This window comes from Lontra canadensis, unplaced genomic scaffold, assembly GCF_010015895.1.
Source record: "Lontra canadensis isolate GAN:19392208 unplaced genomic scaffold, GSC_riverotter_1.0 scaffold9, whole genome shotgun sequence".
Lineage (NCBI taxonomy): Eukaryota > Metazoa > Chordata > Mammalia > Carnivora > Mustelidae > Lontra > Lontra canadensis.
Genome location: NW_022631003.1, coordinates 5,628,550 through 5,700,638, shown reverse-complemented (window position 1 = coordinate 5,700,638; position 72,089 = coordinate 5,628,550). Strand labels below are relative to the sequence as shown.

The following is a 72,089-nucleotide window of genomic DNA, read 5'->3' as shown; positions in this document are numbered from 1 at the left end:
GTGAAATCAGCCACCATCTGCTTAGTGTCCTCGACTGCTAGTAATGCCTTCTCTGATGATTTTTCTCTTACCTGTTTCTCACACTATCCTTTATGCTGAATCCTGATTCAGCCTTGGCTCTCCAAATCTTGTGGGTCCTGCTGTGACTGAGCTGAGTTAAAACAGCAGGTGCCTATTGGGCACAGAGAGGGTATGACACAAGATGCAGACACTGATTTTAAATAATTTCATTCTCATTGTCTCATAAAGGCTTCAAAATATAAAAACATATTATATTAAACATGCTAAGTTAACAGTTTTAGATGAAAGTAGTTGTTACAAGTAGATGCATGACTAAACAATAAGTAAAAGGGCAGACAATAATTTTGGGGAAGAGGATGAGGTCATTTCAGACAGAGATGGCTAATAAAGGATTTCAGAAGAAGGTAGAATTTTAAAAATTTACTTCTTTTTCTTTTTTCTTTTTTTTAGTTTTTATTTAAATTCCAGTTTGTTAACATACAGTGTAATATTAGTTTTAGGTGCAGAATTTAGTGATTCATCACTTACATACAACACCCAGTGCTCATCACAGCAAGTGCCTTCCTTAATACCCATCATCCATCTAAACCATTCCCCCGCGCACCTCCCCTCCAGCAAACTCAGTTTGTTCTTTATAATTAAGATTCTGTTTTATGGTTTGCCTCTCTCTTTCCTCTCCCATATTCATTTGTTTTGTTTCTTAAATTCCCCAAGTGAGTAAGGTCATATGATACTTGTCTTTCTCTGACTGAATTATTTTACTTAACACAATACTTTTAGCTTCATCCAGGTTCTTGCAAACAACAAGGGTTCATTCTTTTTTATGGCTGAGTAATATTCCATTATATGTATGTATGTATATATGTGTGTCCATACATAAATATATTTATACACACACATATGCACACACATACACCTTTCCATTACATATATCTCCCACATCTTTATTCATTCATCATTCGGTGGACACTTGGGCTGTTTCCATTAATTTGGCTATTGTAGATAATCCTGCTATAAATATTGGGGTACATGTATCCCTTTAAATTAGTATTTTTGTATTCTTTTTACTTTTATAATTAATTTTAAAAAATTAACATAATGTATTATTTGTTTCAGAGGTAGAGGTCAGTGATTCATCAGTAGTATACAACACCCAGTGCTCATTACATCACATGCCCTCCTTAATGTTCATCACCCAATTACCCCAACACCCGACTCCCCTCCCCTCTAGCAACCCTCCGTTTGTTTCCTGTGCTTAAGAGTCTCTTATGGCTTGTCTCCCTCTCTGTTTCATCTTGTTTTTTTTTTTCCCTCTCTTCCCCTATGATCCTGTTTTATTTTTTAAATTTTGTATTTTTGTATTCTTCAGGTAAATACCTAATAGTGCAATTGCTGCATCATAGCAAAGTTCTATTTTTAACTATTTTTTTAAAGATTTTATTTTTTTATTTGACAAGAGAGAGACACAACGAGAGGGAAAACAAGCAGGAGGAGTGAGAGAGGAAGAAGCAGGCTTCCTGCCGAGCAGGGAGCCTGATGTGGGGGCTTGATCCCAGGACCCTGGGATCATGACCTGAGCCAAAGGCAGACGCTTAACAACTGAGCCACCCAGGCACCCCCTATTTTTAACTTTTTGAGGAAACTCCACACTTTTTTCCAGAGTGGCTATACCAGTCTGCATTCCCACCAACAATTCAAGAGTGTTCCCCTTTCTCCACCTCCTTGCCAACACCTGTTCTTTCTTGTGTTGTTGATTTTAGCCACTCTGACAGGTGTGAAGTGATCTCATTGTAGTTTTGATTTGCATTTCCGTGATCAGTGATGTTGGGCATCTTTTCATGTGTCTGTTCACCATCTCTATGTCTTCTTTGGATAAAAATCTATCCAAGTCTTCTGCCCATTTTTTAATTGGATTATTCATTTTGGGAGTTTTGTAAGTTCTTTATATATTTTGTATACTAACCCTCTATCAGATAGGTCATTTACAAATATCTTCTTCCATTCTGTAAGTTGCCTTTTAATTTTGTTGATTGTTTCCTCTGTTGTGCAGAAGCTTTTAATTTTTATAAAGTCCAATAGTTTATTTTTGCTTTTGTTTCCCTGGCCTTAGGAAACTATCTAGAAAGAAGGTACCATGGCTGAGGTCAAAGAGTTTGTTGTGTGTGTTCTCTCCTATGATTTTTATGGTTTCAGGTTTAATCTGTTGAATTTATTTATGTGTTTGGTGTAAGAAAGTGGTCCAGTTTTATTCTTTTGCATGTAGCTATCTGGGTTTTAGCACCATTTGTTGAAGACTGTCTTTTTCCTCATTGGATAGTCATTCTTGCTTTGTGGAAGATTCATGGGCTCATTTTTGGGTTTTCTATTCTGCTTTAGAAATCTATGTGTCTTTCTTTGTGCCAGTACCATACTGTTTTGATCACTACAGCTTTGTAATGTAAGTTGAAGCCTGGAATTGTGGTGAAATATAATATAAAATTTGCTGTCTTACACATTTTTAAGTGTATGGTCAATAGTGTTAAGCATATTCCCATTACTGTGTAACAGATCTCTATGACTGTTTTATCATGCAAAACAGAAACACCTATACTTACTAAACAACTACCCATTTCCCCCTTCCTCCTAGCTCCTGGTAACCACCATTTTACTTTCTGATTCTGTGAATTTGACTACTTTAGATCCCTCATATAACTGGGGTTGTACAGTGTTTGTCTTTATTTATTTATTTATTTATTTATTTATTATTATTTTAATTAAAATATACTGTATTACTTGCCCCATGGGTACAGGTCTGTGAATCATCAGGCTTACACACTTCACAGCACTCACCATTTCACAGACCCTCCCCAATGTCCATAATCCAACCACCCTCTCCATACCCCTCCTCCCCCCAGCAACCCTCAGTTTGTTTTGTGAGATTAAGAGTCTCTTATGGTTTGTCTCCCTCCTGATCCCATCTTGCTTCATTTTTTCCCTTATATACCCCCCAAGCCCCCCACTCTGCCTCTCAAGTTCCTCATATCAGAGATCATATGATAATTGTCTTTCTCTGATTGACTTATTTGCTAAGCATGATACCCTCTAGTTCCATCCACGTCATCGCAAATGGCAAGATTTCACTTCTTTTGATGGCTGCATAGTATTCCATTGTGTATATATACCACATCTTCTTTATCCATTCATCTGTTGATGGACATCTAGGTTCTTTCCATAGTTTGGCAATTTTAGACATTGCTGTTATAGACATTTGGGTGCACGTGGCCCTTCGGATCACTACGTTTGTATCTTTAGGGTAAATACCCAGCAGTGCAATTGCTGGGTCATAGGGTAGTTCTATTTTCAACATTTTGAGGAACCTCCATGCTGTTTTCCAGAGTGGTTGCACCAGCTTGCATTCCCACCAACAGTGTAGGAGGGTTCCCCTTTCTCCACATCCTCGCCAGCATCTGTCATTTCCTGACTTGTTAATTTTAGCCATTCTGACTGGTGTGAGGTGGTATCTCATTGTGGTTTTGGTTTGTATTTCCCTGATGCCGAGAGATATGGAGCACTTTTTCATGTGTCTGTTGGCCATCTGGATGTCTTCTTTGCAGAAATGTCTGTTCATGTCCTCTGCCCATCTCTTGATTGGATTATTTGTTCTTTGGGTGTTGAGTTTGCTAAGTTCTTTATAGATTTTGGACACTAGCCCTTTATCTGATATGTCGTTTGCAAATATCTTCTCCTGTTCTGTCAGTTGTCTTTTGGTTTTGTTAACTGTTTCCTTTGCTGTGCAAAAGCTTTTGATCTTGATAAAATCCCAATAGTTCATTTTTGCCATTGCTTCCCTTGCCTTTGGCGATGTTCCTAGGAAGAAGTTGCTGTGGCTGAGGTCGAAGAGGTTGCTGCCTGTGTTCTCCTCAAGGATTTTGATGGATTCCTTTCTCACATTGAGGTCCTTCATCCATTTTGAGTCTATTTTCGTGTGTAGTGTAAGGAAATGATCCAATTTCATTTTTCTACATGTGGCTGTCCAATTTTCCCAACACCATTTATTGAAGAGGCTGTCTTTTTTCCATTGGACATTCTTTCCTGCTTTGTCAAAGATTAGTTGACCATAGAGTTGAGGGTCTATTTCTGGGCTCTCTATTCTGTTCCATTGATCTATGTGTCTGTTTTTGTGCCAGTACCATGCTCTCTTGATGATGACAGCTTTGTAATAGAGCTTGAAGTCCGGAATTGTGATGCCACCAACTTTGGCTTTCTTTTTCAATATTCCTTTGGCTAGTCGAGGTCTTTTCTGGTTCCATATAAATTTTAGGATTATTTGTTCCATTTCTTTGAAAAAAATGGATGGTCCTTTGATAGGAATTGCATTAAATGTGTAGATTGCTTTAGGTAGCGTAGACATTTTCACAATATTTATTCTTCCAATCCAGGAGCATGGAACATTTTTCCATTTCTTTGTGTCTTCCTCAATTTCTTTCATGAGTACTTTATAGTTTTCTGAGTATAGATTCTTAGCCTCTTTGGTTAGGTTTATTCCTAGGTATCTTATAGTTTTGGGTGCAATTGTAAAAGGGATTGGCTCCTTAATTTCTCTTTCTTCTGTCTTGTTGTTGGTGTAGAGAAATGCAATTGATTTCTGTGCATTGATTTTATATCCTGACACTTTACTAAATTCCTGTACAAGTTCAAGCAGTTTTGGAGTGGAGTCTTTTGGATTTTCCATATATAGTATCATATCATCTGCGAAGAGTGATAGTTTGACTTTTTCTTTACCGATTTGGATGCCTTTAATTTCCTTTTGTTGTCTGATTGCTGAGGCTAGGACTTCTAGTACTATGATGAATAGCAGTGGTGATAATGGACATCCCTGCCGTGTTCCTGGCCTTAGCAGAAAAGCTTTCAGTTTTTCTCCATTGAGAATGATATTTGTGGTGGGTTTTTCATAGATGGCTTTGATAATATTGAGGTATGTGCCCTCTCTCCCTACACTTTGAAGAGTTTTGATCAGGAAGGGATGTTGTACTTTGTCAAATGCTTTTTCAGCATCTATTGAGAGTATCATATGGTTCTTGTTCTTTCTTTTATTAATGTGTTGTATCACATTGATTGATTTGTGGATGTTGAACCAACCTTGCAGCCCTGGAATAAATCCCACTTGGTCGTGGTGAATAATCCTTTTAATGTACTGTTGGATCTGATTGGCTAGTATTTTTGGTGAGAATTTTTGCATCTGTGTTCATCAAGGATATTGGTCTGTAGTTCTCTTTTTTGATGGGATCCTTGTCTGGTTTTGGGATCAAGGTGATGTTGGCCTCATAAAATGAGTTTGGAAGTTTTCCTTCCATTTTTATTTTTTGGAACAGGTTAAGGAGAATAGGAATTAGTTCTTCTTTAAATGTTTGGTAGAATTCCCCCGGGAAGCCGTCTGGCCCTGGGCTTTTGTTTGTTTGGAGATTTTTGATGACTGTTTCAATCTCCTTACTGGTTATGGGTCTGTTCAGGCTTTCTATTTCTTCCTGGTTCAGTTGTGGTAGTTTATATATCTCCAGGAATGCATCCATTTCTTCCAGATTGTCAAATTTGTTGGCGTAGAGTTGCTCATAGTATGTTCTTACAATTGTCTGTGTTTCTTTGGTGTTTGTTGTGATCTCTCCTCTTTCATTCATGATTTTATTTATTTGGGTCCTTTCTCTTTTCTTTTTGATAAGTCCGGCCAGGGGTTTATCAATCTTATTAATTCTTTCAAAGAACCAGCTCCTAGTTTCGTTGATTTGTTCTATTGTTTTTTTGGTTTCTATTTCATTGATTTCTGCTCTGATCTTTATGATTTCCCTTCTCTTGCTGGGTTTAGGGTTTCTTTCTTGTTCTTTCTCCAGCTCCTTTAGGTGTAGGCTTAGGTTGTGTACCTGAGACCTTTCTTGTTTCTTGAGAAAGGCTTGTACCGCTATATATTTTCCTCTCAGGACTGCCTTTGTTGTGTCCCACAGATTTTGAACCGTTGTGTTTTCATTATCATTTGTTTCCATGAATTTTTTCAATTCTTCTTTAATTTCCTGGTTGACCCATTCATTCTTTAGAAGGATGCTGTTTAGTCTCCATGTATTTGGGTTCTTTCCAAATTTCCTCTTGTGATGGAGTTCTAGCTTCAGAGCATTGTGGTCTGAAAACATGCAGGGAATGATCCCAATCTTTTGATACCGGTTGAGACCTGATTTAGGGCCCAGGATGTGATCTATTCTGGAGAATGTTGCATGTGCACTAGAGAAGAATGTGTATTCTGTTGCTTTGGGATGAAATGATCTGAATATATCTGTGGTGTCCATCTGGTCCAGTGTGTCATTTAAGGCCTTTATTTCCTCGTTGATCTTTTGCTTGGATGATCTGTCCATTTCAGTGAGGGGAGTGTTAAAGTCCCCTACTATTACTGTATTATTGTTGATGTGTTTCTTTGATTTTGTTATTAATTGGTTTATATAGTTGGCTGCTCCCACGTTAGGGGCATAGATATTTACAATTGTTAGATCTTCTTGTTGGACAGATCCTTTGAGTATGATATAGTGTCCTTCCTCATCTCTTATTATAGTCTTTGGCTTAAAATCTAATTGATCTGATATAAGGATTGCCACTCCAGCTTTCTTCTTATGTCCATTAGCATGGTAAGTTGTTTTCCACCCCCTCACTTAAATCTGGAGGTGTCTTCGGGTTTAAAATGTGTTTCTTGTAGGCAACATATAGATGGGTTTTGTTTTTTTATCCATTCTGATACCCTGTGTCTTTTGATTGGGGGCATTTAGCCCATTAACATTCAGGGTAACTATTGAGAGATATGAATTTAGTGCCATTGTATTGCCTGTAAGGGGACTGTTATTGTATATTGTTTCTGTTCCTTTCTGATCTACTACTTTTAGGGTCTCTCTTTGCTTAGAGGACCCCTTTCAATATTTCCTGTAGAGCTGGTTTGGTGTTTGCAAATTCTTTCAGTTTTTGTTTGTCCTGGAAGCTTTTAATCTCTCCTTCTATTTTCAATGATAGCCTAGCTGGATACAGTATCCTTGGCTGCATGTTTTTCTCGTTTAGTGCTCTGAATATATCATGCCAGCTCTTTCTGGCCTGCCAGGTCTCTGTGGATAAGTCTGCTGCCAATCTAATATTTTTACCATTGTATGTTACAGACTTCTTTTCCCGGGCTGCTTTCAGGATTTTCTCTTTGTCACTAAGACTTGTAAATTTTACTATTAGGTGACGGGGTGTGGACCTATTCTTATTGATCTTGAGGGGGGTTCTCTGCACCTCCTGTATTTTGATGCTTGTTCCCTTTGTCATATTGGGGAAATCCTCTCCAATATACCTTCTGCTCCCCTCTTTCTTTCTTCTTCTGGAATCCCAATTATTCTAATGTTGTTTCATCTTATGGTGTCACTTATCTCTCAAATTCTCCCCTTGTGGTCCAGTAGTTGTTTGTCCCTCTTTTGCTCAGCTTCTTTATTCTCTGTCATTTGGTCTTCTATATCGCTAATTCTTTCTTCTGCCTCATTTATCCTAGGAGTGAGAGCCTCCATTTTTGATTGCACCTCATTAATAGCTTTTTTGATTTCAACTTGGTTAGATTTTAGTTCTTTTATTTCTCCAGAAAGGACTTTTATATCTCCCGAGAGGGTGTCTAATATCTTCCATGCCTTTTTCGAGCCCGGCTAGAACCTTGAGAATCGTCATTCTGAACTCTAGATCTGACATATTACCAATGTCTGTATTGATTAGGTCCCTAGCCTTTCGTACTGACTCTTGTTCTTTTTTTTGTGGTGAATTTTTCCGCCTTGTCATTTTGTCCAGATAAGAGTATATGAAGGAGCAAGTAAAATACTAAAAGGGTGGCAACAACCTCAGGAAAATATGCTTTAGCCAAATCAGAAGAGATCCCAAATCGTGAGAGGGGAGAAAGGGGATAAAAAGAGGTTCAGAAAGAAAAAAAAAGAAACAATTAAAAGAAGAAAACAAAAAAAGAAAAAATATAAAAAGAAAAAATATATATATATATTAGATAAACTAGTTAAAAAACGTTAAAAAAGAAAAGGGTAAAAGTTAAAAAAAATTTAGCGGAAGAAGAGAAAAAAAATTGAAAAAGAATAAAAAATTGAATTAACTGCAAGGCTAAAGAATCATGGGGAGAAAGTCATGAGTTCTGTGCTTTGCTTTCTCCTCCTCTGGAATTCTGCTGCTCTCCTTGGTATTGAAACTGCACTCCTTGGTAGGTGAACTTGGTCCTGGCTGGATTTCTTGTTGATCTTCTGGGGGAGGGGCCTGTTGTAGTGATTCTCAAGTGTCTTTGCCCCTGGAGGAGTTGTACCGCCCTTACCAGGGGCCGGGCTGAGTAATCCGACCAGGTTTGCTTTCGGGAGCTTTTGTTCCCTGAGCGCTTTCCCTAGAGTTCTGGAGGACGGGAATGAAGATGGCGGCCTCCCAGTCTCCGGCCTGGAGGAGCCGAGAGCCCGGGGCCCCACTCCTCAGTGCACCCTCAGAGAACAGCCCCCAATTACTCCCGTCACCCTGGCGTCCGGCCACGGTCCGAGCTAATCGAGCCTGCGACCGGTTCAAGGTAACCCCGAGTTTAGAGTTCACTCCTCGGCTCTGCCTCTGTAGCCGGCTTCCCCATTCTAATACCTGTAAGCTCTGCGACACTCAGACACCCCCGATCCTTCTGTGACCCTGTGGGACCTGAGGCCACGCTGACCCCGCATGGGCTTCACCCCGGTTAAGCCTCTGGAGCGATGTCCCTCAGTGGAACAGACTTTTAAAAGTCCTGATTTTGTGCTCCATTGCTCTGCTGCTTGCCGGGAGCCGGCCCCTCCCCCCGCGGTTTATCTTCCCGTCGCTTTGGATTCACTTCTCCGCCAGTCCTACCTTTCAGAAAGTGGTTGATTTTCTGTTTCCAGAAATGCTGTTCTTCTTCTCTTCGATCTCCCGTTGGATTTGTAGGTGTTTGCAATCTTTAGATAAGCTATCTAGCTGATCTCCCGCTACCTGAAGTAGTCTCAGCCTGCTACTTCTCCGCCCTCTTGACTCCTCCCCCAAGATATCATTTCTTTTGATGACTGCATAGTACTCCATTGTGTATATATACCACTTCTTTATCCATTCATCTGTTGATGGACATCTAGGCTCTTTCCATAGTTTGGCTATTATGGACACTGCTGCTATAAACATTTGGGTGCATGTGCCCCTTAGGATCACTACATTTCTTTCTTTAGGGTAAATACCCAGTAGTGCAATTTTTGGGTCATAGGGTAGCTCTATTTTCAACTTTTTGAGGAACATTCATACTGTTTTCAAGGGTGTCTGCACCAGCTTGCATTCCCACCAACAGTGTAGGAGGGTTCCCCTTTCTCCGCATCCTCTCCAACATCTGTCGTTTCCTGACTTGTTAATTTTAGCCATTCTGACTGGTGCGAGGTGGTATCTAATTGTGGTTTTGAATTGTATTTCTGTGATGCCGAGAACTATTGAGCTTTTTTTCATGGGTCTTTTGGTCATCTGGATGTCTTTGCAGAAATGTCTGTTCATGTCCTCTGCCCATTTCTTGATTGGCTTATTTGTTCTTTGGGTGTTGAGTTTGATGAGTTCTTGATAGATTTTGGATACTACTCCTTTATCTGGGATGTCATTTGCAAATATCTTCTCCCATTCTGTCAGTTGTCTTTTGGTTTTGTTGACTGTTTCCTTTGCTGTGCAAAAGCTTTTGATCTTGAGAAAGTCCCAGTAGTTCATTTTTGCCCTTGCTTCCCTTGCCTTTGGCGATGTTCCTAGGAAGAAGTTGCTGCGGCTGAGGTCAAAGAGGTTACTGTCTGTGTTCTCCTCAAGGACTTCGATGGATTCCTGTCTCATATTGAGATCTTTCATCCATTTTGAGTCTATTTTTGTGTGTAGTGTAAGGAAATGGTCCAGTTTCATTCTTCTGCATGTGGGTGTCCAATTTTCCCAACACCATTTGTCGAAAAGGCTGTCTTTTTTCCATTGGACATTCTTTCCTACTTTGTCGAAGATTAGCTGACCATAGAGTTGAGGGTCTATTTCTGGGCTCTCTATTGTGTTCCATTGATCTCTGTGTCTGTTTTTGTGCCAGTACCATACAGTCTTGATGATGACAGCTTTGTAATAGAGCTTGAAGTCCGGAATTGTGATGCCACCAACTTTGGCTTTCTTTTTCAATATTCCTTTGGCTAGTCGAGGTCTTTTCTGGTTCCATATAAATTTTAGGATTATTTGTTCTGTTTCTTTGAAAAAAATTGATGGTATTATGATAAGGATTCCATTAAATGTGTAGATTGCTTTAGGTAGCATAGACTTTTTCACAATATTTGTTCTTCCAATCCAATAGCATGGCATGTTTTTTCCATTTCTTTGTGTCTTCTACCATTTCTTTCATGAGTACTTTATGTTTTCTGAGTACAGATTCTTTGCCTCTTAGGTTAGGTTTATACCCAGGTATCTTATTGTTTTGGGTGCAGTTGTAAATAGGATCGCCTCCTTAATTTCTCTTTTTTCTATCTTGCTGTTGGTATATAGCAATGCAACTGAGGGGCACCTGGGTGGCTCAGTGGGTTAAGCCTCTTCCTTTGGCTCAGGTCATGATCTCAGAGTCCTGGGATAGAGCCCCTCATTGGGCTCTCTGCTTGGCATGGAGCCTGCATCCCCCTCTCTCTCTGCCTGCCTCTCTGCCTGCTTGTGATTTCTCTCTCTCTCTATCAAATATATAAATAAAATCTTTTTTTAAAAAAAGAAATGCAGCTGATTTCTGTGCATTGATTTTATATCCTGGCACTTACTGTATTCCTATATGAGTTCTAGCACTTTTGGAGTGGAGTCTTTTGGGTTTTCCACATAAAGTATCATATCATCTGCAAAGAGTGAAGTTTGACTTCTTCTTTGCCTATTCAGATGCCTTTTATTTCTTTTTGTTGTCTGATTGCTGAGACTAGGACTTCTAGTACTATGTTGAATAGCAGTGGTGATAGTGGACAGCCCTGCTGTGTTCCTGAACTTAGCGGAAGAGCTCTCAGTTTTTCCCCATTGAGAATGATATTGGCTGTGGTTTTTTCATAGATGGATTTGATGATATTGAGGTATGTACCCTCTGTCCCTACATTCTGAAGAGTTTTAATCAAGAAAGGATGCTGTACTTTGTCAAATGCTTTTTCAGCATCTATTGAGAGTGTCATATGGTTCTTGTCCTTTCTTTGACTAATGTAGTGTATGACATTGATTGATTTGTGGATGTTGAACCAACCTTGTAGCCCAGGAATAAATTCCATTTGGTCATGGTGAATAATCCTTTTAATGTACTGTTGAATCCTATTGACTAGTATTTTGGTGAGAATTTTCAAATATATGTTCATCAAGGATATTGGTCTGTAATTCTGTTTTTTGATGGGGTCTTTGTCTGGTTTTGGGATCAAGGAAATGCTGACCTCATAAAATGAGTTTGGCAGTTTTCCTTCCATTCTATTGGAAGTTTTCCTTCTATTCTAATTTTTGGGACAGTTTCAGGAGAATAGGTATTATTTCTTCTTTAAATGTTTGGTAGAATTCCCCTGGGAAACCATCTGGCCCCGGGCTCTTGTTTTTTGGGAGATTTTTGATGACTGCTTCAAACTCCTTACTGGTTATGGGTCTCTTCAGGTTTTCTCTTTTTCCCTGGTTCAGTTTTGGTAGTTTATATGTCTCTAGGAATGCATCCATTTCTTCCAGATTGTCAAATTTGCTGGTTTATAGTTGCACATAGTATGTTCTTATAATGGTTTTTATTTCTTTGGTGTTGGTTGTGATCTCTCCTGTATCATTCATGATTTTATTAATTTGGGTCCTTTCTCTTTTCTTTTGGATAACTCTGGCCAGGGGTTTATCAATCTTATTAATTCTTTAAAAAAACCAGCTCCTGGGTTCGTTGATTTGTTCTTTTGTTCTTTTGGCTCCTATTTCATTGATTTCTGCTCTGATCTTTATGATTTCTCCTCTCCTGCTGGGTTTAGGCTTTCTTTTCTATTCTTTCTGCAGCTCACTTAGGTGTAAGGTTAGGTTGTGTACTTGAGACCTTTCTTGTTTCTTGAGAAAGTCTTGTATTGCTATATACATTCCTCTCAGGACTGCCTTTGCTGTGTCCCAAAGATTTTGAACAGTTATGTTTTTATTTTCACTTGTCCCCAAGATTTTTTTTCAATTCTTCTTTAATTTCCTGGTTGACACATCATTCTTTAATAGGATGCTCTTTCGCTTCCATGTATTTGAGTTCTTTCCAACTTTCCTCTTGTGATAGAGTTCTAGCTTAAGAGCATTGCAGTCTGAAAACATGCAGGGAATGATCCCAGTCTGTTGGTACCAATTGAGTCCTGATTTGTGACCCAGCATGTGTTCTATTCTGGAGAGTGTTTCATGTGCACTAGAGAAGATTGTGTGTTTCTGTTGCTTTGGGAGGGAATGTTCTGAATATATCTGTGATGTCTGTCTGGTCTAGTGTGTTATTTAATGCCTTTATTTCCTTGTTCATCTTTTGCTTGGATGATCTGTCCATTTCACTGAGGGGGGTGTAAAAGTTTCTTACTATTATTGTATTATTGTCAATGAGTTTCTTTGATTTTGTTATTAGTTAGTTTATATACTTGGCTGCTCCCATGTTAGGGGCATAGGTATTTAAAATTGTTAGGTCTTCTTGTTGGACAGGCCCTTTGAGTATGATATAGTGTCCTTCCTCATCTCTTATTATAGTCTTTGGCTAAAATCTAATTGATCTGATATAAGGATTGCCACCCCAGCTTTCTTTGGATGTCCATTAGCATGGTAAGTTGTTTTCCACCCCCTCACTTTCAGTCTGGAGGTGTCTTTGGTCTAAACTTAGTTTCTTGTAGACTGTTGTAGACTTCTTATAGCATTTTGATGAGTCTTGTTTTTTTTATCCATTCTGATACCCTGTGTGTTTTGGTTGGGGCATTTAGCCCATTTACATTCAGGGTAACTATTGAAAGATAGGAATTTAGTGCCATTGTATTGTGTGTAACGTGACTGGTACTGTAGATTGTCTTTGTTTCTTTCTGGGCTATTACTTTTAGGCTCTGTCTTTGCTTAGAGGACCCCTTTCAATATTTCCTGTACGGCTGGTTTGGTGTTTGCACATTCTTTTAATTTTTGTTTGTCCTAGAAACTTTTTCTCTCATCTTCTATTTTCAATGACAGCCTCGCTGGATATAGTATTCTTGGCTACATATTTTTCTCATTTAGTGCTCTGAATATATCATGCCAGTTCTTTCTGGCCTGCCCGGTCTCTGTGGATAGGTTTTCTGCCAGTCTAATATTTCTACCATTATATGTCACAGACCTCTTGTCCTGAGCTGCGTGCAGGATTTTCTCTTTGTCACTGAGACTTGTAAGTTTTACTATTAGGTGACAGGGTGTGGACCTATTTTTATTGATTTTGAGGGGGTTTCTCTGTGCCTCCTGGATTTTGATGCCTGTTCCCTTCACCAAATTGGGAAATTCTCGGTTATAATTTGCTCCAATATACCTTCTGCCCCTCTCTCTCTTTCTTCTTTTTCTGGAATATCAATTTTTCTAATATTGTTTTGTTTTATGGTATCACTTATCTCTTGAATTCTCCCCTCATGTTTCAGTAGTTGTTTGTCTCTCTTGCTCAACTTCTTTATTCCCCATCGTTTGGCCTTCCATATCACTAATTCTCTCTTCTGCTTAATTTACCCTAGCAGTAAAAGCCTCCATTCTTTTTTTTTTTTTAAAGATTTTTATGTATTTGACAGATAGAGATCACAAGTATGAAGAGAGGCAGGCAGAGAGAGAGGGGGAAGCAGACTCTCTGCCAAGCAGAGCCCGATGTGGGGCTTGATCCCAGGACTCTGGGGTCATGACCTGTGCTGAAGGCAGAGGCTTTAACCCACTGAGCCACCCAGGCACCCCAAGAGCCTCCATTCTTGATTTTACCTCATTAATTCCTTTTTTGATCAGTTTTGTTAGATTTTTGTTCTTTTTTTCCTCCAGAAAGGGATTTTATATCTCCAGACAGGGTTTCTCTAATATCCTCCATGCCTTTTTCAAGCCCAGCTAGTACCTTGAGAATCATCATTCTGAACTCTAGATCTGGCATATTACTGATGTCTGTATTGATTAGGTCCCTAGCCATCGGTACTGCCTCTCTTTCTTTTATTTGTGGTGAGTTTTTCCACCTTGTCATTTCATCCAGATGAGAATATATGAATGAGGGGTGTCTGGGTGGCTCAGTGGGTTACAGCCTCTGCCTTTGCCTCAGGTCATGATCCCAGGGTCCTGCGATTGAACCCTGCATTAGGCTCTCTGCTTAGCAGGGAGCCTGCTTCCCCTCCTCTCTCTGCCTGCCTCACTGCCAACTTGTGATCTCTGTCTGTCAAATAAATAAATAAAATCTTTAAAAAAAAAAAAAAGAATATATGAACGAGAGAATAAAATTCTAAAAGGGTGGGAAAGACCCCAGAAAAATGTACACTAACCAAATCAGAGGAGACCCCAAACCAGGGGGAGAAGAAATGCACTAAAAAGAAATTTAAAAATATATACATTTTTAAATATATATATGAATATATATACATATGTATATGTATATATATATGTACACACACATATGTGTGTGTTTTAAACCAGTCTAATATATATTAGACTGGTGAATAGAACAGAGCCATCCATTTGCTTTTGGATGTATTTTGGTCTCTTAGAGGAAACTACCTACCAAAATTTTAAAGAAAGAAAAACTTATATATATACAAAAATAAGGGTAAACACGATGAAGGGAAGGGATGGAATATGACTGTAAAGATGAAAATTTAAAAAAATTCTAAAAAAGGAATTGATATGGTAAGTTGGTTGGAAAAAGAAAGAAGGAAAAAAAAAGGAGGGGGAGAGAATGTGCTCAGGCTGGAGACTAGAACAAATCCCTGTGCTAGATTTAAGGTATATTTTGATCTATTAGAAGAAATTGTATCCCAAAATTTTTTAGAAAAAAAACTCCTATATATATATACAAAAAATAAGGTTAATATGGTTAAATAAGGTTAAATATGATGAAGGATAAAATATGACTATCATAGTGAAGGTTGAAAAAAAATTTTAGAAAGGTATTGTTAAGATAAACTAGTTAAAACATGTTAAAAGAGGAAAGAGGAAAGTTTACAAAATTAGAATAAGAAAAAAACAAAATTTTTTAAAAAATTTTTTATTTCTTTTCAGCGTAACAGTATTCATTGTTTTTGCACCATGCCCAGTGCTCCATGCAATCTGTGCCCTCTCTAATACCCACCACCTGGTTCCCCCACCTCCGACCCCCCACCCCTTCAAAACCCTCAGATTGTTTTTCAGAGTCCATAGTCTCTCATGGTTCACCTTTCCTTCCAATTTCCCTCAACTCCCTTCTCCTCTCCATCTCCCCTTGTCCTCCATGCTAAGAAAAAAATAAAATTAAAAAAATTTAATTTAACTTTGCAAGACTAAAGGATCATGGGGTGATAGCCATGAATTCCATGCATTGCTCTCCCCTATCTCTTGAATTCTGTTCTCTTGATCAGTGAGTTTGGTCTTGGCTGGATGTTCTTGCTGATCTTCTAGGGGAGGGGCCTGTTGTACTGCTTCCCAAATGTCTTTGCCTGAGGCGGAATTGCACCACCCTTGCCAGGGGCCGGGCTAAGTAATCTGCTTGGGTTCAGTCTTGGGAGTTTTTGTTCCCTGAACACTTTCTGTAGAGCTCTGGAGGATGGAATAAAAATGGCAGCCTCCCAATCTCTGGCCTGGAGGAGCTGAGAGCTTGGGGTCCCTACTTCTCAGTGCACCCTCAGAGAAAAGGGGTTAATCCCTCCCTTCTCCCTGGTTTCCAGCTGCACTCTAAGCTCACCCAGCCTGCGACCAAGCATTTCTGTCTCTGACACACAGCTCCATTTGGAGTCTCCAAACCCAGCAATTCCTCCCTCTAGAGAAGGAAGTTGAGTCTCCCTGGATCTGCCACTTGTGTGGTCCCTGCACCAAGAGCAGTGGACTGACAGTGCTGCGGATCACATTTTAAGGTATCCCCGTGCTGAGCACTCACTCCTTCACTCCATTTCTGTAGCTGGCTTCCCTGCTCTGATACCTGCAAGCTTTGCTACACTCAGACACCCCTGATCCTTCTGTGACCCCATGGGTCCTGAGACCACACTGTCCCTGCAAAGACTGCACTCCTTCTTAGCCTCTGGAGCAATGTGCCTCCGAGGAGCAGACTTCTAAAGGTTTGGATTTTGTGCTGCACTGCTCCACGGCTTGCCAGCAGCCAGCCCCACCCCCATGGTCTATCTTCCTGTCACTTCGGATTCACTTCTCCGCATAGCCTACCTTTCAGAAAGTGGTTGATTTTCTGTTCCTAGAATTGCTGTTCTTCTTCTTGTTGATCTCCCCTTGAGTTTGTAGGTGTTTGGAATGGTTTGATAACTATCTAGCTGAGCTCCTGGGACCTGATGTCATTTCAGTCCACTAGTCCTCTGCCATCTTGTCTCTTTCCCAGTATTTGTCTTTTTAAGAAGAATGTAGATTTTGAGCTGTGTCTTTAAAGATCGGTGAATAGGTAGAGATGAAAGGGTGTACATAGGTAAATGGATTAGTATAGAGATTATATAGAACCTGTATGGAGATTCATAGAAGCTGAGGTATGTTCCTTATTTATTTGCTTTGGGGCATTCCCTTTAGGTTATGGATATTTTGGCTGCTGTTCCCTATGTATATTTATATCTGAATTTACCTGTGGTTCTCAACTCAGAGAATCCTGGACATTAGTTATATAGACTCATCAATGTAAATTTTGGTCCAGAGGATAAGAGGATTGTGATCTAAAAGCATGGACACTTGGATTCATTGTTTTTATTTTAACTATGATAGAATGGATATTTACATTTGGCTTTGAAACAAAGGGGTTTTTTTGTTTACTTGTTCTTTAAAGAATCAATCCATTAAGATAGGAAATCTAAATACAGGTTTTTGTAATAATGAACACAGTTACATGGATAACAAATTTCAACACCTGCTTTACTGTTGTGTTGCTCTTTTAATCAACAATTCTCTATCATTAGGGACTGGTAAATATTTTTTTTTTTTTTTTTACCTATGGTTTGCAAGAGACAAGGCTGTGACACAGTCCTGAGCCTGTTAGATGCAATCTTCTTGAGTTTTGTGCTTAATCTTACCAGACAGATCACATGACTCTCCTTCATATTTGGATAGTACTAGACCTCACATAAAGGACCACCACAAGTCCATGTGGTACTGTAGCCTGAACTAGGAACAGGGCCTTTTCTTCAAGACACGTAACTTCTATCTGATGGAATATTGTCTTGATAAATATCTGCTATCTGCTAGAACATTGTAATAATTTAGTTAACTACATGAACAGTGGCCTGTAGGGTTGTGTAGTATACAGCATCCCCAACTCTAGGTAAGAATCTTTCAAAAGGGGTGCCTGTGTGGCTCAGTGGGTTGAGCCGCTGCCTTCGGCTCAGGTCATGATCTTAGGGTCCTGGGATCGAGTACCGCATCGGGCTCTCTGCTCAGCGAGGAGCCTGTTTCCCTCTCTCTGCCTGCCTCTCTGCCTACTTTTGATCTCTCTCTCTGTCAAATAAATAAGTAAAAAATCTTTAAAAAAAAAAAAAAGAATCTTTCAAAAGCACAAAGGTAGTCAACAGAAAATGGAGCAGTGTAGCTGGGTCACTTTCTGTGAAGGCATAGGAATTAACAGGCACGGATTTTGCCATGTTGATGTGTCAGAGTGCAAAACAAGATGGAAACCCAGAACTTGGGTCTCAATATTATGAGATAGGTAGAAAATGAAATACCAAATTGGAGGAGTGGGAAGTTGGGTTTGCCAAAAGTCAGAACTTAGGTGGAAAGTGGAATGCATGTACGAGGATTTTTGGGTAAGAAATGCAGGCATTTGAAATAGTTTTTTATAGAATTACAATGCCAGTTTGCACAGGGATGTGTAGTTAACTTAAAGGAGCAAGAATAGGGCAGATTCCAGGTTATATTCTCAGTAGTAATGAAAATAGCTGACATTTATGCAGTGCTTCAGAATTTATAAGACATTATTAATACATGGTATCCTATTTTGATATTTTTGAGTACCTTTTAGGACAAGAGAACTACTATTTATCACAATTTTATAAATAAGTATTGATAAGTTTACATGACTTGTTCAAGTTCATATATACGATAAAGCTAAATATTTTTAAGATTTTATTATTTATTTGAGAGAGAAAGAAAAAGAGAGAATGAGCAGGGGGCGGGGCGGAGGGGAAAGAGAATCTCTCAACCAGGCTTTGTGCTGAGCACTGAGTCCCATGTGGGGTTCGATCTTATCACCCTGAAATCATGACCTGAGCTGAAACCAAGAGTTGGATGTTTAACTGACTGAGCCACCTAGGAATCCCAGTAAAGCTAAATTTTTAAATCAAATACTTCTGAGTCCATGATATTTTTAAATATACCATGATTTATCATTTTTTTTTTATCAACTTCCACCAAAGTATCCTGGTTAACTGTTCCCTAGACTTCCACTGCAAGTCAACAAATTTATTTCCTTTTATTTCTGTGCACAAAATACACACTCCATTCCTAGCCACATTACCAGATGGTAGAAAATGATGTTGACCACTCCCAGGCCTGGGCTATAATGCAATACTTGTCCCCCTCTCTCTTACTGTCTTAATGTCAATACCCATGGCAGCCTGAGAAACCACAGGTTGAAAATGGGAGAGTCTCCATCTACTTGAGTATTTGAATAATATTTGAAAAGAGCCCTTCCTCCTCCAAGAGATCATTTCTATGGAATTTACTGAGCAAGAAGTAAACTTCTATTAAGTTAAGCCACTGAGCATTTGGGTTTCATCTAATTCTTACAGCAGCCAATGTTACCTTAGTAATGTACTCTCTTTACATTATTTACATGTAGCCTCTACTACGTAAGCATTTCTCTCTTAGTTGCTTATCTGTGACTGAAGTTATTTGGGGTAGGTGCCCACCTTTTTGTTTAAGACTGCTTTTATACCATTACTTCCATTTCCTCTTTAATCCCTCTGGTCATTGAAGCACATGGAATTAGGCTATATACTTTGCATCCCCCCCGCTTTTTTTTTTTACAATGATCTCCTTCCTCCCCATCATGCCCCCCGTGCATTATAGATTTTAACCATTAGTTTGCTAAATTTCTAATCATCACTATTTCTGTTTATTTTTTTGACCACCTCTTCTTACCTCGCCTGTTCACTTACTCTAGTGTAAGTAAGTGAGAGTGCTCCACTCCTGTAATTCTTGGATGCCATTGGGAATCCCAGTCTACTCACTTTACTGTTATCTCACTATACAACATCCATCTTTACCTGGTTAAAATTTCTAAGTCTATTGTTAAATAATATCCATGTATACATAGCTTCTTTGACCCACTCCTCATACTGTTTTTTTTCTGGGAGAATTCCCGCCTTGAGTAAATTTGGCTTTGCTACTATTCCATCACTGAGTCAATACAACTGAGTGTAGCTGGAAGAAAGTGTAACAGTGCTTACTAGGCTAACTTTAAATTTATGATAACAAACCTCAACTGGATTTGGTGTCTGGCCCCCCTTTACTTTCCACATATGCTTTTTCCAGTGATTCCATCCAGGTCTATAGCTTTAAATATGTCATATGTGATTAACTCCCAAATGTGTATACCTAGCCTTAACTCTTCCTACATAATCCACACCTGGATACCCTATTCTCTATGTGTCAACATAACAGGCATTTCAAATAGCTCAGCAGCCATGGAGACCAGAATGTAGGCTTTGTTCAATTTCCCAGCCATTCCTGCAATACTGGCAAAGGAAAAAACAACAACTAATATTTAATCAGTGCTTACTTTGTGCTGGGTCCCTTACACATAAAAATGATCTAATCCTCACAGAAAATCTATTAGGTAATACCATAATTATCATCTCTGCTTCAGAGAAGAGGAAACTGAGGTTCAGAGCTCAAATGGCAGAGTTGGTACTTAAATCAACTAAGCAGAAGTTAGCAGACTTTTGTTGTAAAGGGCCAGACAGTAAATATTTTCAGCTTTGTGGACCATACTGTCTCTGTTACAACAAATCAGCTCTGCTCTTTTAGTGTGAAAGCTGTCACAAAGAATGCATAAGTGATAGGCTACATTTGACTTAACACGTGGTAGACTGGCAACCCCAGCTTTAAACCCTTATTGCTGTATTGCTTGGGTAAAACGAATGGTCGAACAAACAAATGGACCAATGAATGAATGAATGACACCCTCTTTGGTACCAGCCCTCCCCTGCTTTGTTTCCCCCAGTTCTCTCATGAATATTCATGAGACTGCTAGAGAGTCATGTCACTGGCAAGGGGAAGAACACCACAATCGCTCTTCAGGGCTGAGTGAGGAGCACAAAGGGAAAAATCTTAAAAGAGTAGTGTTTTTTTCCTACGGTGGGTTAGGTGAGCAATGGTTCTAGCTCCCCGAGGCTCTCTTTGGATGGCTGAGAGATCTAAATCAGGGAATATGTTCCCTCTAGGATGGAGTCCTACTCTTTCTCACCAGAAGCTTCATGATCTGTTCTAAGTGTCAAGTGTCCTTATGCTCTATTCTTACCCCCTCCAGCAACCCAGGAGACCTTCAAGGATTTGGAACATGCAGGTTCCCTCTCACTTTTAGGTCTGTGTGTATCCTGTCCTTTCTGCCTGGTAAACTAACTGCCTCACTTCAATGGCCAGGCTCACCAATTATTTGTTCTTTAGAACTCGGCTGGGATGTGATTTGTCTCCTGGAAGTTGTTCTAAACACTCCAAGACAAGTGGTTGCCCTTGCTCTGCATCTAATAATCTCATGCTTGTTTCAACAGCAATTTCTAATCACTCTGTATAGAAATTGTTCTTTTGCTAGTCTGTCTTCCTAACACTGCCAGTGTTTTGAGAGTGGGCACCATCTCTTACCCATTGTTTTAAGTCCAGCACATAATACAGTGCCTGGTCCAGAGAGCACCTCAGTAAATTTCTGTTGAGTGAGTCATGCGCATCAGATTTTTCTTAGGAGTGGCTGAGAGCAGCTTTATTGGTATGGTGTTTAGTAAAGCTTGTTCCTGCTCTCTTGATATCAAGTGGTTGGAGCGATGCTCTCTGGGCCTTAGCTCAGCAGAGTGGGTAAATGACTGTGACTACTTCTAGCTGGAAAGCCACATGTGTAACATTCATCTCTCAAGAGTATTAACTGCTCAGAAAGGCAGGGCTTAGGCTGGGTGATGGACACTGGGGAGGGTATGTGCTATGGTGAGTGCTGTGAATCATGGAAGACTGAAGAATCACAGACCTGTACCCCTGAAGCAAATAATACATTATATGTTAATTTTAAAAATTTTAAAGCAAAAAAGAAGAGAGAAGAAGAGCAGGGTTTAGAAAATAAGGTTGTGTGGCTGGCTGTAATCCTAGAAGTATTTAGTCAATGGCTATGCATGTAGTGGAAAAAGCTTGACCTTGGAGTCAGGCTAATTTAGGTTCACATATCATCTTTTCCACTTTTAAACTTCCTTGAAGTTCAGTTTCCTGATCTACAAAATAAGGATAAAAATATATGTCCTGCAAGGTTTCAGCAATGTGGGAAAGGGATTAAAGAGAATATGCCCAGTACAATATCATCTGGTAGGTTCTAATCACACATGGTAGCTGTAGCTGTGAAATGCTGTCATAATTCTTTGAAAACCACCTTAGAGAACTGCGAGGTCTAGGGTTGCTTACAAAACCCAAACAGGCTGTCTTGAGTTCAATGACAGCACCTACTTACATCATAATGGCAACTTCAGATGGGAATTGTCTGCACTATTGGGTCTCCCATCCCTAGTAGGATTGAAGTAAATGTAAGAGGCTCTGAAGTTCCTATAAATACACTTAACTCTTGGCCCCTTGAAACAAAGCATGTCAACCTATGCACGTGTGAGTGCACATGTGAACACACACACACACATTTCTATTTTTGTTATTAGTTTGCCATTTGCTAAGCGTATGAGACATGAGAAACATTCCTAAGTTAGATAATATTTTCTTCAACAAAATAACACTAGGATAAGGGCTCGGACTGAAATTTAGCCAGAAGGTAATTGGTCGACAAAAGAGTTAACCACTGCAGAAGAGAGTGTTTGAGCAAGGATATAACTTTGCTGGTGGTTAGCTGTAAAGCTGGCGAGAAAAGCAACTGGCTTCCAGTTTCCCTAATGTCTGGGTGCTGCAAAGAGGTTTTTCCTCTGCCAGCGCATTTAGTTTACAAGATGATCCTCACATAAAACACAGTGGTTACATACATGAGAACATATGCAAAATTAAACCACTGACCCAGTAATCAAATAAAACTTCCCATAAATTATTGAGCATGTTCTTTGCTCTTCTTAAAGCAAACAGACCCTTTGTCCCTGAATTTTCCAAATAAAAGCTCTTGCAACAAACAGGAGATTCATGGGTCCAGAATAGGGTGCAAGTAACAGAACTGTGGCCTCCCAGTGAGCTCAAAAGCCTCCCTCTGCTTCCTGGCCATGGGTTCTTGTGCCTGGCTCTATTTAAACAGGCCGGCCATGTAAGGCCACACCTTGGGACATTAGTTGGTAAATCAGAACCCTGGATAAATTGGACATAAGGTCTCACAATGTCTTGGATATCACCCAGACAGGTAGAATCTGCTCCATATGGTGACTTATGTTAGGCAGATAAAATGCCTTATTTAGCATCAACAGGAGACTCTGTGTTTCTTCTTGGGCAGCACAAATCAAGAACACACATGATAGCGGATCCTCTATTATGTATGATACTGTGGAGGAAGAGAGAATGGGAATATAAAACCTACAGAAGGTTTTTAATAGGTGAGTATAGATGTATTTAATAGGTTATCCTGCCCACCAACCATACATAAACTCTAACACATGGCAAAATCTTGGGATTTTACCATTCTGGTCATCTTTGGAGAGTTTCTGTGGTTGTTTATCATGCTTGTTATTATCAATCATCTAATGAGCTAGCTGTGAGGCACCATGGCCGGAACTGTGGAGGATGCCAAGGAGGAAGTAGGAGACATAGTCCTAGCTGGAGATGACATGCCCACCCAGTCATGGTCATGGCTGCCTGGGGATGGCCTTCAAGTGAGAGAGGGAGTGCATGGGTCTCCGGAACTCAGATTAATTTGGGAATTCTAAATAAACCTCCAGAAATTCTCTTTATACAGGACACACAGTCTCTTTGGAGGACTGTCTAGGGAAAAGGGAGGCTTTGGCCCTGGTGAGTCAGGGTTCCAAGCCCTTGCTTATTCCTGCGGTTGGTGAATGAAAGCCAAGGTGAAAAGTTATCTACAGTGTAAGGCCATATATCAGGTTGTACAGGTGTGTCCACATGGGGCACCCAGCTGCAGAGTACATTCTGGTAGTTGCTCTCAGGCAGATCCTGTTGGTGGAGGACTGGCCTATTGCAAACTATACTGTGATTCTGTGAGTCCTTCCCAGGTTGTCCCAGGGCCGCCTTCTCCTACATTTGATATTCCTTAACATTTCCTATAACACTCACAAGGAGATGGAGTCATTCAGATGCTTTTTGTGGCAGGGAACTGATGTGCTCGGGTACAATGGGAGAATTTCTTCTAGGTTTTCTTTGCTAGACATGACTCTACACTGACAGCTTCCCCCTCTGTGCTCTCATTCTTCTATCTCAGCACTTAAAATATTGTGTTGCACTTAGGAGTTTCAACTTATGTGGGCTAGATTATAAACTTCTTGAGGACAGGAACCACATCTCCTTTCACTTCCATATATCAAGTGCCTAGTACAGCACCTGGTACAGGGCAAACCCCCGTTCAGTATTCACAATTCTGTGAATGGGAATTGAGGAAGCCTTCAAGATTACGGAAAAGGACACACCTGAACCCAATCCCACCCACCCTGATTTTTCTTGATCGGTGATTATGTCTATATTATCACATGCAATTAAATACCAGCATAAACGGAGGGAACAAAGAATGCAGTGACTCTAAAATCATTACTCTGTGGTCTCAGGACACAATGGCAATAGCACTGCCTTACTTTCATGGTCGGCTTGATTAATATTAATTAATGTCTCTCTCCTGACTGTATTTCAATTAATGGAAGGGAAAGCAACTCTCAGGTGTGTTGGATGAGGGACTGACTGGACTGTTGTTAACATTTCAATTGAAGAGTTTACATGTGGTTAAAAATCTATACTGCTATGTATGCTTTGGTAGAATAAATGTTTATCATTTTCAGTATTTATTGACTGCCTACTGTGTGCCAAATACTCTCTTGGCAGGATGTTTCCTGAATGAGCTCATAATTTACTTCAGGGATTTGGCTATGGATGTAGTTTAACATGATTGGAGAGAAAAATGGCTCCATTAATCAAACTGGTGGATTTGTAAATTAAAATATATGAATTGGGATTTATGCCCCTGTAGTACATTTATTATAATAAATATTAAAGTCTAGTGCTTGCTTCGGCAGCACATATACTAAAATTGAAACAATACATTAAAGGTGAGCATGGCCCTTGCACAAGACACAAATTAGTGAAGCATTCCTTGTTTTTAAAAAATATGTTAGAAGTCTACATCTAGACTGTGTTAAATTAACGAATATTTTAATAAAGAAAAGGTCATTACAAAATTCACTGGCAAATTATTTAGCTTGTAGGCTTTGTCCCAAGTTGTCTGATACTTGAGAACATATTAAATGTGTACGCTGTGCTTTCTTTGTAATTTGATTATTGTGTAAAATGATTATTTAGTTGTTGAAACAGGGTGGAGCTTCCTTTACTTAGAAGTGCGTGTGTGTTTGGGCACATTTCTCCCGAGTTAGTTCAGAATGATTATTTTCTTTGCTCTGCTTGTATTAATACTGCCGAATCTTTTTTCAATAAGAGAAGCTGATTACACTTCCAGCTGTAAAATAGGCAAAGAGCTTTCGGTAAAAACCAAAATTCTCTTCTATGTAATTGACCAGAAGGAGGCTCCCTTCTACCTCACTGCATAAAGTTAGGCTAAAGCTTCCAAACTTAATTGTTCCCTGGCAGTTCTAATATTCCCCAGGCTATGTCTAGCATTGGTGGTGGTAGGGGCAGCACTATGAAATTTTCCTTTCAGGAACAGAATTTAAGCTTGCATCATGAGTAAGAAGATTTCAGTAATGTGCCCTTTCCTTACACCAGCTCATTTATAGATTTTTCTCCCACCTGAAGGACAATTAACAAAGATGTTGGGATAAAATATTCCTCACTTGGTATAACTCAATATTCCTTAATTCCCAAGCTTTGTCTTCCTTATGGCTTTGTTCTGTCAAGGTTGTCCAATGCAATACATTTTTATAAAATAGCGTTTTGTTTTTTCTTTTAATTTAATTTAATTTTTTTCTGTGTTCCAAAATTCATTGTTTATGCACCACACCAGTGCTCCATGCAATATGTGCCCTCCTTACTACCCACCACCAGGCTCACACAATCCCCCACCCCTTTCCCCTCCCAAGCCCTCAGTTTGTTATTTTATTTTTTAAGTAGGCTCCTTGCCCAAAGTGGTGCTGGAATTCATGACCCTGAGATTGAGAGTTGCATTCTCTACAGACTGAGTCAGCCAGGCACCCCAAGTCCAATACAATATTTTAAAAATTAGTATTTTGAGATGAATCAACAAGGCATTTGGATTTTTTTTTAAAGTCTTGTTGTTGTCTCTACCTACCTATTCATCTTAGTCTCTATGCATCTGTAAATAAGAGATACATGTTTTAAAACATAGGATAATCATAACTCACCACAAAGAATGTGGTGAATTCACACCACAGAGGCTCTAATTACATTGCGTTTGACAATGAAAAAGCCACTAGTAGATTTGGAACAGAAACAAAAACTGCAAAATCTTTGGAGAGTAAAGAGACATGTGAGAGGTATCCACTGCTGTGGGTACACAGTTTATTATACCATGTGATGAGGTCATTTTGAATCAATTTATTTTCAGGTTGTTCTTCATTGTCAAGGAAGGCAGTTTATGGGGTTATTGTAAAAATAGCTTTGCTGCTTTTTTCAGAAGACTTGCTCTTTAATGATGGAGCAGAGCTGGTTATGAAATACTCAAGTGTGACTAATTTTGGAGGAGTAACATCTCAAATAAATTGTCTCCTGGAAATGCTGTTGGAGCTAGTGAACAGCAGAATGATGATGCGTTTATCTATGCTAATTGCTCCTTTGAGGGTTTTCTCCTAGACAAGGCACAGAGTAGACTGATGCTGTACTTCTAACCTCTCCTTGTCACAGAGGTTTCAGTTTTGGAGAACGATGATAGGCAGAATAATGACCCTCAGAAATATCTGTGCCCTAATCCCTGGAACCTGTGAATATGTTACCTTGCATGGAAAAGGTAAGGAGCTTTGTAAAGGTAATTAAGGTTATAGCTATTAAGATAGGGAGATTGTCATAAGTGGGACCAATCTAATCACATGATCCTTTGAGAACAGAGAACTTTCTACAGCTGGAGAAACATGTAGCAGCAGAAAAGGAGAATTCCAAGTATGCTGTTGGTGGTTCTGAGATGTAAGGGTAGCATGTGATCTTGGAGAGAAGCCTTTAGAGAAAGACGGCCCCTGGTTGACAACGTGTAAGGAAATGGAGGCATCAGTCTTACAACCCCAAAGAACTTAATTCAGCCAACAGCATGAATGAGCTTGGAATTAGATTCTTCTGCAGAGCTCCTGCTAAGGAGTGCAGCCCTGCCAACATTTGGATTATTCGTTGATAATACCCATGTCAGGCTTATACCCTACAGAAACTGTGAGATCATATATTTCTGTTGTTTTAAGTCACTGAGTTTGTGTTAATTTGTTACAGCAACAACAGAAGACTAAATCACAGGATGTATTTTGAAGAAACTAGTACTTGGGTTGGATTGTCACTGTGGTGGTATACTGTTACAACAAACCATGTCTCCATGATTTTTTTCCAGTGACTCTGGGCTTTAGCCATTGAGTGTTAACAAATGGGTTCAAAGCAGAAGCTTGACAAATGTATTAATTTCCTATTGCTATTTTAAATTACACCAACTTCCTGGCTTAAAACAAAGTTATTATCTTATGGTTCTATAGGGCAGAAGTCACACTGGGCTAAAATCAAAGTGTCGGCAGGACTGCATTCCTTCCGGAGGCCCCAGAGGAAAAATCTATTCCTTTACCTTGTCCAGCTTCTAGAAGTTGCCTGCATGCCTTGGCGTGGGGCCCCTTCCTTCATTTTCAAAGCATAACATCTTCAAATCTGTCTTACTCCTACCTCCCTCTTATAAGGAGTCTTGTGACTATTTATCCCTCCCAGATAATCCAGGCTAATCTTTCCATTTTATCTTAATCACATCTGTAGTCTCTTTTGCTATGAAGATAGCATAGTCACAGGCTTCAGGGATTAGTGCTTGGTTACCTTTGTGGGGGGCATTATTTTGCCTACCACAAAAAGTGTTTGCATGCCAGATTTATACTCCTAGAATGCTAATTCTTAGAATGTTTCTTCTTGGAACCCAATTCCTATGCTACGAGGAAATCCAAGCAAGCGTGTAGAGAGGCCTCCAAAGGAAAGAACCAAGGCCTCTGGCCAACATTCCCAACAGAGCTCCTAGCTAGCTGCCAACACCAACTCCTTGCCATGGGAGTGAGCCCGCTACAATAAACCTTCTAACTAACGCAGTGCCCGAGCCATCACCACAGAGCAGAACTTTCTGGTCAACCCACAGAATCATGAAGGATGATAAATTGTGGTTGTTATTTTAAACTCCTAAAGTTTGGGGGTGGTATGTTATGCAGCAATAGGTACTTGAAATGCTGCTGGTCTCTTTTATAACTACCTAACTACTTGAAATTGAGGAATTCTGACTAGAGGAAGATGGCTTCTTCAATCAAATATTCAGTATGAAACAGATGACATAGGTCAAAATACATAAAGTCCCTAGCTCAGCACCTGGCACATGGTAGGTACTGTAAAAATAAGGATTATCTTTCCCCAAGTAGTCTTTTTACTGTAGACATTGAATCCTCACTCCCTATTAAAAGAGGGGATTTCTCTCTGTTAGAGAAATTTATTTACTATAGTACGTAACAAAACATAATGTATTATCATCTGATAATTTTGCTTGGTGGTCCATAATTTAAAGTTATAAAGCCTTAAACTGAATAATATCTATATTCCAAAAAGACCTTTTCTCAGGAAATACATCTTAACTAAATTTTATAATATAAAGTGGAGTCTGCAGTTCATATTGTTTAATTGCGCTGTCACATAAGAATCTTGGAATTTTTCTTAGTTTGTTCAATTGCTGTAAATGACTTCTGAAAGTAATATAATTAAACTTGTTATGGTTTATGCATTCATAGAATTCATAGAGCAAGCTGAGTATGCAACTGTTCATTTGGAGCCGAGTCGATTACCATTTGAAAACAGTTAATGGAGGAGCTGATTAGAATACATTGCAAAGAGTCGTGATTTAATTTCACATCACCTAGAAAAATTTGATGTCATGCATGTTAATGGCAGTTTTGAGGGGCATAAGGATTGACATGTTTTCCTGAGCTAAGTGATATAGCCATGCTGACTCAATGAAAAACTCACATTTCAAAATACATGAAGTAAATAATACAGTGCAACCTTATGTGATTAAATTCACCACCTGAGTGGTGAGTGAAGTTTGTAAGTAAGGTTTAAGCTCATTTAAAGCAGTACACTGTGAGATTTGGCTGGAAATCCAGCTCACTGGGGGTGTTCAACTTTTCATAGCAAAACTACTCGAATGGATTTTGTTCACTTTGTGTTCAACTCGCTTTTTCCCCTTCCCACCTTGAAATCTCCACATCGAAGCTGGAGAGATTTTTTAAAAAACTCACAAATCTGTCAGGTCATTTCCCCACTTAAAGCTCCTTAGTGGTTCCTGGTTGCTGCCACATAAAGTCCAAATTTCTTAGCTCAGCAGACAGGGTTCTATGCGATTTGCCTCTGCTGATTCTGCAGTCTTATCTCTTGACAGTTTCCTTCAATGGCTCCAGATTCGGAGAATAACTTGTAATTCTTTTTCTTCTATAGGCTACATTCAGCCACATTGCCTGGCTATTCCTTCCATATCCGTAATATCCTGTTTAAATGTTCCTTCATCTCAGGAAGCTTTTCTTGACCCCTTTCCTAAAAATCAAATAGCCTAAAATCAACTTCATGTGCACCTCTAGTACCTCAGTTTTACTCATTTGATGGCACTGATTGAACCAAATCACAATTGTTTGTTCAGTTGTCAACTGCCCTCCAATGAGCATAAGCCCACGGTAGGGAGTACTGTGTCAGGTTCATTTTTTAATTGAAAGCTGAATACAGTGCCTGGCACATAGAGGAACTTAATACAAATTTACTACATGAAGAAAGATGTATTTGTTCAAAGTGAGCAGAATATAAAAGAGCCATTATCAGTGCCTCGCATTTAGGAGGCAGTGGTTATATTTTCATTCATTCATCATCCCTTATCATGGATCTGCACCACAAGGATTCATCATTAGTTCTATGCCATTTCCCACTGGTTTACCATTTGTTATTTACAAAGGAGTAAGCTGTTGAACTGTATGGTAACATTGTATGGAGTAATTTTCTTGGAATGAAATAGGTTGGATCCTATAAAAGCTGAAACAGTAGCTTCTCATTTTTTTTTTCGATGCTTTTTTTTTTTTTTTTTTTTTTTAAATAATGTAAGCTCCATGCCCAGTGTGGAGCTCAGTGTGGAGCTCCGTGTGGGGCTTGAACTCATGACCCTGAGATCAAGACCTGAGCTGAGATCAAGAGTCAGACGTTTAACTGAACCACCCAGGTGCCCCAAAACTTTGTGTCTTATGACCTTTAACATACTCCCTTTCAGGTCTGTATGGCTCCTTTTTTTTTTTTTTTTTAAAGATTTCATTCATTAATTTGACAGAGATCACAAGCAGGCAGAGAGGCAGGCAGAGGGTGAGAGGAAGGGAAGCAGGCTCCCCTCTGAGCAGAGAGCCCGACGGGGGGCTTGATCCCAGGACCCCGAGATCACGACCCGAGCCGAAGGCAGAGGCCTTAACCCACTGAGCCACCCAGGCGCCCCTGTATGGCTCCTTTTAATTTTGGTCTCAGACTACATAGCTTCTCCTCAGAGAGCTTTTCTTGACCACTAAATCCACATCCTCCCCATCTCCTATCTCTAGCTGGTGATCTCTAGTAACTATTACATCAAGGTTCAGTATCTTCCATTATACCTATCACTTCATAAAACCGTCTCACTTAAGAATTTCTTTTGCTTATTGACTATAAGCACCTTCTAGAATGAAAGTCTATGAGAACAGAGCCTTGCCTGTGGCTCCATTGTTTTGAACACCACCTGTCATGTGGTAGGTGAATGTATGCATGAAATCACCTTGTAAGAGAGCTTCCTCCAACATGATGACATGGAGCAGTGTCTCTCAGGATCACCTCAGCTGCCATTAACCAAGTTTCTCATTAGACAGATACTCAAAAGCACATGTGAGGTGATATAATTGATTAAATCTGTACATCTATGATGACTTTCAAGTCAATAGAACAGATGGCTGATTTTATCGTCCCGTTAGTGACTTTCACTGGAGAAGAGAGAAACTCGCCAAATGATCTTGTGTAATCTATTAATTTTGGAAAGTATTATGGCAAAACAACAGAGTTTCTTTTTTCTTTTTTTAAGAGAACATGAATAATATGAAAACATTATATTTCCATAAAATTAGTTTCTGGGGGACTACTTAGTCATTTCTTCTGATTTTCTTGAGAGGGACTATACCCTAAGCCCTGAAAGGAAGACAGTGTTGAAAGGAAAATGTGCTGATTTTCTCTGTACACCATACTGATTTCTTTCCATGGGAAGGAGAATGACATGTTGGGTGGGGCAAGAAGTCATTCATTGGCTCATGGTATTCAGTGGGTGAAGTAACTGTGCACATCCTCTCTCTGGCATTCCACAGGGCGTGATGCTCCATGCTAATGTTTGGGTAAGAGAGTTTTATAGATTTAGCCTTCTCTGAGATAGGACCCAATGTCTAAATTTTGGGAAAGAGTGGGACCACTATTAGGGATCTTTACTATTGCTCTAATGCAGCCAATACCAGAGAGTTCCACACACATTTCATAGTTTATTTTGATCCCTGTTTAGTCTGCTTTATCTGTTTTTCAAATTTATTGGAACCTGTAGAAGAAAGGGCAAGAGAGTAGGCTTTCTAGAAACAATAACATGAGTAATTCTACTTCCTTCATGAATGAGAATGTTTCTTTGGTTTTTTAGACAAAGAAAAATTTAGAGAAAATGAGAATTGTATGTTACTACCATCAAAGAACAACAATGTAACATTAATTTTTCTAAATAAATGAAATGTGTGGAATCTAGAAATGCCTTTAATTCAGAATCCGGAGGTTGTGATATTGAAATGATATCTGTAGCGCTGTGGTCTTCCTGCCATGTGAAATCTGGAGCCGGGCCCAGTAGAAGGCTGTATTTGACTAGAATCAGCTAAAGCTGAAGAAGCAGACGTTTCTGGTTGTCAACTATTAAGCAATATACTGTTTTTCTTTATTTTTACTAATTCTATATACTTCTGCAATGTAATGGTAGCAAGCACTAGTGTTAACTGGTAGGTTTCTATATTTATTTTAGAAACTGACACTTCATAAACATCAAAGCATGATTGCATAGTGCTGTTTCCCTATGTCTAGAAACTTAATCATCACGGTCATCATTCGATATTCTTTATAGAGAAATGGGAAATAAAATAGGATTAGCTCTTTATTTTTAGTTTAATTTGATCCTACCCTAAACTCCCAGGACTCTTATAATCTTAGTTGACTATAACCCAGATTTAAACTATGGACGAATACTTTGATATCTAAGAATACAACATAAGATCCTATTGTAAGTTGATATTAAATTGCTCTTGTTTATGAAAATCTTCAAGAAAAAGTACCACTTAACCAATGAAGAGGCACTCCCAGTAGGAGATGACAGAGGAACACAAAATGGCAAATACTACCTTGTATTTGCAAAAAAGCTACTGATCTTTTACATTTCAAGAATGGCATATACAGAAAATTATCTAAAAATTTGAAAAGTGAAAGATGTCAACAAATTGTAGTCTTAATTATTTTAGTTCAGCCTGTGACATTTCTTATATAACCTTTAATTATTATCATCTTCTGAGTATGGTATGCAAGAGGACTGATAAATAAGGGTGCAGATCTTTGTTTTTCATTTGCCCGGGCTTATAGGATCATAAGTTAAACCTACCCATTTTGTGATCTAATCAATTTTCTTTGGTTTAACACCAAGACTAATGCATCCCTTTCTTAGGCTCTTCCAGCTTATCTCAACTTAGAGTTTTAGTCATTCATGTAAAGCCTTTCATGTCAGTTTTATATTTGAAAATGGGTCCCAGCTGCTCTGGCTTTCTTAATCCCTCCCAGAAAGGCATATGTGACAGCGTCTCCCCCGGGGAGACTGCAGCTCCAAAGCTTTTTCTCGTAGGTAGGGGAAGTACAGTACCAGACTCTATTCATGCTTACTTCCCCAGCTGGCTAATTAGACCAATATATGTTTTATATTTTTATGAATAGACATAGGAATATAAGGAATATAAGAATAGTGCTTTATAGATGTATAGTTATATATAATTACATATATGCAATAATTTGAGAAAATGATATTTGCTTAGTTTTTTGAAACTTCTGTCAGGTGCTAGCTATAGTAAGGATTCAATAAGTATTGACTAAATGAATGAATGAATGCATGAAGAGATAAAAGTATTAAGAAGCCAACACAAGGAATTCTCTCAGTTTCAATGTTCCACCCCATTTTATTTTTAAAATAAGTTTGAAAGCTGTTAAGTATTTGACTTTTATCGTATGTTTTATCCAATCAAAGAACCAAACACTTGTGGGCTTCTTTGCTGTCTTCTTAGAATTATATAACTTTACTTCTGAACTTACTCCCTAAGAAGTTTTAAGTTATCTGTTATCTACATTTGATATTATTAAATCATCTAATTTCACATTTAGAAATTTCTTAACCAAAGAATTCATAGGACAACTTTTTAATTTCAACGCATATAGCTTATACATGTCATATGGTAATTTGTTCCAGAAAAAAAGTATAATAATGGACTTGATTCCTAGATTCTAGATTACATCATTGATATATAATAATATATGCTTTATTTATGTTCTGGGTGGATACTTCCATTCTTCTAGTAAGTGTGGAAGAGATTAAAATAATCAGTTTGGAATAATGGAATTCAAATTCTCTTTTAAAGATTAAAACAATACCGGAACTTTGGCCTAAAGTAGTAGAAAATATGATTGTGAATAGAATTCATCAAAATGTAGAAAAAGTAAGCATCCTGAAGCTATCTACTTCTGAAAAAATGACAAGCAGACTTTTGGCCAGTGCTAATTTCTTATTATATTGATTCAGGTTTTATTAAAATTCTGATGTCTCTTCGGGGTGAGCATAAGTGGCATATATAATAGCGAAGCCTTATTCAGGATACTGTTTACTCATGAATCACACCATGTACTAGCTGCACTGCAAGGCAAAAACTAAAGCATCTTTTCCAGATACCTTAGCAAAAGTTCTCTTTCCCTATATATGGAAATTGAGACTTGTTTTGTATAATTGTTCCTTAGCATAATCACATTTGAAAACTTTTAAATGTAACCTACTATTTTAAATATGTTCCTTTATAACCGAGAAAGACTTCCCAATCAACATAATCTTAAAACTTAAGTCATTTTTTTCTTTGACACTTTAAATGTATAAAAGATCATTCTCCCCATTACCACTTATGGTTGCCTGTCTGTCTCTAATTGCATATGCTCTTTAAATACTGTTGAGTGAGGATAAAAAGGAGTGCATTATATTTCAGCAATAAAGGCATTAGAATATTATGTGTTCAAGAGAGAAAAATTTTTGAAGACAAATGGTGTGGTGATCTCGTTTTTCATCCTTATATGCTAACCATAACAGTTAACAGTGTTTCCATGACCGTCTGAGCAACTGATTTACATTTCTTCTGTACTACATATCTTGCCTTGGTTTCATAACATGAAGGGTATTTGCCAAATTCACTGCTCTCAGGAGAGTCCACTTCCTATTTTCTCTGTAGTTGGAGACACCAAATCTTGCTTTTTTGCATTAACATTATCAAGTAGGTATCAATACAAAGCCTTTAAACACAGTGTTTGCAGAAGAGTATTTCAGATACATGGTTTCTACAGTTTAGAAGAGGGTAGCTCTATGTAACCCTGTATAAAATTTACATTTGTTGCTTAATAAGCTATTGACCATGGTGGCTCCATTTATTTTAGTAAACCTTAGATGAGCTGAAATTCGGATGCCTAGCCTCTTTGTCTTTCAAATGGATTAAATGAGGGAGGTCTGTTAGTGCAATGGAGACAATAGAACAGCAGGATGCTGCAAGAGCTGAAAATGTATGCTTACAGCTACTGGTTGGGGTCAAGACCAGGTAGTACTCTTTCACTGAAAAAGAAAATAAGAGATCATAAGTGAAATTCATGCTACACAGTTAGAAGTATTTATTATTATCTGGTAACTTAAAAAAAAATTTTTTTTTAAATTTATTTGACAGCGAGAGAGAGAGAGAGTACAAGTAGGAGGAGAGGGAGAAGTTGGCTCCTTGCTGAGCAGGGAGCCCGATGATGATGATGATGATGATCATGAGGATGATGATGGTGGTGATAATGGTGGTGATGATGGTGGTGGTAGTGGTGATGGTGGTGGTGATGCAGGGGTCAATTGAGGGCCCTGGGATTATGACCTGAGCTGAAGGCAGATGCATAACCAACTGAGCCACCCAGATGCCTCTATTATCTTAACATGTAAATACTTGTTTGAAATGGGTCACCAAACCAGTGAAAAAATTTGTAAACCTATAAGCCTTTTCTTTAGTATTAAGATGAAAGATGAGCCAGTGTTCTTCTTGCTGGTTAGGTCATTTCACTAGAGAGCACCATCATTTGCCCAGTTTCTTAGGTTTTTTTACCTTACTAATGGAAGATGCTCTCTTTTGGCAAACAGGGAAAATTGTAGGTTTATCTTTAACCAGACCACAGGGACTTTGACTATTCTTTTTTCACCAGACAGTACACGTCAACTAAAACGTGGGTCAGCCATTATGATGGGTAAATACTGAGGAGGGGTGGACAGGAAAGGAAAAACAATCTGCAATTTCACTAATTTGCTGTATCATTGTAAATGACAAGACTTCAGGATCACATAATGTTGACATCAGGTCACTTGGCTCACCCACTGATTGTAGAGAATCCCAAAGAGATTAAGGGGCACTCACTCAAAATGCCAGTGAAGCTGGCTATGGAGCCTGGAGAATAGAGGGCAATGCCCTCTTCTCAGCTCTAGCTTGTTGATAGGTGGGAAAATGGACTGGTGCAATAATATCTTCAAGTGAAGCTAGAAGGCCAGGTTTTAGTGTGAAATCTTCCAGTTTTTAAATATTGGCAACCACATATTTAAAGATTTTTGAAACATTATGCCACCCAAATACATATCTGTGGGTTTCCAGTTTGTGGGCTTTGGGTTAAGACATATAATATAGTCCGCAAAATTGTTCTTTAATCAACAATTATAAAAATGAAATGTGTTTTTGAATAATTATAATTCAGTGAACACACGTTAGTAACTACTTGAGTGCTTTGCATTTTATTTAATGCTATGGTAGATATGAAAGAAATAATTCTAGGGGATTATAATTTAGTTAGGGAGAAAGGACTGAGTATCCATGAAACAACCAGAAGATATCATAAATAAGTATATGCTTCATGACTTTGAGATGAGGAGTTGTATCACCTACACGCTCAGAAAAGGCCAGAATAATTCATCAAAGTGCTCAGTGATTTTAGTATGCTATCTTCCATGGTGCAGACTGTGAAGGTCTTATTCATTGCACTTTCCACAATATATATAGTCATTACTTCCAGGCTCCCAGTATAGATTCCCAGAGTAGGTCCAGTCTTGCGTATGTACTCCAAAGACACATATTAAGTGGTCTAGATTCAAATATCTAGCTCTTATCCAAAATGGGACATTTTTTTTGGTCTCCTAAACCTATTTTCTCCTTCTGTTATTTAGGATGCATTCTTACTCAAGTAATAAAAAAATCATTTCAAGCTGACTTAAACTATAAGGGGATGTATCACCCAATATCCAGTTTGGGGATGAGGGAGGAATCGGGATTGTTTGATTCAGCCGCTCAGTGATATTGAGAGGTTCCCTTTTTTCTCCCTTATTTTGTTCTTTCATCCTCCTTGGCTGTCCTCCAATTGGCCTCTGTCATGTCTGCTGCAGACAGTCCAGGCATCACATCCAAACAGTGTTTGGGGGAAAGGGGACTGATTCTTTTCATTTCTCTGTCTTATGACTGGGAAAATCTTTCATGGAAATTCTCTGGAATATTTGTCCTACTTGTCAGGGCAGAGTCATGCATCTGTTCCTGACCCAATCACTGGTGATCAGAATGAGACTATCATCATAGTCATAGGCCAGGATTTCTCAACAGGGGTTTATTGGTGCTTCAGGGAAAACCAGGGAAGATATTTCAAAACTTTACAAAGTTTTGAAAAACAAAGTTTTTCATTATAAAACAAAGTTTTATAATGTTCTCCCATTATAAGACCTTGAATGAGAAATACTTTTCGGTCACTAGGAAAACCCAAAAGTTCCCCACCTGACATTTCCTGAGAGCCCACAACAGGAGGAGCTTGTCCTGTTTAGGACAACTGGCTTAGAATAATCAGTTTGAAGGAATGAATTAGGGAATTAGTCACAAAGTCTGTGACACTCTTCCCTTCACGTTTCCCCATTTTATCACCATTTCCCTTATTATTCAAACCAGAAACTGAAGTGACATTCTTCAAACATGCTTCTTCCCCACCTACAGTATCTAATAGTGACCACGTCTGCCAAAATATACCTTAACTCTATCTATTGCTCTTGGTCATCTCTGTCAATACCATAGCCCAGGGCACCATCTCTTTTAGACAATTGTTACAGCTTTCTAACTGGTCTGCTTTCATTCTTGCTCCTTGTTCTTCCAATAGCAGCAAATATGACCTTAAAATATATTCAGTATATGTAACTCTGTTTAATGAATTCCTATAAATTTTTGGTTTATTTATTTTTTTCCTCTCAGTTGAACTCATGAACATAAGTCATACCTTTATAGTAGGTTGGATTATTTTTCCTAATTCTTCCCTTCCTCCTTGCCAAGGAATTACATAGCCATGTCTTTTTACCATGTGAGCTTTTAGTTCCTCCCTCTAGAGTAGGCAGATTTGATTTCCTTATTGCACTGATATTGTATTTGGCTATATGCCTTTCTTTGGCCAACAGAAAGTGGTCTTGAGAAACGTGATATGTTTCAGCTTGCCCCTCTTACAGTCCTATGTGTGAAGATTGTACTATGAGTAGCTTCTGGTCTCAGAAAGAAATCTCATGGTGCGAACCAGAATGCAACACAATCTAGATTCAAACCAAGCTGAACCCTTGGTAATAAGTAGAGCTGTAAGCAAGAAAAATATTATTTGCTGTTGTAACTGAGATTTTGAGTTTATTTTTCTAATGTAGAATTATTGTACCAATAGTCTAATTATAATTAGCAATAATTAGCAATAGTTGAGTAATCTTATTCAGGGTTTCAGGCTAGTACTGTGGCACACAGCAGGTATTAAATAAATATCTCTTCAATAAATAATGATGCTAATGGTTAAATTAGTTTTATGATCAGTAACTACATTTGAATTTATTCTAATTGTTTCTTCCTTAGTTGCTCTTGTCAGATTTCTCTACAAGTGTTATCTCATTGATCATATAGATCCTTTTGGAAAGCAGGATTCAAAGACACTCTTCAATTAAAGTTCCTTCACATTTTCAGGTCTGTAGTTCCAGTGTCCATCAAATAATTGGTGTAGTATCATGAGGGCTGTGTGGAAGTAAGCGAATTGGTTTGTTATGCAGAGAAATGAATTTATTCCCTATCGGAGTTCCACCATTCAGCGTGTCAAGTTTCCTAGTACAAACTGTCTACCCCAGTGCAGGCTTTGGTAGACACTTCTATCCTATGGGTTTTAAAGATGATGGAATAAAGACCAATCATATAGTCAATCCACAAACATCTTGTTAAGAATATACCAAGTGCAAACTGTGTGTCCATGTCTGAGCAGGTAGGAAAGTGAGAATAAATTGGAAAGTTGGAAGGAAAGAAAAGTGATAAGAAAGTGACTGCAAAGTAATAGGAAATCCTGGCTCTGGCCTCAAAGAGCTTACAATTTCACGGACACTGAGACCAGTGTCTAGCATATCACTGTGAACAATTCCAGACAGTTTACTTACAAAACAAACAAACTTTTTTTTTTCACTTGGGTGCTGCTTTTTAATTTGTGTAATCCTCATCACTCCAATGCTGATGACTTTAAGAGAGCCCACTGTGTTGATGGCTGTCTTGTAGACAGTATCAAAGGGATTTCCCTATTTAATGTTTACACTGATGGTTACAGATGGGGTTCCCTGCTTCAGTGAGACTGTTGGGAATTTTCTTCAAATGGCTCCATTCAGGCATACTTATTATTTAATTGAAGGATCAAGGGAAACTTAGCCCAGAGGAAAGAAGACAGAGGGAGCATGATAGGGAGCATCAAGTATTTTAAAGCCTGTCAACTGGAAGAAGCATTGAATATGAGGTAGGGAGACCAGATTGAGTGTAAGCTGTATTCATCAGAGAATTCAGGGTTGCCCTGAATGGCTTAGAGGACTTTACATAAGGGGATGGGGAGGAGGAAGAGTACTCTCCACCGTCCACTTATAAGAGTATAGGCATGGTTTTCACTCCTCTCTGCCCTTGGTTTAGAGTACACCAGTGTCCTGAGTCTGGCCCTAAGGTCCTGGACAGTCTTACCATCTGGCAGGTGAAGCAGTAGCTCTGATGTGTGTTTCCCTTCTTCCATTAGGTGTCCAGGAGTGTAGCTATGGACCCGCTATTCTCCAGGGCCAAACAGTGATTATGGGGCGTGCTGGAAGCAGTGACCGGAGAATCACTGTGAGAAGCAGGTGCTTTTTCCAAACTAGAATGCAAGGATGGCCCCTCTATGCTGGCCTCAGCTGGGGTCACTGCAGGAGAATCTTGTTCATGGCAGTCCTTCCCATTGTTCATGGCCTACCCTAGAGTGATCCCAGACTGGGCTCAGGTCATCTTTTGCCTCTCAGACCCAGAGGACTACCTCTTTGCTTTTACCTGTCTTCCTCCCTGGCTGTCATATTGCCACTCCTGATCAAGCCTTACTCACAATCAGTGCTCATCCTGTTTCTTTTCTCTAACAATTGATCTACTTATCAGAAAAAGTATAGACGTTAGAAACCACACAAAGACTTATTTTTTTCTCTCCTTATTGGGAGGATATCTTATGTGTTTCTCTATAGTTACAAGGAATTTCTGAAGCTTCATTACTAAACAGGGGGGAAAAGTCCAGGTTAAGCCTTTATCTGGAACCCTTGCTTCCACTGCACAAGTTTAGGTGCTTTTGGGAAAGAACTCATTCCCAGAGAAGATAATGAAGTTATTAATAATACCTTAAGGGCAGGAGAATATACTTAGGGAGAGTTACATGGAAGCCTTAGCAAGAAAACTTCTAAGGTCTGTAATTTAATGAACTAATTCCGATTTGCCCCACAGATTACTATGTATCTCAAATTCTACACACATACTTTTCCCAAATCCAGTGAGTATCTTTATGATCATTACTTTAAATTCTCTATCAGGCATATTACTTATATCTATTTTACTTAGGTCTCTTGCTGTGTTTTGGTCCCATTCTTTCATTTGGGACATATTTCTCTGTCTTCTCATTTAGTCTCTCTGTGTCTGTTTCTCCATGTTAGGAAAGTCAGCTACTTCTCTTGCTCTTAATGAAAGTAGCCTTATGAAGAAGAGGTCCTGTAGTGCCCTGCAGTGTGATGTCCCCTGTTCTTCAGGGCCTGGAATTCTGGAAGTATCTCCTACGTGTATTGCATGTGCTTTGCTATTGAGTCCTGACCTCTTTTTCCTTCAGTCCAAATGTCTTCAGAGACTCTCTCTGCCTAGTGTGGGAAGTATTTGGTCCCCAGAAGGGTTGGGGTGTGTTTTAACAAAGTATTCAGTAACCTGCTTATGAAGTGAGACTTACCCTCTGCCATGGGAACTGAGGTCCTGCAAAATGAGTGGGTTGGCAGATGTGGTATTGACAGGGTTTGTGCCGGTCTTCTGGGGGAGGGGCCCCGCAGTGTGGGGACTAAGATGAGTGTGAGTGGGAAGGACGGATCCGCTTAAGGGGGTATGGAGGGGGGTGATTTATGTAAGCAAGTTAAGTAGCAAGTGTCAGTGCTAGTTCCTGCAGGTGGCCATTGTTTATGGTGGGGGCTGGTGAGGGAAATGGAGCCTGCTAGCTGCTTTGCTCCTGGAGGAGTCTCCCCATGATTCCCGTCTCTCCTGGCTATGCTCTGAGATAAGCAAATCATTCTTCCTACCATCTGCACCTCCCCCCACCCCATGTTTTTGAAACTGCTGGTTCTGTGCTCTATCTGCAAGGGCTGTTTGTCATGCTTTCTCTCTAAGTTTGGAAATTCTGCTTCTTAATGCCCTCCAGGCTCTACCAGAGCTGAACCTACTGATTTTTAAAATTCCAGGCTTTATGTCCTGCTGGTTGTAAGAACTCATGAAATTCAGCCCCTCTTGCTTTCAAAGGCAAATATTACGGGCATTCATCCTCCCTGGTCTGTGGGCTCCTTGGTGTGAAGGTCTGTTTTTCACCCTTCTGCACCACTGGCCCCCTTCCCACCACAGACAGCTCCAGTCCTTTTCCAACTCGGCAGATTCACCTTTCCTGCCTTCTTTAATGTGGCCTCTTCTCTGCCTTTAGTTGTGGAGTTTGTTCTGACAGTCTCTTTTTTTTTTTTTTTTTTTTTTTGCCCCCAAGATTTTATTAGTTTATTTTCCAGTGAGAGAGAGAGAGAACAGGCATAAGCCAAGGGAGCAGCAGGCAGAAGAGAAGCAGGCTCCCTGCTGAGTTTTTATGCTCATGTGAGTGTTATCTTGTTGTATCCATAGGCTGGGGCAAACTCAGTGTTCTCCTACTCTGTCATCTTCCCCGTGGGCCAGTGTCCGCTTAATACATTTTTCTCATTAACCACCACATCTGAGAAATGATACTGAGATAGCACTCATTCAGTTCTCACAACACCTTTTGAGGGGTATATTACCTTAATTTTATGAAGGAGAAAATTGGACTTGGAAAGAATTGCATACATGTTAAGATAAGTTAGAAAATGATGGAGACTGGACCGACATTCTGATTACCCTGAATCCCAGAACCCATTCTCTTTCCTCTATACCATAATCTACAACCAAGAGAAGGCAAGGTCCTCTGGGAATGAGATACAAGTGGAGTGTTTGGGAGGAGTAAAGGCAGGAAAAAGAAAAAGGCAGCAAAAAGGCAGGAAAAAAAAAAAAAGGCAGTAAATCTGAGATTGAGATTGAAATTGTCAAATTCACAACATTCAAGGGTCAGCCTTGTGAGAGCCATGAACGGCTATACTTTACAGTCAAGAAGCTGGTGTACATTACATGGAAGAGCTAAATAGGAAATTAGTATGGCTTTTTGTTTCTGCTCTGCAGTAAGAACTGCCTCTCACATTTCTTTTAAGCACCAGCTGCGCAGTCCTTCATGGAATTTCTTCCAGTAAGGGGCTGTGAGTTATTTACCTTCTTTGTCATGTCTCCTTTACATGTGTCTGTGTTTCTTGCCTTTAAAAAACTTTTTTTGCTTGTATGATCTGTTTTAACGTATTTTCTACAATGATTTGGAATCAGTGTCATTTAGAAGACACAGACTTTCATACAACTGCTGTTCACCTTAAAATTGTAAGCAATTTACCTGGAAATACAGGGATTGCTGCTTTTATGTCTTTCTTCCCAGCCATTGTCAATTTAAATTGGTGTTATAAACCTAAACTCTTGTTTTCTTTCCTTCCTTTTGAATTAGCCCTATTACTTTTTACTTATTAATTTATTCCTGTTACTTTACTTTTTTTTTTAAGATTTTATTTATTTATTTGACAGACAGAGATCACAGTAGGCAGAGAGAGAGGGGGAAGCAGGCTCCCTGCTGAGCAGAGAGCCCAATGTGGGGCTCAATCCCAGGACCCTGAGATCATGACCTGAGCCGAAGGCAAGAGGCTTTAACCCACTGAGCCACCCAGGTGCCCCTCCTGTTACTTTAAAACCTTGTGTTTGGTGATCAGATTTGTGTGTCTAATATAACTACTGGTATTTAGGTATAGCACTCTAATTTTAATATTAGCTAATTGATTCTTATAATAATTTTCTCATACTTAATCCTTAATCTCCCATTCCCGTGCCATTGTTTTGCATTCATTTAAAGTAGATTTTTTTTCTGGAAGGATATTTGATTGGCTGCTATATTTTCTGAGTCTTTCCACATATGAAGTTATCTTTTTTGTTGGCTTCACACATTAATAACTTTGCCAGATATTGAATTCTGGCACCATTACCTTTTAATTTATAATGGTAAAGATGTTATTACATAGTGTTCTATGATTAAGTGTTATTGAAAAAAAGCTGTGTTTGGGGTGCCTGGGTGGCACAGTCAGCTGAGTGTCTGACTCTTGGTTTCTGCTCCAGTCGTGATCTCAGGATTGAACCCGGTGGCAGGCTCTGCATTCAGTAGAGAGTCTGCTTGGGATTCTCTGTTCCTTTCCCTCTGGTCCTCCCCTCTCAAATAAATAAATAAATTTTAAAAACAGACAAAAGAAAACTGTTGGAACACCTGGGTGGTTCAGTTGGATAAGTGTCAGACTCCTGATTTCAGCTCAGTTCATGATCTCAGGATGGTGGGATGGAGCCCCATTTTGGGCTCTGTGCTCAGCAAGAGTTGGCTTGAGATTCTCTCTCACTCTCTCCCTCTGCCCCTCCCCCATGTGTGTGCACACACTCTCTCTCAAATAATTAAATCTTTAGGGAAAAAAAAAAGAATACTGTAGTATATAGTACTCTATGATTAAATGCTATTGAAAGAAAACTATGCAACTTGATTTTATTCATTTGGGGCCATCTTCTTTATTTATATAATTTGAAAATTATACTAAGTATGATTTTATTTTATTTTACATATATATTTAAATATTTTATTTATTTATTTGAGAGTGAGAGGGAACACAAGCAGGTGGAAAGGCAGAAGGGTGTTTTTAGGTCCTTAGACTTTTCATATAAATATTGTAAATAGCTTGTCAATTTCACAAAGAAGTAAGGACTTTCTTCAGCAAATTGTTCCTTTATTACTTGCTTTGATTCTTTCTTTCCTTCTTTTCTCCGTTCCTTCCTTCCCTATTGATCATAGATTGAAGCATCTATTTCTTTCTCTCTTTTTTCTGTTTTCTCTCATAGTTAAAGTTTTTAGGGCTTCCATGGGAGTCTAGCTAAATTTCTCCAAGTAATCTTAGAGTTTACTGATCGGTCTAACGGTCTCCGTTGTGGATTTAACTTAGTGATTATGTTTTCATTACTAACTAATTGTTAATCTTTGATTTATCCCTCTTAATTGTGCTGTCAACTCACTGGTCCCTTGAATCTTGCTGATACATGGATTAGTCATTTTCTAAAGTTTATTTGATTCTGGCAGTAAATCAGTATCTGAGGCAACCAGTTTCTTTCACAAAAGAAGGAAGTGTCAGGGTTGTTTTGTTTTCTCCTTTTAACCTAATATAGTGCCTTCAGCATGATAAGTGTCCCCAAAAGCGTACCTGTTGAGTCAGTGGATAAGTGTAATTTTTCTAAGTGCTTCCCTTTAATTATACTCCAAAATTTTTTAGGTTTCATGATTTTTCAGTTTTCTTTTACTTCCAGAAGGTTGGCTATGCTTGCCAGCCTTTGTAGGAGTTGAGTGGGTTTTGTTAGAAATTGGTATGCTTCCTGATCTTCCCAAATGTTACATGGAGGCCCTGTGAGTCTAGATAGAAGGAAGTAGGGAAGAAGCAAACAACCAAATCCACAAAAATATAAATTACCAGTATGAGAGGACCAGGGAGGGAGAGAGCTGATGCTGTGAGGTATTATGGCATGGAGCCATGTTTCTGTGACATGTATTAGATATCCCATGTGTGTAATTCCAGGCCTGCTTCAGTTCTACCTTTGCTACAAGCAAACCATGGAGCCTTCCAGTGTTGGCTGTGTGGTCCTGTGCTATTAGACTGCAAAGGCAAGAAAGAAGAAATATACCATGGTCTGAAAGTGTCCTTTAGTTAATAAAAATTGGTTGAAATATCTCTTATTTGTTGTCTAATATTTTGATTCCCATGGGAGCCTTCTACCCTTTTTTATTTTGGGTATGGAGTAATGGAGATCTCTTCTAGTGTCCAGTGCTAAGGCAATGTTTCCAATTTGAGTATTCTATTGGTCACCTTAGTGAGATTTTGGAAGGAAAGCTAGACTTAGGAGCTCATGTAGCCATATTTCTCAGAAGTCACATAGACTTTAAAAGCCCTAGTCCACCATGGTATCTTATTTTATAGCTTGAAATAAGGGTGCAATTTTCAACTTCTTTTGGGTCTGCAGTTGTGCCAGAATGACTGAGAGAAGGGTTTTCCTTTACCTTAAACCTAAAAATATCATTCTTTTAACGATAGGGCCCATGTTTTTAACCAAGCATTGTCTTGGGTTTCTATTAGAAATGTAACCCATTCCTTTTTCTTTTCCTTCCAAGAACTATTATTTCACTTCTGAAAACACAGGTATAGAGAATCACTGACCTCTGTCACAGAAATGTACATTTGATGACATTTGTCTGATGTATTGGGAAAGGTAGAGAAAGATTGAATATTACAACATCAGAGTTCTAGCTGTTTTCCTGACTTTCTAGTTCTGTTAGTACATCTGTGCCCGAGGCAGTAGGAGCATCAACAAAATAAAATAACTGTACTTTGCAAGGAGGAAAATGTCCTGTATAGATTTGACATTGAGAGCAATAGATTGGTCACCTTCTAAATGTTTCTTAGGAGGAAAGGTCCTGATTTTATGTTGCTCTACAGCTTCTCTGCCCATCAGAAGTGCTTCTGAGAGTAGATTAACTTTATTATTTGTTTCCAACACAATGAATTTAAGCAATTAGAATTTAAGCTGGTAATTTAATCACCTGACAGCTAAAGAAGATTGCATATTGTAGGGAGACCAATATATCTATTTTATGTGGCAAATGGATAGTCTTATTCACCATGATTCATTTACCTGCTGTTTTGTGTGCACATTCTTTTGTCAAATTGATGGGTGACACAAGCTGTTCTACTAACACCGAAGAGAAATTACTGTTTTACCACAATGTTCAGCAGCAATATTTTTGCTTTGTATATATCAAATTTCATGCAGGTAAATGAAATATCAGTCAATAAATATTTATCGAACCTCCTAGCTTATGTTTAGTGCCTTGCTGGATTCAGTGGAGGATACAAAAATGCATAAAGTATGGTACTTGCAGGTAAGTTAGAGAAGAAATTTGGTCTATATAGCTTTATGTGTTCTAATACATTTTAATAAGTTCGAACATAAGTTAGAAATCTTTTTATCTAGGCCTTTTATTTATTTTTTCAAATTTTTATTTAAATTCTAGTTGGCTAACATATAGTATAATATTGGATTTAAGAGTAGAATTTAGTGATTCATCACTTACATTTAACACCCAGTGCTCATCATAATAAGTGCCCTTCTTAATGCCCAGTGTCCATTTAGCCCAATCCCTGCCCACCTCCCTCCATCAACCCTCAGTTTATTCTAACGTTAAGAGTCTCGTGGTTTAAAAGAAAAAAATTCCAGCTAAAGAGAAAGACTGTGTTTGTTTTTTTTCCTTAATTTTTATTTATTTATTTTTAAAATATTTTATTTATTTGGCAGACAGATCACAAGTAGGCAGAGAAACAGGCAGAGAGAGAGGAGGAAGCAAAACAGGCTCCCCACCGAGCAGAGAACCCAATGCGGGGCTCGATGCGGGGCTTGATCCCAGGACCCCGGGATCATGACCTGAGCAGAAGACAGAGGCTTTAACCCACTGAGCCACCCAGGTGCCCTGACTATCTGGGTTTTTTAAAAGGCCTCGGTGTGGAGGGAAGCAAGCCGTATCTAAGCCTTTTAAAAAGCACAGATAGTCTTTCTCTCTAGCCAGACTTTAAAATTTTTTTTTAATAGGGAGAATTAAAATTTGTATTTAACAAGTAAATGGAACTGATTTTATTCATGGGCTAGGCCTTCTTATTGGACTAGTGAATTGAACATGACAGGCATATAGTAGATAAGCAACTCAGACGCTTAAATGCATTCTATTTGAGTGTGTGAAACAAAAAGTAAACCAATAATTATAGCATGATAAGTGATTTAATAGAGATTTGAAGACTATTGTCTGTGGTCATATCACCTAACTTAGAGTATCAGGAAATGTTCCTGGGAAGTAGAGGTAGTTGGTCTATGCCTCAAAAATGGAGAATGTTGTGCTCAGAAGTCTAGCATTTTCCATACATGGATCTCAGGCATTTGAATATACTATAGTCCCTTTTATCTTAAAAAAATAAACCACCCAGGTCTTCCTGGGCTCCTGCAAGACCTTCAAGCTGCTGCCCCATCATCCTCCTCTACTTCATTGCCAGACCTCCCCATCTTCCAGGCACTCTTCATTTTAGCACTATTCACTTTCACTCACACCATTTCATTGATTGGCTTTTATCAAGACCACCAGGGATTTAAAGACTTAAGAGGACAATATTCAGTTCCCACCTTACCAGGAACTCTCTTTAGTTTTTGTATTTTATCAACTCCTTTTTGCAAACATGGTTTTACTTTGACTTCTGTGAAACTCAAATTCCCTCATTTTTTTTTTTTTAATCTTTCTTCTCTTTCTTTAGCTATTTCTCATTTTGGTTTGGAGACTTCTCCTTCTCTTCCTAATCTTTAAATGCTGAAGCTCCTTGTGGGTGCATCCTAGGATGATCTTGTCTTGTCTCTCAGGACAATTTCATTTCACTTCAAAGATATCCCATATCATGTGTGTATTTAAGACTCTCCCGGACTTCTCTCCTGAGAACATCATGTAGCTATCCAAAGGTTCTCTTGGCATCTCCATTTGGATGGTCCTATAGGCATCTCAGATTATAGTGTTCAAAGCATGATCTTTGCCTTGAAATCTGTTTTTCCTCTGGAAGATGGGAATGGGCCATATCCTAAATTTTGGAAAGATAAAACCTGGGTTTCATTTTCAATACCTCCTTCTTCCTTTCTTCATACAGATAATTATATATTGCATCTTAAGGATTTTACATCTAAAGTGTTATTTAATCCACCCTCTTTATTCCAGTTCTATAGTCTCTACCCTTAGTTTAGGTTCCTCTTTCACTCAAACCTCCATGACAGCCTGCTGAGTGGATGCTGAGCAGAGAGCCTGATGCGGGGCTTGACCCCAGGATCCTGGGATCATGACCTGAACTGAAGGCAGAGGCTTTAACCCACTGAGCCACCCAGGCGCCCCTGTAGAACTATTCTTAAATACTTGTTGAAACAAACTGAATCAGTTGGCTGTCTTGACATTGTATGGACAGGATTTCACTCCTCTTAGAGCTCAATGGATATTTAGAGATGATGGAATTTATAGCCATTATGGAATGTATGTGGTAGAAGAAGCCCCAGCATCCAAAGATTACACATTCTTTGTGAAACATTATCCATTTGGCTGTGGTTTGCTTACCCGTGTTCAAAGGTCTGTGATTAATCCCTTTGCTCATCTCTTAGGCTGCCTTAGGCTGATATTACAAGGACTTTAAAGCAATCATCTTTGGCAGCTGAGCTCTTAGCAGGTCATCTTCATGCTATTAAAAGATACATACTTGTCCAGATAAGTATCAGAACAGAGGGAAGAAGTTATCAAATCTCTTGGATTTCTAATATGTATGGAAGGAAATTGATACAGTTCAAGAAGATAACTCTATGATATGTCATATGTGTGGGCCTTTTTTTTTTTTTCTTTACAATTTCAACTACACTTTAAAATTTTTCTAGTATTTCAGGTGGATAAAGAAAATTAATAGGGATAGCTGTTTTAATGCTTGTAATTACTAATGCCTTGATTATACTTCTTGGAAGCAATAAACTTTTACATTCTTGCAGCAAAGCAGAAATAGAAATGGGGTTTCTTTCTTTCATTCTTTTGTGCTTTTTTTTTTCCCTCTAGCTATGGAACATGAACCATAGGTTGGAAAAGATTTCAGGTGTTTCTTTTTACCCCAAAGAATGTAGAGATATATGCATAGTAAGACATCCATTAGGAAACACTTTGGGTCAAATCAGGGCTCTGATATGCACGGTATTTTATTATAGTCATCCAGTTCATGTACATGTGACTGTGATTGCAGTCCCATATCATCAGTGCTGTAATGGTTTCTTCACATACCAAAATGTTTAGCAGAGCCACCTTGTTTCTCTACCCTTTCATCTTACGCACATGGGAATGGTCAACTGTAAGCTGAGAAAAGAAAGGGAGATCTTCATAACTGCATTGTGTTTGACTTGTTTAATTTTAATTTATGGAATAGAGATTATGTTTAATTGGAAAAAGAAAGAATTACTTTTGGAACATTTGTTCAGTATGATTAATAAAAAAATAACCTCAACTGCAATTTTGTCAATAACAAATATGAGTATCATAAACTGCAACACAGCTGTTTTATGTTATTTGTGCTTCTATTTAGGTAGTGTGGTATGAATCTCAGAATGAAAACCAGCATGACAATATTATTTAAGTACTACTGAAAGGCCTCATACCATTTTCCAAGCAGCATGTTAAACTAAGGTCTGACCTTTCTATGCTCATTAGAATTTGCTGTCTCTTCACGCAACTCTGGGGGTTCCCTTTCTGCCATTGTGGCAAAAGTGGCCAAGCAGTTCCCCCTATCATTTCTTCTCACTTTTATTACTGCGGAGTAGCTATTATATTTGGCTGACAAAGTGATTGAATGTCAAAAACTCAAGTGTGAGGCACATGAAGCAATGTTTCTTTTTTCCTGAGAAACCTTCACTACAACCCAAAGTTGAGGATGACTGGCAAGAAGTTGTGTAATGCTGTTGAAAGGGCCGGTGGCCATAACAGTTAGAATGCACATTTGACTTTGCCACAAAGTCAAGTAATGGTCCCAGAGAAAGCAGGCCAGGACCAAAGGCAGCACACCATCCAGGACCCACACTCCTTCTACACTGTTGCTCTGCCATTCTCAACTTGTGATTTCCATCTTATGGTCTAAAGTAGCTGCTTTGACTCTCACCATCATATCAACTTTCTAAGTCAATAGTAAAGGAGAAATTGAAGTGAAGAGAATGCTTCTTTCCTTCCCTCCCTTCTTTTCTCCTTTCCCTTCCCCTTCCTTCCTTCCTTCCTTCCTTCCTTCCTTCCTTTCTTTCTTCCTTTTTTTTCCTCTCTCCTTCCTCCTCCCTCTCTCCCTCCCTTCCTTCCTACTTTCCATCCATCCATCATGACACAGAGGTTGTACCAGTTATTTCCACTCGCATCCCATAAGCCAGAACTCTGTTACATGAGCCAACCTAGCTTCAAGGAGATTTGGGAAATGTAGTTTTTTGTTGAGTGGCCATTTGCTTAGCTAAATATCAGAGGTATTACAATTGAAGGAAAAAAGGAAAGCATGGATTTACAACTGATAATGTTATAATCACTGCTGGTGAAAACTGAGGGACAAAGTGGTATGATGCAGAGGTAAGCAGATGATCATCCTTTAGCTCTGGTAACTTGTAAGTATATAAGACACAGAGAACAATTATAGTTAACTAAAATTAAGCAAGACAAGAACCAGGTACAGAACTAGGCTGAAAACAGTGCAGCTACAAACATAATGCACATCATATTATGGAGTGACCTACTTATTATAGTGCTGCTAGTGACATCTTAGATTCTTAATTCTGTTCCCATTCTCATTACTGAAAACTAGGTACTGGATGTTGCCAAAGTTAGAAATGAATTTTTTTTTTTATTGTGGTAAAATTGGCATATAACATATTAGTTCCTGGCATATAATATAGTAATTTGATATTTGTATGCACTACAAAGTGATCACCAAGAGTAAGTCTAGTTACCATCCATTACCATATGGTTGGCCCCCTTCACCTATTTCACCAACCCATCTCAGCCCCTTTCCCTTCTGATAACCACCAATCCATTCTCTGTATCTATGAACTTTGTCTTGTTTGCTTATTAGTTATATATCTTAGATTTTATATATAAGTAAAATCATAAGAAATTTGTCTTTGTCTGTCTGACATTTCCTTTAGTCTAATATCTTCAGGGTCCATCCATGTTGTCACAAATGGTAAGATTTCATTCTTTTTTATGTCTGAGTAGTATTCCTATATGTATGTATGTGTATACCACAACTTCTTTTTTTTTTTTTATATTAATAAGATTTATTATAAATATGATATAAATAATATATATTCGAACACATGATTAATTACAGCTAATGATGTATTATTGTAATTAATATATAAGTTACATATAAACTACAATGTTATAATATACATTAATTATGACATTAATGTAATAGCTTATAAATATGGATCACTTGGTTCTACTATTATAGAATAGTACATTCTATGAATATGCCACACATTATCCATTTTCATGAAAATGAATATTTGGGTTGTTTGCAGTGGTTTTGCTATTAAAACCACAAAACCAAAGCATCCATGTCTTATATTCTCCTGATATATACCACAACTTCTTTAACCATTCATTGATCATTAGGGCACTTAGGTTATTTCCATATCTTGGCTATTATAATGCTGCATAAACACAGGAGTGCATATATCATTTCAAATAATAAGTTCAAATTATTTTCCATGGATAAATACCAAGACATAGAATAGATGGATCATATGGTAGCTCTATTTTTAATTTTTTGAGGTACCTCCACACTGTTTTCCATAGTGGCTGCAGCAATTTGCATTCCCACCAATAGTATACAAAAGTTTTCTCCTCTCCCCATCCTCTCCAAGACTCGTTATTTCTTTTCTTTTTGCTACTAGCCACTCTGATGGATATGAGGTGATATCTCATCATGGTTTTGACTTGCGTGTTCCTAATGATTTGTGATGTTGAACATCTCTTCATGTGCCTGTTGCCCATCTGTATGTCTTCCTTGGAAAAATTCATATTTGGATCCTCTGTGCATTTTTTAATCAGATTGTTTATGTTTGGCTATTGAGTTGTTTGAGTATTTATACATATTGGATTTTAACTCTGGATATTTTGGATATTATAAATGTATTTTCTCATTCAGTAGGTTGATTTTTAATTTTGTTGATTGTTTCCTTTTTTGTGCAGAAGTTTATTTAGATTTAGTCCCACTTACTTAATTTTGCTTTTGTTACTTTTGCTTTTGGAGTCAGATTAAAAATTTCAACCCCAAGACCAATGTCAAGGAGTTTACCACCTATGTTTTCTTCTAGGAGTTTTATGTTTTCAAGTCTTATATTCAAGTCTTTAAGCATTTTGAGTTGACTTTTATATATGCTATAAGATAGTGATCTAGTTTCAGGGGGCCTGGGTGGCTCAGTGGGTTAAAGCCTCTGCCTTCAGCTCAGGTCATGATCCCAGGGTCCTGGGATCAAGCCCCACATCGGGCTCTCTACTCAGCAGGGAGCCTGCTTTCTCCTCACTCTGACTGCCTCTCTGCCTACTTGTAATCTCTGTCTGTCAAATAAATAAATAAATAAATAAAAATCTTTAAAAAGATAGTGATCTAGTTTCATTCTTTTGTATGTGAATGTCCAGTTTTCCAACGCTGTTTATTGAAGAAGCTGCTCTTTCTCCATTGTATATTCTTGCCTCCTTTGTCAAGAATTAATTGGCCTTATGCATATGGGTTTACTTCTAGGCCCTCTGTTTTTTTTAATCTATATGTCTCTTTTTTATGCAAATTCCATACTGTTGTGATTACTGTAGCTTTGTAGTATTGTTTAAAATTAGAAAGCATGACACCTCCAGCTTTGCTCTTCTTTCTCACAATTGTTTTAGCTATTTGGGTTCTTTCATGGTTCCATACAAACTTTAGAATTATTTGTTCTAGTTCTGTGAAAAAAGCCTTTGGAATTTTGATAGGGGTTGCATTGAATATAAAAATTGCTTTGGGTAGTATGGACATTTTAACAAAATTTTGTCTTCCAATTCATGAGCACAGAATATCTTTCTATGTATTTGTGTCTTCTTCAATTTTTTTCATCACTGTCTTACAGTTTTCAGTACACATTTCTTTCACCTCCTTGGTTAAACTTATTCCTACTCTTTTAAAAAATGCAATTATGAATGGGATTGTTTTCCTAATTTCTTTGTCAGGTAGTTCATTTTCAGTGTACAGAAATGCAACTAATTGCGACTTTTGACTTCGTATTCTGCTACTTTATTGACTTTGTTTATTAGTTCTAGCAGGTTTTTGGTGGAATCTTTAGAGTTTTCTGTGTATAATATCATGTCATTTGCAAATAGTGACAGTTTTACTTCTTCCTTTCCAATTTAGATGTCTTTTAGATCTTTCTCTTGCCTAATTGTGGTGGTTAGGATTTTCAATACTGTGTTGACTAAAAATGGTGAGAGTGGGCATTGTTGTTTTGTTCCTAATCTTAGTTGAGTATGATCTTAGCAGGGGGTTTGTCATATTTGGCCTTTATTATATTGAGATACTTTCCCTCTCTACCCTCTTTGTTGAGAGTTTTTATCATAAGTGGAGGATGAATTTCGTGAAATACATTTTCTATATCTATTAAGGTGATCATATGATTTTTATCCTTCATTTTGTTAATGTGGTATATCACATTGATTTGTGAATGTTGAACCATCCTTACATCCCTAATATAAATCCCACCTGATCATTGCATATTATCCTCGTAATGGATTGTTGAATTTGGTCTGCTAATATTTTGTTGAGGATTTTTGTATCTTCATTCATTAGGGATATTGCCTGTAATTTTCTTTTCTGTAAGCTTATCTGCTACTGGAATGAGGGGAATGCTGACCTTGTAAAATGAGTTCAGAAGCATTCCCTGCTGTCAAATGTTTTGGAAGAGTTTGAGAAGGAAAGGTATTAAATCTTTTTTGAATGTTTGGGTAGAGTTCACCAGTGAGATTCTCTGGTCCTGAATCATTTTGGGTAGGTTTTTGATTATTGATTTAATTTCCTTACTAGTAATTAAACTAAATTAAATTAAACTAAATTAGTATTTTCTATTTCTTCCTGAGTTAGTCTTGGAAGATTGTATATATCTAGGAATTTGCCCATTTTTTCTACAGTGTCCAATTTGTTGGTATATAATTTTTCATAATAGTCTCTTGCAGTCCTTTTGGTATGAGTTGTAGCTTGTCTTTCATTTCTGATTTTATTTATTTAAGCCTTCTTTTTTCTTTTGTTTTGATTATAATTAAAGATTTCTCAATTATCAAGAATCCAACTCTTAGTTCCAAAGAATGTTTTCTTTTTCACTTCTTTCTAATCTGCTCTTTATTATTTCCTTCCTTCTACTAAATTTGGGCTTTGTCCTTTTTTTAGTTCCTTTAGGTGTAAACTTAGATTGCTTATTTGGGATATTTTTTGTTGTTTTTTGAGACAAGACTGCTTTGAAGTTTCCTCTTATAACTGCTTTTTGTTCCCATACATTTTGGATTGTTGCATTTATTCTTTCATTTTGTCTCAAGGTATTTTTTTATTTCCCCTTTTATTTCTTCATTGGCCCATTGATTTTTCAGTAGTGTATTGTTTAATCTCTTTGTATTTGTGATTTTTCCATTTTTCTTCTTGTAATTGATTTCTAGTTTAATATGATTGTGGTTGGAGAGTATTTTTGATATGATTTAATCTTCTTATATTATTGAGATTTGGGGGCACCTGGGTGGCTCAGTGGTTAAGCATGTGCCTTCAGCTCTGGTCATGATTCCAGGATCCTGGGATCGAGCCCCGCATTGGGCTCCTTGCTTGGTGGGAGGCCTGCTTCTCCCTCTTCTACTCCTCCTGCTTGTATGCCCTCTCTTGCTGTGTCTCTCTGTCAAATAAATTAATAAAATCTTCAAAAAAAATTATTGAGATTTGTTTTGTGGCCTAACAAGGGATCTATCTTGGAGAACATTCCATGGGGTATTTAAGAAGAATGTTTATTTTGGTGCCTTTGGATGGAATATTTGATATATAACTATTAAGTCCGTCTGGTCTAATGTGTCATTTCAGGCCAGTGTTTCCTTATTGATTTTTTTTGTCTGGATATCTATCCATGACGTAAGTGAGGTGGTAAAGTCCCCTACTATTACTGCTGTCAATTTCTCCCTTTAGGTCTTTTTCTAGATATATACTTTATTTAGATATCTAGATAGTTACTTTACATATTTAGTTATTATGTTGTATTCTTCAGTTCTGTGATGTCTGTCTGATACTTTTATATATTTTCTATGTCTTTGTTGAGTTTTCACTGTATCCATCTGTTCTCTTAGGTTTGGAGAAGATACTTATGGCCATTACTTTGAACTCTTTATTAGATTATTTATCTCTGCTTCACTAAGGTATTTTTCTGAGGTTTTGTCTTGTTCCTTTTTGTTTGTTTGTTTTGGAACATCTTCTGTTTTCTCAATTTGCATGACTCTTTGTGTTTGTTTCTAGGTATTAAATAAAGTAGTTATCTCTCTCGGTCATGTAGGAGTGGCCTCATATAAGAAATGAATCTTACTATTCAACCTTACCCTAGCTTTTGGTTATCTCTTAAACTTTTATGATTGTCTAAGTGGCTTGATTTATTCTTCATAGGTCTCCATTGATGAGGATATGCCAAGACAAGTCAGTGTCCCTAGGACAGTGATTCTAGTCAGCACCTAGTTTCAGAATGATTGGAAGCCAGATCCTCAGGCAGCAGCTTTTTAAGTATGCAAATATATAGAATCCTGTGAGACCACAACTATAAACCCTATTGACCTCTAGACCAAGAGATCTGGAGGTAGCCTCTGGGCAACAGTTGCAAAATTTAGGGATTCAGATGAATGTATAAGTTCCTTTCTGGGAGGTATCATTGAGTTGTGTGGAGGCCAGTGGAGGGCTCAAAGATGGTGTGTTCCTGCCTATGTTCCCTGAAAGCTCTTCTGTAGCCTAGATATGTGGCAAACTTTAAGCCTATCTCTCAGGTTGAAGCTACAGAAGAAGAAGATGAGCCTATTTATAGGTAGGCTGGAGGATGTTTCAGTCTGATACCTGTGCAGTGTCCTGGATGTGGTAGCCTGCCAATAACTGCCTTTCTGACTGTTATAGTCCCATGGGGACAAGAAATGAAAGCCCCTTTGGCCACCAGGGTCAGGCAATCAAGGGGTGGCCCCTGGGTGATTATGCTCACCTACCAGCTTTAGCAAGGCTGCAGGAGAGTGTTGAGAGCCTGGCACACCCATGACTTTACTAAGGCAGGAAAACTGTGCTGGGGACAAGGCATGCCCATAGCTTTAGCAAGACTATGTCTGTATGCTCCCACTTGCCTTAGTAAGATAGAGGAAGAATGCAAAAATCACCCTCAACAGTGCCTGTGCCCCCAAAGAGAATTTCTGCCCCTCTGAAAGCTGCTTTAAGATCAATAAATGAATTTTCTTCATAAATAATCCACCCAGTTCTCAAATTGCTGCCTTTGTGATGGGTCTCAGGACACATGAGTTCCTGTATAAGGTCCTCAAAAGGAGTATCTTAGATACTCACAACCTCCTGGGTCCCAGATAAAATCACCATTGGTCTCCAAGGCCAGATGTTTTGGGACCCTCGTCACTCTGGTGCAGGTCCAAAGGGTTGAGATGCCCAATGTGGGGCACAAACACCTCCCTTCTCAGGGGGAGGCTGTGGACCAGTGAAATCTCCCCCACCATTGTGGGTCATCCCACCGGGGATGGGGTTTTTGGCCAACTGCATCTCTGTGTCTCCTATTAGTCTCAGTGTACCCCTTTTATTCCTTGTTGTGAAATAGCTGTTCAGCTAGTTTCAGTTTTGTTTCTTTTTTTAGTGGGAACTATTCCATATGTAGCTGTAGATTTGGTATGTCTATGGGAGGCAGCAGGGGGAACTAAGTTCGGGGTCTTCCTGTATCCCATCTTGGACTAGTGATGAATGGAATGAATGAAAACACATGGATATGAATTTTAAATTGTCTTTTCTTCTTTGAATTTTTGTGCTAGACTCAAAATCCCAGGTAGAGGCACCCATTTGTTGAGCTTATCACAAAGCGCTGCATCGTATGCAACTATTTGGGCTTGGAGACAGCAGCAGTGGGAAGTGAAATTCTGTCTCCCACACAACTTACACAATTGTGGACACAAAGCATGAAATGGGTTTTTTGTTGCTGCTCTTGTTGTTTGTTGATTTTCCCGAGGCAGACATTTTTTTTAAATGCCAAAAACCTGCACTATAATCTTGATATATTTTTCAAATTGAGCAAGCATAACTTAAGTGCTTAAGCGTGTGGCTTTAGAATTAGAGAAAATGGGTACGAGTCATTGTTCTGTAAAATCAAGTTATTCATGATGCCTACCTCCTAAGGGTTTTGTGGACAATATATGTAAAGTAGACGTTTAATACATTGGGAAAAAAAGTGAAGGCACGCACACTAACTTTTAAATATAATTTGATGATATTAAAAATACCTTCTTCCTCTTTAGCCTGTCTTAAGATTATCCACCCATCCATATCATCAGCTAATTAGCCATTATTCACCTTAGCTGACATTCTGAAATCAATTTGGAATCCCTTAATAAGCAAGGTTGACAATCAGGCTAATTTGGTGCTCACCTTAAACTGATCCAGATTTATAAGCTAGGTAAAGAAAATATTGTGTACTACGTTTTGTAGTGGATTAAAGACAGCAAATTTGTCCCTACAATTTAGAAATACAAATAATAACATCTCAAACACATACTGCAATTATAGTTCTCTTTAGATATTAAATGAACAGCTTTTGTTTTCCTCTCTCACAAGTGAATTCTCCTTAACAGTACTTTTGTGCTGATAATAAACGCATTTAAAACTTGATCCTTTCTACCAACCACTTCAAACTTCCTCCTCCAAAAAACATCTTAAGCAGTATTAGGAAGAATGACAAAGGCAGGCTTAAGTACCTCTGTAGGCTGCCAAAAATACAGGTTGGATGGTGTTCAGCACCTGGAAAATTCGTTAAGACCATATGGACTGTCAAAAGTTCAATGTACTAGAGAAGAAAACTCCCTGCAGTGCAAGCATTTGAATAAGAAAATCATCGTAAATAATGGCTCTAGGGGATTACTGTAATCATTCAAAAAGTTGCAGGTTCTGCTGTTAATAGAGAAATTATAAACTAAATTATAAACTCAGCTGTGGAACAGGGAACCAGACAAAGAGAACTGGAAAGAATTCTTTGGATGAATAAGATCAGCGTCCCTTTACTTGACCTTAGTTCGTAGGGGTCTTAGGGTTACATATCTATTATGTTCATGCATATGGTGGGGGGAAGTCAAGGTAGTAAAATAAAATTAAGCTTTCCTGTTTGTTCGATTTCTGTTTTCATTTAAAGGACAGATTAGTATTTGTCAAAACTTCTATATTAGTAAAATGAACACAAAATAAGAAAGCCCTGAATTATGAAAATATTTTAGAGGTGCCTGGCTGGCTCAGTCCATAGAGCATCCGACTCGATCTCAGGGTTGTAAGTTTGACCCCCACACTGGGTGTAGAGATTACATAAAAATAAAATCTTTAAAAAATAAATAAAAGAATATTTTAAGGTGCCACAGATCGTGTTTTATAAATTAGGACTGTGCACTGCTCTTCAAATAATAATTTCTGAGCTTTATGGAAAAAAAGAGTAAGCTCTATGAATATTTCTTTTATGTATTTCTAAGATAAAATTAATTTTATTCTTTTTCTTTAGATTCATTAGATGAAACTTGCCAACTGATTTAAATAAACCTAGGATAGGCTTCCTGGCCATTAAAGAGTAAGCAGAGGAAAAGTGATGAGACATTCATGAAATGAAAGAAAAAAGACAGAAATTATAAAATGAAAAGAGACACATATATAATTTGTCAAAGAAGGGTTTGACAAAAAATATCTGATTTGTAATTGTCCCACAAAGAAACCCTGATTTTAGAATTAAAGATGCTCATGTGCGTGTGCGTGTGTGGCTAAAGTGCTAGGTGCTCCACTTATTTTAGTGAACTGACCAGCATCTCATCTTGCTCTTTATTCTCAGCACAAGAAGTAATAGAACATTTGCAGAATCCTCATTAATCTTATAAAGATCCCTTTTAGGGGGCGCCTATAAAGTCGTTAAGTGTCTGCCTTTGGCTCAGGTCATGATCCCAGGGTCCTGGGATCAAGCCCAGCATTGGGCTCCCTGATAGGCGGGAAGCCTGCTTCTCTCTCTCCCACTCCTCCTGCTTCTGTTTCTTCTCTCGCTGTGTCTCTCTCTGTCAAATAAATAAATTAAATCTTAAAAAAAAATAAAGATCCATTTTAGGATGCTGTTACCTATAAGGAACTGAGATCTCAGACAGTGAAGAGAGACAATACTTTTCAAATTAGCTTTCTTTTTTTTCAAGAATACAAATAGTTCACTCTAGTTGTTGAAAATTTGTAAAATACAGAAAATAAAGATGCAAATAAATATCATAGTAAATTTCCCTCTCAGGGTTGATCATGAAGTGAACATTTTTGGTTCACTTCGTTCCAGTCTCCCCCCTTTTTTTTTTCCTGGCATACATATGCTGATACACAACATCCATTAAAATGATGTTTGTGAAGGAATTTTGAAGATGTGAGAAATTGTTCGGGAAAGAAAAAAAATACACAATTTAGAACTATATGAACAAGTTGTTGTAGAATTTTTTTTTAATGTTTAGTGAACATTAAACAACAGCAGTTCTTTATTAACACACAGTCAGCAGGGTCCTTTTTACTAGGCATTCCCATTTTAACAAAACAAACCCCCTATGGTAGCTGTTGAGCTCTTTTTTTTCTTTCAGCTCTGTGATGGACCATGCAACAGTCATAGGATGGGACACTTGTTAATCTGTGGAGTCAAAGGCATAACTCATGACCCCACAGAAGGACAGACTAAGTATTAAAATGTAGTATTGATTATCCTAAAGTGAGTATTCACTATGGACCTGAATATGTGAAGGAAGGTTCTATGGTTAAAGTAGAGACAGCTGGGCATGGAAGAAAGGGCAGATACGGAAAGGCAGAGAGAGGACCAAAGAAAATTTTACTGGACTAGTGGGCATGTCAGGGTATGTTAGATTTTGGAAGTGAAATTTGCAAAGGAATTTGGACTTCATGTTGTAACTCTGGAATGTTAAATAAGTTTCAGTTTGCATGTCAACTCTCTTTGCCTGGTGGTGGCTAGGAGGCAGTGGCTCTGCTGACAAAGATTCCAAGCCTAGTCAAAGGAAGGACCAAGATGCTGTGTTTAGTGATGTCTGCTATGGTCATGGGAGAAGCAGGTTTGGCATACTGCTACATAGTCTATGATACAGTAGGCAACACAGCATTAGGTCTGTTTTTAGAGCCAAATCATTGTTAAATATGATTAAAAAATGTACATTCAACAAACATTTTGTTCCTATAGTATTTCAAATGTAGAAAATGAAGATAGGAATATTTATCAATACCAATGCTGTTGAAAATGGCACAATACAGCTTATAATACTTTATATTGCTTTAGCTGATATAGGAAATTTAATTTGAAGCAAAATTGTTTTTCTAGGAAATAGTTTGTTGAATATCTCTAAAATAACACAAATTATCTACTTAAATTCATCATATGGGAAGAAGGTAATCTTTTCCAAAATTTATTAACACTTAAGTTTTTTTGTCTATGTATTTAAAATTTTAAGTACTCTTTTAGCTTTTTACTTTGGTGGAGTGATCAGTTGGGAAAAGATATTGTTTAATTTCCCAAGCTATGTATTTATTTTAGTTGCCAATTGTTAATTTGTAGTTTATGGAAATTTGATCAATTTTCGCATATTGAATTTGTATCCTGTGTCCTTCCTGAGCTTATTTATTTGTTCTAGTAGCTCCTTTTTTTGTGGATCCTTTGGGATTTTCTACATAGAAAACAATGTTTTCTGCAAATAGAAACAATTTTATTTCTTCTTTTTCAATCTGTATACTTTTTATCTCTTTTCCTTACCTTACTACTCTGCCTGGGATCTCCAGTATGATTCTGAGTAGGAGTGGTGAAAGTGGACATGTTCGTCTTTTTCTTAATCTTATGGGGAAAGTATTCAGCCTTTCACTATTTAGCATGATATCAGCTATATCTCTACTCACTTTGTATTCACTAATTCTGTTGATTATTGATTAAAGATTGTTAAAGTCTTTAACTATACTTGTGGATTTGTTTATTCTTCCCTGCACTTAAAATTTTTTTATTGGATCAATTTTTTAGAACAGTTCAAGGTTTGTAACAAAATTGAGGGGAAGATACAGAGATTTTTCATATACCCCTGTTCCCCACACATCACAGCCTCCCCTGTTATCAACAAAACCCACCAGAGGGTACATTTGTTAAACCTGGTGAACCAACATTGACACATCATTAGTACTTAAAGTTCATAGTTTACATTACATAATTTAATTACATTACATTACTTTGGTTTTAGTACATTTACAGGTTTGGACAGATACATAGTGACATGCATCCAACATTATGGTATCATGCGGAATATTTCCACTGCCTTAAAAATTCTGTCTCCTTGCCCTTTTATAAGTTTTGCTTATGATGTATTTTGAAGCATTTTTGTTGTGTACATTAACATTTAAGCTATGTCTTCCTATGATATGACCCTCTTTTGATAATACATATTTGGTAATATTCTCGTTGGAAAATTTACTTTGTCTAATGTTAATATAGTCCTCTCCAAATTTATTTTGATTTGTGTTTTCATGGTATATCTTTTACCATCTTTCTCTTTTAACCTGTGTATGAATTTCTATTTAAAGTGGGTCTTATAGTAGTGTCTTCTTTTCTTATCCAATCTGACAGCTACTTTTAATTGATGTATTTAGATCATGTACATTTAACATAATTATTAATAGACTAGATAGAAATCTACCATGTTGGAGCAGTTTTCTATTTGCTCCATTTGTTTATCATTTTGTTTTTATTTTTCTATTCCTTTTATTTATTAATTTTTTAAAAGATTTTATTTATTTGTGAGAGAGTGAGCAAAAGTGAGAGGGAGCAAGAGAACATGAACAGAGGGGTGAGGGGTGAGGGGCAGAAGGAGAGAGATAAGCAGACTACCTGCTGAGCAGGGAGCCCAACATAGGGGCTCAATCCCAGGACACCAGGACCCTAGGATCATGACCTGAGCCAAAGGCAATTGTTTAACCCATTGAGCCACACAGGCTTCCCTTTCTGCTCCTTCTAAAGAATAAAATTTATGATTCCATGTCTTACCTCCACTACTGATTTATTTCTTATACCTCTTTTAAAGTTTTTATTGATTGCCTTAGGTTTTAAAATATACATTTTAACCAATTCCAGCTTACCATCAAATAATATTACCTTACATAAAGTGTAAGGATCTTACAGCAGTGTATTCCCAGTTCTTTGCCCTTCTCAGTACTTTGAGCTTGTCATGTATTTTACTTTTTTTTTTTTTTAAGATTTTATTTATTTATTTTTCAGAGATAAAGAGAGAGAGAACAGAAGCAGGGGGAGCACAGGCAGTGGGAGAAGCAGGCTCCCTGCTAAGTCCAGCCTGATGCTGGACTTGATCTGAGTTGAAAGCAGATGCATAACCGACTGAGCCACCAGGCATCCCTATATTTTACTTTTATATGTGCAATAAGTACATCAAACACTGATTCTGTTGTTGCCTTAGACAGTTTTTAGAGTAAGTAAAAATGAATGAAAAAGAATTATGTATGTACGTCCATTTATTCAGTTTCCTTATCTTTGCCTTTCTTGGTATAGATCTAAATTCTCTTTAATATCATTCTTTTTTTCTGCTGAAAGGATTCCCTTAAAAATTGTTTCTGTTGGAAATAAATTCTCTTTTCTTTTTGGTCTCAGAAAATAGTTCTCCTTTACTTTTGAAGGTTATTTTCACTGTGTATAGAATTATGGATTGACAGTTATTTTGTATTTAGCACCTTAAAATAGTTGTTCTAGATTATGCTTGGGGTTTTGACTCACACAGTTTCTGATAAATCTGCCGTAATTCTTACCTTTGAATCTCTATGTAATATGTTTCTCTTTTTTGATTGCCTTCAACAACTTGTCTTTATCTTTGGTTTTCATCAATTTGAGTATAATGTAACCAGGCATTTAAAAATACTTATCCTGTGATGCCTGGGATCATGACCTGAGCCAAAGGCAGACACTTAACCAACTGAGCCACCTAGACACTCCATTTCCTTGTGTTTCTTTGAGTAATTTTTATTGATCTGTCTTCAGTTTCACTGATTTTTTTTTCCCTCAGCTACATCAAGTATGCTGACTAACCCGTTGGGCATATTTCATCTTTTTTTTTTATTTCTAGCACTTACATTTGATTTGTTTCAAGTTTTCATCTCTTTGCCAAAATTCCCTAATGTTGTATATTCTTTCCACTAGAGCTTTTAAAATAGTAATCATATTTTAAATTCTCTTATAATTGCAACATCTAGGTCATATTTGTTGATTGCTTTGTCTTTTAATGATTTATTTTTTCTTTTTTTGTGTTTTTTTTTATATATATATGAATGTTGGACATCTAAAATAGTACAGAAGAAACCGAAATTATTATTATTGGTGCTTGGAAATGTCCACCCTTTTTTCTAGCTTGGTTTTAGAAAGGGAGGGGATATTGAGTCAGTCTAATCAGGTGTTGAGTTGGATGTGGTTTTATTACTGCTGTGATCCTCAGCACACTATAGGTTTTACATTCCTTGTCCTTAAGGTGGTGGCTGGTTTTTCTCAATACCTGCTCCACCTTTAGCTTTAGATCTTCCCTTTGTGCCTGTGCCTCAGACATGGTCTCTTTCCAGTCTCTTGTCCCTCTCTCGGCAACAGATTTCTGTTGATGTGTTACTCAGTGCTGGCTAGCTTACTTGTTCTGGGTGAATGCACAGGCCATTCGCTGTTGTACTAGTTCAGTCACAATCGTAGGCAAGTACTCTGTCCCTGAGCTTGGGGGTAAGATTTTTTCAGTGGTTCTTTCCCTTCTCTACCTGCAGGAGATCACTAAACATCAAGCCTAGAGTGACTTCCTGCCCTTCTTGGAGGGATGGCATTAATTGTTTTCTATTTCCTTTCTCCAGCTGCAGTAGGTCTTGACATTTTATCCAAGAGACAGGGTTTGCTGTATCTTCTCTCAGTGATTTAAGGAAGGAAATATAAGGAAAAAAATCCAGTGTTCCAGTGGATATTTCCGTCCTTCAGGCCTTCTGTACAAGAAGGGCTTTTTCCCTAATTCTTAACTTGGCCCAAATCTTTCCTGTGAGTTCCTGATGATGTCTCTGGAGAAGAGACTTTGAGTAGGTGAAAATTCCCTTTGTGTTTATGGCTCCTAGGGTTTCTAGACTCTCATACTAAATAGATTACAGGTGGCTTTCAGCAATTTGCTAAATATTTTAGAAGCTTTCTTCTTATCATATGTTGCTCAGCGTCTTCTCTAGGAAAGCAAAGGTTTCACTCCTTATCTCCTGTGTTTCTTTGTATTTTGAGGTCATTTGTTTCCCTGAGACCCCAGATCTTTCATGAGTATTATGAATTTGCAGGTTACTTGACATTTTGTTGTTGTTGAAGGGATGGGAGCAGGACTCTTCACACATTTTTAAATTCCAAATAAAAGCTTAAATTCTACTTACTGTGAATTATTATGCAAGAAAAATCTCTTGTTGGATTAATATGGCTTGGGAAAGGTTTAATTTTGTTAAGTCATGTTAGCATCAATTTAAGCATTGTTTACTTTTATTTAATATACCATATGATACATAATCATATATAATAAGTGGCAATACTACATATAGTAAATATACAATAAGTATAATTATGGATACTTGAACATGTATTAGCATGGTTATTGCTTTGGAATCAGATAGACCTGGCTTTGAATCTTAGGCTTGTCATATTCTTGCTATGTGATTTTGGAAATATTTTTTCTTTCTGACACTCAAGTTTTCTCATCTTTAAGTGGAAAGAGAAGTACCTCTACAATGGGGTACTTTCTAGGATACTACAGACCTTGATATGTAACAGATGCATAGTAAATGATCTCTTGGAGATTATTTGGTTACAAGAATATAAACCTCTTGTGAGAATTGCATAAAGAGTTTATTGTAAGAACTAAATAATCAGGGACGCCTGGGTGGCTCAGTGGGTTAAGCCGCTGCCTTCAGCTCAGGTCATGACCCCAGGGTCCTGGGATCGAGTCCCACATCGGGCTCCTTGCTCAGCAAGGAGCCTGCTTCTCTCTTTCTGCCTCTGCCTGCCTCTCTGCCTGCTTGTATGCTGTCTCTCTCTCTCTTCCTCTCTGACAAATAAATAAATAAAATCTTAAAAAAAAAAAAAAAAGAACTAAATAATCAGGCCTCCCTTGGAAGGGTGGGAAGCAGAGTCACTCCAGCTGGAATACATGGGTCTTTATTCTTGTTCTACCATTAATGTGACTCAACTACCAATAGGTTCAGTTGCCATAGTTCTTCAAATTTTAAGAGTGGATATCTGATTGATCCACTTTAACCTATAGACTGGCTCCTTTTGGATCAGTTTTCAACTCTGGGTCAACAGTTGTGACCACGGAAGGGAGGCAGGGCATGTGGTTCAAACAGAGTCCTGGAGGCTTTGCTTAGAACAGCTTATTTAGAAGAGGCTCTGAGCAGGTAGACAACTATTACCATCTCTAGTTCAAGGCTAATTATTTCCCTCTTTCTTTTCAAGTAATTTTTCCTGAGGAGAAGAGAGCATATTATTTAGCATCTATGGAAATTATTGAATTAATTTTATAATTCAACCTGAGTTTCTCAAATGAATATAGATCCTTTTTTATATACATAATATTATATATATATTTTATATACATAACATTATATACATGATGCCTATTACAGTCAGCACTAATGGCCACCATCCAAGCCATCATTCTTCCACTCTCAAAATAAATTTTAATTGCAAAGGAAGCCATTTTTCATTAAATTTACTAGACTAGGCCCACTCCTTTGGTCTGTGGATGTCTCAGAATGGATGAGTAGACAGATTATGGCATTTGAATATCATCTCTGCTGCTGACTAGCTATACAATTTTAAGTTATTTGTGTTCTCAGTTTCTTTTTCTCTAAACAGGATAATAATGATGCTTACCTCAGAAGGTTGTGGTGGGATTAACTGAGGATGACACTTGTGAAGTACTTAATAATAAGTATATATATATATAAGTATGTATAATAAATTATAAGTACTTAATAAATAACTATTTTTTTTCTTATGATAGTGATATGCCTCACCAGAGATTAAACTTGAGTTTTGGGGGGTATTTGTTTTCATGAGAGGGAACACGATGGTAGAATCATCAGAGATAGTCCACCTACTTGGTTCTTACTCCATAAATGAAGGTGTTGGTTGCTTAAAGGGGTATCATTAGGGAGACTTCTTTAGGGAGTTGTTACCTTTGCATCAGAGAAGGCAGCCCCATTCTAAAGTCTCCCTAGCCTGAATGAGATAATGATCTTCTGTTGGGATTTGTGAGTAACCCTGTTTTCCAGGGAAAGAGAATTATTATCACATCCTTCATGTGTAATGAACTGGTGATTAAAAAAAAAAAAAAGCCATCTGTATTCTCTGTATGGATCGCTTGTAGGGAGGGAGAAGGGTAGTAGTTTGAAGGGTGACTATCTGATCAATTTCTAATCAAGCACTGTGGATGCTGGCTGTTGTTCTGTGAGGTGACTGGGAGTGATCTTTAAAGAGCTGATAAGTCAAAGCTACAACTCTGGGTGCCCAAATGTGAGACATCCTTTGCTAATCTTAGCCCCTTAGAGACGGTAGGATAGTCCTACACTGGAGAACTGAGGTGACCTGCGTGGTAATAGCTAGTGGTGGATCATTGCAGAGTAGGCAGCTGCATCTGTCAGATTTGGGAGGACAAGTTTTCAACAATAACACCATGTGGCAACTAGAAACAACCTATCAATAGTTGACATTCATTATGCATTTACTATGATGTACTGTTCTTAGCTCTTATGTGAATTAACTTATATAATTCACACTACATATTTGATAGGTATGGCACTGACGTCAAGAAAGGTAGAAAATGACTCAATCTAGAAAGTGACAAAATCAGAATTCAAACCCAGGCAGTCTTGCTCTGGAGACCGCATTATTAGCCACTATGCATGTTGCAGATACAAATGATCTCTCCAGTAGGGAAGAGAAGGCAGTCAGATCTCCTTTTGTACCATGTGAACCTCCCAAGATTTTGAATAATTCAGAGGGATACTGGGAGCTCCATGAAGGAGATTTCTTGTTTTTGTATGTGTGGAATATGACCATATTGATAATACTATTAAAATTTCTGGGGCGCCTGGGTGGCTCAGTGGGTTAAAGCCTCTGCCTTCGGCTCAGGTCATGATCCCAGGGTCCTAGGATCGAGCCCCGTGTTGGGCTCTCTGCTCAGCAGGGAGCCTGCTTCCTCCTCTCTCTCTGCCTGCCTCTCTGCCTAATTGTGATCTCTGTCTGTCAAATAAATAAATGAAATCTTTAAAAAATCTTTTTCTAAGTAATTTTCTACATATGCTTTATTTTCCCAATTAGATGTTAACCTCCTTGAGGAAACAGACTGCTGCTAATTTGTTTTATACCCCTACCTGCCCTACCCCCACACTTTATAACACTCTGTAAAGAATTATTCTTATAGGAGATCATTGGCAGGGGTTCTGGGACAGAAAATAAGACTGGGTCTAACAAATTATATTTGGACAAATAAAATACGGAATAAACCAAAAAAATCATTATTTATTTAGGCTTCTGGTGATCAAAGCCTTCAGTTTCACTCCTGCTAAGAAATCATTCATAAAGGAATTACTTGAAGTATAGTTTACAAATTACTCTCATGAGAAAAAACTTGAGTGAACGGGCAGTACACATTCAGTCTCTTCTGTGAGTAGAGATGACCAAATGTAAGATGACCGTGGCTATTTGTCATGTGAATCTATTCAGAATAGAGACCTACCAGTGAAAGATTAGAACATTAATTTCCATGTGCCTTGAGCTCTTCTGTCTCTTGGGAACATATCTGCTGACATAGGACTTGACACAAAGGCCACCTGAAATAGTTCCTTATAAAATGACAGGGAAGAAAACCTATGATCCCTGCTTTTTCTGTGACCAAAAGGTAATGCCCTCAGCTATCAATATATCCAGAGTAATGTAGGGTTTTGTGAGAATTTTCAAGAGAATAACCAAGATCAGTGGCAGAGCAAAAATCAGAGCATGATCATTTTTCCCAAAGAGATGACAGAAATTAAAAATGGGTACTTTTTCTTCAGAATGAAATTTTTTAAGGAAAAAGTAAAAAAAAGAATGACAATGCTTTACTAGAGATCTTCAGAGAAAGCAGCAAATGTCACCATGCTCTAAAAAAGAAAATTGTTTGAGCTTTTTATAGTACCTTATTATTTTCTCATCATAAAAATTATATTTAATTTTGAAAAGCATAAATCTTTCATATCTGTATAATGTGAAAAAATAAAACTTCCTATAGGGTCACTAAGCATTGATACCCAGTGTTAATATATAATTCCAGATTTTTTTCTCAATTCATTTAGATCTTATTTAGATCTAGAACTATATACACAAATGAGCTTTCTATATAGATTATGGAAGTGACATCATACCTTAACTATTTTATTACGTGTTTTCTTATATAAGGCTAGATAGTGAAACATTTCTCCATTGTGACAGAGAAGGTTCATGAAGTTCCAAAGATTGAACTCCTTTTCCCAGTGTAGAGCTGATGGGAGGCAATTTCCCAGCCAGGGATTTCTCAGCTCCTTTTGCAGCTATGTGGGCCCACATCACTGGTTTTGGTGAAGTAGAACAGAGCTGAAGTGATTTGCCAAATCTGGGCTAAGGAGTTGAAGTATCTGCATGCCTTTCCCTCCCTTTCATTCCCTTCCAGGTTGCACTTGGAAGCCATGCTTGCACTTCTTCCATTGTCATGAGAAAATATGACCTCTGAATAGTCTGCTGGTGCCAGGAACTGAATAAAGGATACATGGAGTACAGCCATCCCAGCTTCCCCATAATGTGAATCTGCATAATGGGGCAGAGCTGCTTCAGTGACCTGTAAACTTATGATTAAGAAATAAATGATTATTATTATATCGTATTAAGTATGCTTCACTGAAGCTGATGTGTCCGAAGTACATATAATTGAGTCTAGAAAGAAAGATGTGTCTCAAAAAGAACTGTGGATGTGATTTTTGACAAATGGTCTTGGTTGGAATTAAAAACACAGATCTTGGAGAAAATTGTATTGACAGAATAACCTCAGCCTGAACTAAAAGGGGCTAAGATTATGTGAGATACAAAAGTCACCTCTCACCTTTCTGTAGGCAGGAAGCGGACTGAGAAAGCAACTCAGGATTCAATAATGGTGTGTTCTCCAATGTCTGTGTGAAAAGTGGCCAAGGAAGAGAATGTAAAAGAAAAGATCTCGACCTCATCCACAGAAGGCTTTGTCAACAGTTCTCAAGAATAATGGACTAGGCAGAAACTTCCAGGAATTGGGATTTAGGCTAAATCAAACAACATCTTCCCTCAGAAGGACATGGCAATACACCTATATGGGCTTTCAAGAATTGCTAGAGGACTGTTGATTGCCACGTGCCTCATTATTCTCCTTTTTTTTTTTTTCCCAATAGGACTGATTATTATGGTTATCCAGTCCTTGTTCCATTAGTATATTTTGGATGAGATAAGGAAAATAATCTGTCTATTTAGATCATGGGTCTTAATCAAGAGGAGGCGCATGTAGACCTGTTGTAGGTTATGAGAACCTGGACTTGGACTTAGAGTCTAATGTTATCAGTGGGTGAGATTTAGGTGGGGAGATTTGTCATGGGGTGTGAGTATTACTTACATATAAGAAGAATATAAATATTAGTAAACAAAATAGGAAGGACTGTCATAGTTTAGATTATTGTTAAAAATGATTCACTTTCATTATCTTTACCTTTCCATATGAGTACTTCTATGCACTTCAACTTTGGGCTTGGCAAGTGATCTGTTAGGAGGCACAGTGCAAGCCACTTGAGTTGCTTGAGTTGTGGCTCTCACCTTTTGGGCTTCGGCCATTATCATGAAAAGGACAAACTCTCAGTAATCCCATTGATCTCATGAGAAGAGTAAGAGATATATAGAAGAGAAACACTTTAATGATGGCTACCTGAAACAAAACTACCACAGGTGACCAACAAAACAGCAAGAAATAAAGACTTGTTTTTTATGTCATGTTAGTTTGAGGTTGTTTTGTGAAATATCTGTATGACTTTTAACCCTAACCCTAACCCTTTTGCTAAAATGTCACCTTCTTAGTGACTGACTTATCCTAATTAAAATGACAGTCAATACACCCTATCCCTCTTCTCTGATATATTTTTCTCCATAGTACTTGCCATCTTCTAATATTCCATATAACTTACTCATTTGGGGGGTTTGTCATCTGTCTTCCCCAACTACAATATAAGCTCCATGAGGTAGAAATTTTTTGCCTGTTTTCTTTACTGCTATATCCTCAGCGACCAGAACATTGCCTGGCACACAGTAGGTATTCAATAATTTTTGTTAAATGAATGATTGAATGAATATATATATATATATATATATATATAAATAAAAAAGTACAGAAAAAATTAATAGTGGTTATCTCCAGTTCCTGTTAATATGGTCGACTTTTCTTTATATTTTCTGTATTTTTCAAATCATTCAAAATAAGCATATTGGATTTACTTAATAAAAATAAAAAAACTTTTAAAAATTGTATGTGTTAGACATAGACATTGCAGGGGTGTTTTTTTCCTGCTTATTTTAGTATTGTTGAGATTGCCCAATTATCAGTAATCATAATTTTGTCCTAGCATAGGATATGTAGGCAGAAGACGGTTCAAAACAGAAGGCAAGGGGGTCAAGTAGAGAATATGGAGTAACTGAGAGTGGAGAATTGAATCTGGGTATAACAAAGGGACAGACTGGGTATAACAAGTGTGACTCACAACCCAGACATCTGTTCCATAAGTCTCTGTATGAATCTGAGCAACTTTTTTTTTTTTTTTAGATTTTATTTATTTATTTGAGAGAGAGAGAGTAAACACAAGAGGGATGGAGAGGCAGAGGGAGAGAGAGAGAAACAGACACCCCGCTAAGCAGGAAGCCCGATGTGGGACTCCATCCCCGAATCCTGGGATCATGACCTGAGCCAAAGGCAGATGCTTAACTGATTGAGCCACCCAGATGCCCCTAACTTTCATTTTTTTAAAGTCGTCCTTTCCTTCATGTTAAAGTGTTACCAGTTATTTCCATTTCTAATTATTTTTGAACTTTGAGACAAGTTCAAATTATTCCTCTTTTAAGACATTTTAATGAATTATTTTATTGTACCTATACAGTTATGATAAGGGTACATTAAAGAGTCTAATAAATAAATCCTGGTTAAGAAAGGTCATTGTTGTATTTTATAGGGTACCAGTCGGTATGCTGATACCATCATAGCAGTAACCATACTAGTAGGATTGTTTGGTATTTGGCAGGTTATTAAACTCCTTTCAGAGGAGCTGGAGTAATTGTATAAAATTTCTTCTCCTAGACTGGATGGTAGCTTCAAGACTAAGATGACCATGAAATAAAGAAGATGGTGGCTATGCAGGATGAGGGCTATTGGATGATGTGTTTTCTCTGTTCACTTACCCTCTTTTTTCCTTCCATCTTTACCTCAGTTGGAAGACTAGAGAGGCTGAATAGTAAATTCTGAGTCCCAGTGCCAGGTAAGTTTTTCGAAGAAGAAAGTGGTTTATCTTGCTTGATAGAAGTTTCTTGTGATTCACAGGGTATACCAGGACTATGGTTGGAAGTAGTATCATAGGAGTTAAGAACATGGGACTTGGAGTAAGATAAATTTGATTTGAATTTCAGCTCTACCACTTATTAGCAGTATTGCCTTGTCAAGTAATTAACTTTCCTGAACCTCACTTTTATCATCTGTAAATGGAAAAAACAAAACAAGGATTAAATGAGATGTCCTTTTTGAAGTGCTCAGTATTGGATCATCATTGAATGTTTAACAGATTCAGCTGGTATTATTCTGTTTCTACTACCACTGTTATATTATTACAATTATACTATTATATTTTTCTATTACTACTATTACTGCTATTATAATATTCATAATTAATACCTGTTTAGATAACCAGTAGGAAGGCTAGCATGCTGGCCTTCTAGAAAATGAAGAGAGAGAGAACTTGCAAAAAATAATCAAGAATTAATATGCTTAAGGTTTTCTGCTTTCCAATAACTCGTGGCTGTTGATTGCATTGTCATTTTGAAATTTAACATTAGAGCATTACTATATAGCTACTACAGTGTCATAAAATTTGGTGCATCTTGACTTTCAATGATGCTACACCAGCTAAAGCTATTCTTTGACTGGTGTAACATGCAGTACCATTCTTGAATACCAACCGTGGTGACCAAAATCTATATATTTTATTTTTTCATGAAAAGAAAAACAAAACAAACTTCTAGAGCACCACCAGGGTAGAGAATTGAGAAATTTCCCCTGCTAAG

General features: G+C 37.9%; 1 pseudogene; it reads left to right on the top strand.

Annotated features, from left to right (window-relative positions):
* Window positions 1-24,559: 24,559 nt before the first annotated feature.
* LOC116866480 lies at window positions 24,560-24,660 on the top strand (annotated as a pseudogene).
* The last annotated feature ends 47,429 nt before the right edge of the window (window positions 24,661-72,089 follow it).